The 62,544-nt window shown below is 53.6% G+C and overlaps 1 protein-coding gene across 1 annotated transcript; it reads left to right on the forward strand.

Annotated features, from left to right (window-relative positions):
• Nucleotides 1-2,454: 2,454 nt before the first annotated feature.
• DVL3 (dishevelled segment polarity protein 3) lies at nucleotides 2,455-57,675 on the forward strand. Its single transcript, XM_075938116.2, has 17 exons — nucleotides 2,455-2,798; nucleotides 39,541-39,610; nucleotides 45,802-45,923; nucleotides 46,672-46,778; nucleotides 47,606-47,741; nucleotides 48,027-48,120; nucleotides 48,553-48,622; nucleotides 49,566-49,705; nucleotides 49,882-49,958; nucleotides 51,108-51,175; nucleotides 51,592-51,642; nucleotides 51,758-51,907; nucleotides 53,324-53,455; nucleotides 54,569-54,736; nucleotides 55,727-55,939; nucleotides 56,799-57,191; nucleotides 57,621-57,675. Exons 1-17 carry the CDS (start codon nucleotides 2,632-2,634, stop codon nucleotides 57,650-57,652), a joined length of 2,190 nt encoding a protein of 729 aa, XP_075794231.1. The 5' UTR covers nucleotides 2,455-2,631; the 3' UTR covers nucleotides 57,653-57,675.
• The last annotated feature ends 4,869 nt before the right edge of the window (nucleotides 57,676-62,544 follow it).

The raw sequence follows: 62,544 nt of genomic DNA on the forward strand, positions 1-62,544 counted from the left end.
CAAGCATTTCTTAAACTAGCCTGAACATTAAATGCATTTTCATGTCTCATTTAACAATGGTAATGCACAGACAAGCCAGACTGGTTTCCAGTTAGGCATTTGTCAGTGTTCACTGGGGCTCAGGTAGGAACTGGGGAGCCTATGTATTGGGGGTTGGTAGGGAAGCAAGGGAATTGTGTCTGTAGGGGGCTCTGAATACTGGGGGAAGGCTGTAGGAAAGTGGGGCTGAGGTCTCTACACCTGGAAGGTGTAGGAAAGCTGGGACAGTGGAAGGCTCTGTGTTGGGGGTCTGTAAGGAAACTGGGGGCTCTGTGTGTTGAGGGGTGCTGCAAGGAGGCTGGGGGGTTCTGTGGGGGGCTGTAGGAAAGCTGAGGTGCTCTGTGTTGAGGCTGTAAGGAGGCTGGGGGGATTGCTGGGGGGCTGTAAAGAGGCAAAGGGGCTCTGCGTGGGGGTCTGTAAGGAGATGGGGGGCTCTGTGTGGGGAGCTGCAGGGAGGCTCTCTGTGTTGGGGGGTTGTAAAGAGGCTGGGGGCTTTGTGTAGGGGGCTGTAAGGAGGCTGGGCTCTGTGTGGGGGGAGGCTGTAGAGAGGTGGGGGAGTCTGTGGGGGGTTACAGGGAGGCTCTGTGTGGGGGAGGCTGGGGGGCTGTAGGGAGGTGGGGGGAGTCTGTGGCGGGTTACAGGGAGGCTCTGTGTGCGGGGAGGCTGGGGGGGCTGTAGGGAGGTGGGGGAGTCTGTGGGGGTTACAGGGAGGCTCTGTGTGGGGGAGGCTGTAGGGAGGTGGGGGGAGTCTGTGGGGGGTTACAGGGAGGCTCTGTGTGGGAAGAGGCTGGGGGGCTGTAGGGAGGTGGGGGAGGCTGGGGGTTACAGGGAGGCTCTGTGGGGGGCTGTAGGGAGGTGGGGGAGGCTGGGGGTTACAGGGAGGCTCTGTGTGGGGTGGCTGGGGGGGTTACAGGGAGGCTCTGTGTGGGGGGGGGCTGTAGGGAGGTGGGGGAGGCTGGGGGGGTTACAGGGAGGCTCTGTGTGGGGGGGCTGTAGGGGTTACAGGGAGGCTCTGTGTGGGGGGGCTGTAGGGAGGTGGAGGGGTTGGGGGGGTTACAGGGAGGCTCTGTGTGGGGGGGCTGTAGGGAGGTGGAGGGGTTGGGGGGTTACAGGGAGGCTCTGTGTGGGGGGGCTGTAGGGAGGTGTGGGAGTCTGTGGGGGTTACAGGGAGGCTCTGTGTGGGGGGAGGCTGTAGGGAGGTGGGGGGAGTCTATGGGGGGTTACAGGGAGGCTCTGTGTGGGGAGAGGCTGGGGGGCTGTAGGGAGGTGGGGGAGGCTGGGGGTTACAGGGAGGCTCTGTGTGGGGGGGCTGTAGGGAGGTGGGGGAGGCTGGGGGGTTACAGGGAGGCTCTGTGTGGGGGGGCTGTAGGGAGGTGGGGGAGGCTGGGGGGTTACAGGGAGGCTCTGTGTGGGGGGGCTGTAGGGAGGTGGGGGAGGCTGGGGGGTTACAGGGAGGCTCTGTGTGGGGGGCTGGGGAGGTGGGGGAGGCTGGGGGGTTACAGGGAGGCTCTGTGGGGGGGACTGGGGGGTTACAGGGAGGCTCTGTGGGGGGACTGGGGGTTACAGGGAGGCTCTGTGGGGGGGGGGCTGTAGGGAGGTGGGGGGGCTGGGGGTTACAGGGAGGCTCTGTGGGGGGGCTGGGGGAGGTGGGAGAGCTTGGGGGGGTTACAGGGAGGCTCTGTGGGGGGGGGCTGGGGGGTTACAGGGAGGCTCTGTGTGGGGGGGCTGGGGGGTTACAGGGAGGCTCTGTGGGGGGTGGGGGGTACAGGGAGGCTCTGGGTGGGGGGCTGGGGGGGTTACAGGGAGGCTCTGTGGGGGGGGCTGGGGGGTTACAGGGAGGCTCTGTGGGGGGCTGGGGGGAGGTGGGAGAGCTTGGGGGGGTTACAGGGAGGCTCTGTGTGGGGGGGGCTGGGGGGTTACAGGGAGGCTGTGTGGGGGGGCGGGGGGGTTACAGGGAGGCTGTGTGGGGGGGCTGGGGGGTTACAGGGAGGCTCTGTGGGGGCTGTAGGTGGGGGAGGTGGGGGGCTGTGGGGGGGTCTGTGGGGGGGGGGGCTGGGGGGTTACAGGGAGGCTGTGTGGGGGGGCTGGGGGGGTTAGGGAGGTGGGGGGGGCTGTAGGGAGGTGGGGGGGCTGGGGGGTTACAGGGAGGCTCTGTGGGGGGGCTGTAGGGAGGTGGGGGAGGCTGGGGGGTTGGGGGGCTGTGGGGGGGGTCTGTGGGGGGGGGGGCTGGAGGGTTACAGGGAGGCGCTGTGGGGGGGCTGTAGGGAGGTGGGGGGCGGGGGGGGGGGGCTCTGTGGGGGGGCGGGGGGTTACAGGCAGGCTCTGTGGGGGGGCTGTGGAGAGCCCGGGAAGGTCTGTGGAGGCGGGGGAGTTGGGGGGGCTCCGTGTCTACAGCCGCGCCGCCGTGAGGGGCTAGGCCGGGCCGCGCCGCGCTCGCTGCCCAGCGAAGCCCCCGGGGCCGCGGCCGGCGGGGCGGAGCCGGAGCTTGCGCCGTGAGCCGGGCGGCGCTGGGACCCGGAGAACAAGGGCCGGGGGGCGCCGCCAGAGGCCGGGCCGGGTCGGGTCGGGTCGGGTCGGGCCCGCGCGGGCGCCATGGCGGCGGCCGAGACGAAGATCATCTACCACCTGGACGAGCAGGAGACGCCCTACCTGGTGAAGCTGCCGATCCCGGCCGAGCGGGTCACCCTGGGCGACTTCAAGGGCCTCCTCAACCGGCCCAACTACAAGTTCTACTTCAAGTCTATGGACGATGACTTCGGGTGAGCGGGGCCCCTCCCGCCCCGGGGTGCCCGGCCCCCCCCCCGGCCCATCCCGGCGTGGGCTCGGCCCCTTTCCCCCCGCATCCTCAGGGTGTGCCTGCCCCCGCCCGCCCCGGAGTGTTCCCCCAATATCCCCCCTTGGGGTGTGCTTGGGCACCCCCCCAGCCGCCTAATCCCATCCCTGGCGTGTGCTGGGGGGGGCAAGCACCCCCTCAGTTCCCCCCCCAGGCCACCCCCCCAGGTTGTGCTTGGAGGTGGCAGTTTGGGGATGACACTCCCCAGCAGTGTTCCCTGTAATCTGGGTGCTTGGGCAGCTGCCCAGGGGAGACTCCGATGCCACTGCTGGCTAGCAGCACACCCACCGCTGGCAGCAGATAGCACCGCATGTGTCTACTGGTGGGGCACATCTGCACATGCCTCAGTGCCCGTAACAACATTTATTCTGCTCATAGATGGAAAAAAATTAGAGGGAACAGTGCTCCCTACCTCCATCCCCAGGTTGGTGGTTGGACAACACCCCTTCCCACCTTGCCTGTATCCCGTTTCTGGGGTGTATGTGGCTGGAACACCCGTCTCCAGTTTCTCCTCAGTCCTGTACTGGGGTGGGAATGCCTGTTCCATCTCCATTGTGTGCGCTTATTTAAGGGAGCATTTGAACTCTTTTAATGACGGAAGTCATCAGTGCTTCTTAAAAAGCCATTCAGATGGGACTCTCATCGTCCAAATCCATTCTCGAGAGATTCTAGGACCCTCAAACCTTATATCTGGGTTAGAAGGTTGGGGGATTTGTTCCTCCTTTCCTTCTCTCATTTTGGGGCTCCATAGACTACTTTTTCTGACACTTCCCCAACAAAATCTACATTTCTTTAAGGAACTACCAGCCATGTAGAAACTTTCTTAATTTTTCTATGGAGCCCCTGATCCTTTCTTCTCCAACTGAACAGTAACACCCCCTTCACGCCATTCTGTCATCTCCTTGCATCTCTTTTTTAGTCTCTGGTGGACATCCCAGTTCTGTCCAGGGAGCCCTGCTCTTCCTCTCTTGTAGAGCACCTACTTGGCACAGAGTTGCAGGGCCTGACTTGCTTCGTTTGTTTTCCTCACAGGATTCACCATTTGCACTAGAACTTGTGAGGGTGCAACTAGGGGTTACAAGTGGCCTGTAGTTTCATACTCCTCCTAGCCAAAGACAGCCTCAGGCCATGACCTTGTTAGAGCTCATAAATTAAACAGGGATGGGCCTGGTTACTGCTTGTATGAGAGACTTTCAGATAATTCTGAGTGCTGCATAAAGCAGTGTGTGGGAGTCATTAGGGCTGTGGTGTGTAACCAATTCTGAACTAGCCACATTCATCCAGCCAAATAGTCACATTCAACTGGCCAAATAGGCACATATGGCTAGTATGTTGGACATCACGGTGTTAAGGGGTATGTTCTTCACTGAGTCAGTTTTGACCTAGATGCCCCAAGCTGGTGTTAGGTCTGGAGATGATAGCATTTAGATTAGAGTTAGAACCAATGTAGAGGCTGTTCATGATCATGAAAGATTCCTGGCACTTCTCAAATGAGTTGGTATTACCTTTTATCCAAATTCCAGTTAAGTACCTTTTCCTGCCATCATTCCCTCTGGAATTGTAGTTGTTTGCACTACATATTCTGTGCCTAAACTACTGTATCCCATTGTTGGGTACTGTTCAATGGCTGTTGCATTTCCATGGTGAGTGAAATTAATTCTCTGTGCGTGTTGTTTGTAAAGAAATACTTTGGGGTCCTTTGAAACATTTCTCTCGAAATGAATTTAAATTTTTGACTGCAACACTTCCTTAGAGGTGGAAAAGTGTCTGCATTTGTCAATAAGGTATAGTACTGTAATATATAGTAATGTCTCAGGTTGTAGCCAGGGGTCTGGTGGAAGCTGCAGGGACCCGTGTTAGGTCTGGTCTTATTTCATAGCTTCACTAATGATCCAGAAGAAGAGGCATATGGCAGATTAGTGAAATTTGCAGATGAAGCAAAACAGGGAGGAGCTGCAGATACTAGAGAAATGATATGGAGAGACCCAGACCCATGACTACGCTACACAACTTTTAGCGACAAGATTGTTTCAACACACCCAACATAACAAAAGAACGGCTATACTGGGTCAGACCAAAGGTCTGTCTAGCAACACCCCTGTTGCTAACAGCCGCTATGTGTAAATGCTGTTTGTTGGCACTTTTGCTGACAAAATACTCTAGCTCCAAAGAACTAGCAAAACTTTTTTGATTGGGAGAGATGCTAAGCACCTATGAATGACAAAAGTTCTATTGATCAATTGCAAGTGTAGACAAAGCCTCAGAGAAACTAGGAATGGGCTGAAAATAATAAAACAAGGATCAGTTTGGACAAATGCAGCTTATTCAGTGGGAGAGGAGAATAACCCTAAACCTGGATTTTCTTTAGGTGGAAGAAATGTGGGGTGGAGGGGAGAGCCTGGGGGGATGGGCAGCAAATCATACAGGAATCTGGAGTGTGATACAGGGTAAAAAAACCTGGTCATTGTGGTTTTGTCTTAGTGCCATGTATTTCTGTGTTGCTGAATAAGTCATCTTACTCTGGGGCTGTAGATGAAGAGGCCTCCTGTTTTGGAGCAGAGAGGAGAGAGTCCTTCTCTTTCTCTGACTCTGGGGAGAACCCATCTGGAATGTTGCGTTTAGTTCTGGGTACCTGCTTATTCTGAGAAGGGCAAGGAGTATGATCTCCAGGCTGGAGGGAGACAGTAAGGCTTTTTGTCTGCATACTATGCAGCTTTTAGTGATAAAACTCAGGCAGTGTAGTGGCTCTTTGTCAGCTCTTTTGCCAAAAAAAATACTTCCACCCCCAATGAGTGCTGTTTGCATTGTTGACAGGAGAGTGCTTCTGCTGACAAAACGCCATTCACATGGGCATTTGCAGCTGCAAAACTTTTGTATTTTGGGGGAGAGGGTTTTAATACCCCTCAATGACAAAAGTTTGTGATTTTAATTGCTAGTATAGACAGAGCCTAAGACTGATCCGGCTATGAACTTGTCTCCAAGGTAGTGATATAAAATACCAGTTAAAATGTTAACCAGATAAACGTTATGTTTAACCGGTCAACCAGACCAGCAGGCTACTCCAGCTTATCTGGGCCTGTCGCGCCACAGGTTGCTCCAGCCAGGCCAAGCCTGCCACACTGCCAGCAGGGGATGCTGTGGCCGGGTGAGAGTCCCAGCCAGGTGCCACGTACTCAGTAAGACAGGTAAGACAATGCTTACCAGGTAACCCGTTAACTCTCTTCATCCCTACTCCAAGGAAGGGATGCGGGCCCTATCACTTCAGATGTTTTAGTAATGTCTCAGTGGTGTAGAAGAGAGAATATTTTCAGTTGACCCATGGGGAGGTAGGCTGGCAGGAACCTACTGGGGTATTGTGTCTCCTTGAATGGAGGGAGAGATCATAATGATTTGTAGAATAACAAGGGCACTTAATCTCTGTGTGGTTCAGAGAGAGAGGTGGTATTCATGTCCACTTATTAGCCTTTGCCAATCAATCTGCCGCTTTCCCCCAGATTGCCTCTTCCCTCAGCACCTTCATTGAGGAACGTGGCTGCTGTGGATTGAGTCTCCTGGGCAGGCCTTGTTCTGACTGTGGGAGAACTTCTAGAAACTTCTCTATGGTGACAAACCCTTTATGAGGTAGAGGGAATGTTGGAGCCTCGAGGTTCAGTGGCAGCCTTGAAACCAGAAAGGGGAAGCCTCCAGCTAGGGTGAGCCTTGTGCATTGGCCCCAGCTCTTGGGAGGCAAAACTCCTAGGGAATTGCACTTAGTTCGCTGCATGTTCTCTATCAGGGATGGATGGATTTCATCTATCTCCCCCCCCGCCCAAGTAGGATTTACCTGCTAATACAGGCCTGACAAGTTCCCCTTCCCAAGCCTGGTCACTTGTCCGTGTTTCTTCCCTTTGTCCGGGCAGGACAGCTCTGGCATGGTTTTCCCTTGGATTTTCCACGTTCCAAGGCAACAGTGTAGCCACTGCCTTAAGACATGGCTTCACCACAGGCACTACGACAGCGCAGACACAGCAGCATGGACACTTACTCCTGCGATGTATGAGGTTTTTCCATCACTGTAGGTAATCCACCTTTCTGAGCATCGGTAGGTAGGCATTGATCTGATTGGGTCTACACTGGGTCAGGGCAGCGCAGCTGTAGTGCTCAGGAGTGTGAACTTTTCACTCCCCTGAGCAAGTACAAACACCAGCCTAACATTTAACTGGAGACTAGTCCTTAGTGAGTGGATTTCCCTTTATTTTGTTAACATCTGTTTGCGCTGAGTATCAGGATTGCAATGAGGCTGTATCAGTGTTTACATCTCATTGAAAATCTGAACCAGGATTCTCCTTGTTGGGTTAGGATTGCAGGGTCGATCAGCAGCTAACGCAGGGTACCCAGCCTTGGAATATGAATACCAGAATGCTATTTTCTGTGGGGAGAAAAGAAACCCAGGAGTAATTAATCTCACAAATGTGGATGCAGGGAGGGTTAAATGGTGAGGTCGCAACTTTTCTTAAACTAGTCCTCATGGGGAAATGTATTCATTACTCACCCAGAGAGCAGGAGTTTTGCTACCTGACTGAGATGCAACTGCAACAAATAGCGGTCAAACCATGTCTGAGTCTGGTGGTTGATAGTATTGATCTAGTCTGATAACCATGCTCTGGAGTCCCCTTGGTCAGTCACTTAATTGCTCCATGCCTCAGTTTCTCATCTGTAAACCAGCAATTGTACTTTCCTCTAGGGATGTTAAATTTAGATTAACTGGCTAATCAAATAGTCGATGCAATTTGCATTGACTATTCGATTAGTCGATAAGGGTGCTTCCGCCTTTGAAGTGTAACAAAGCGCTGCAGGGAGCACGGGGCCAGCAGGGAATTCAAGCAGTCCCCTGCTGCCCGTGCTCCCTGCGGTGTTTCAAAGCGACTCAGAATCACCAACTGACCCGGGGCTCCATGTGGCGCTGCCGCTTTGAAATGCTCCGGGGATCCCGGCGTCAGGCTCCATGTGGCGTTTCAAAGTGGCAGCACCACATGGGAGCCCTAGGTAATCAGGGAAGTCCTCCGCTGACCCGGGCTCCACACGGTGCTGCCGCTTTGAAACGCCACATGCAGCCCAGGCCAGCTGTCCAGGCTGCATGCGGCGTTTCAAAGCAGCAGCACCAGTTGGAGCCTGGAGGCTGCCACTTTGAAGCACCCCCTTCCCTCCCCCGTACTTGCTGCCTCTTTCTGATAGAGGCAGCCAGTGGGAGGGGTGGAGAAGCAACTAGTCCCCTAGCATGTCAACTAGTCATTTACACCCCTACTTTCCTCTAACTCTTTGTCTTTCTCTTGCGATCCTTAGGCAGGTACTCTTACTTGTGTACGTGTGTTTGTGCAGTGCTTAACACAATGGGCTTTGAACTCTGTTGTTAGTTGTTAAAAACTTTAAAAAATAAGGGTACCCAGGCAAGGATGCTGCACACAGCACACGTCTTGAAGCCCCATTGTAGCTTGTGTGATTATTCAGAAAGATATGGATCTCAGCAATGTGTAAAAAGGCTCCCTCGAGTTTTCATAGTGATATGGTGTCTAGTTTTGTGCGTCATGAATACAGATCTCTGCAGACTGTGCTATGCGATGGTTAAACTAAAGATGCAGTTTAAAGCCATTTTAATTTAACTGGAGCAACTCTTTGTGGGTGCTCTCTCAAATCAATTTAAACCAGGTTTTTATTAATTTAGGTGGCACCTACCTACACTTCTCCTCCCTAAATCCATGACTGCCTGAATCCCCCTTACTCTGTTCCTTTTTTTTCTCATAACTCCTCTTATGCTTAAGGAAGTGGCTGGTCTGAACGACTGATTGTTTTGCTTGTCTCCATTGTATCCTGCCAGCTCTTCTATTCCATTCTGGTCTTTGAATTTCCGTGATCTCCTCTCTGTAAGACAACCCAACCTCTGTATCCCCTTTTGCTGCATCACTTAAGGGACACAAATGATTTGGGGTGGATGATGAGGTGCATCTGCTGCTTCTCCCACTGATTTTTGCTCCCCTCCCCTTTGCATTCAGGATTTGGTTCCAATTTTAACCTCCAAACAATGGTGAGTGATTTCCAGGTCTTAGCTGGCAAGTGAAAATTGGTATCCCACTATTCACCAGCCTGGTAACTAATCCAGGACTGTTTAATTATCACTCAGCTTTCCAAAGCTGGATTCAAGGCTGAGATTAGGAGAACTTTCTGGAGACAGAACAAAGCAGGCCCTGCTGGAATTCCCAGCTCGTGGGTCAGACGCTGTTGGTATTTGGCGACCTCATCTCGCACACATGTGCATGGGGAAATGTGTTGATGTCTGCTGAGAGGATGATTGATTTATTTTTATTGTGGGATCTTTCTGATATCAGTGCCAGGAGCCTCTGCCTTTCTGGCTGAGAGCATTTGGAGACAAGGACGGGATCCTAAACGTAATAAGCAGTGTCAATCCGTAAGAAGTGGTAAGCTGCCTCAGAGCGTGCCAGCCCTTTGGAGCCTGCGATGATATTTTCTTGTGTGCGTAACTTTCATGTTTGCACAAGGCTCTTGGCTGCCTCCCATAGGTGCTGCTGTCACTCAGACTGGATTGCATGGGGATGGCATAGGGAGAGAGCATCTCTTGACAATCTAAGTGAGCTCACAAGGCTTGGAAAGTCTTGTATGACTTTGTTTGTTTATTTCCCTTGTCTTAAGAAAAGTCATGGTAAGTGGCTGTCCATGAATAGCTTCTGAGCAAGCCTTCTCCTCTCCTTGCCCTCCAGTCAGTGACCTGGTTAAGAGGTAGGGCGTATACTGTTGCCTGCCATTCAGGAGCTGAGCATAATTCTGTTATTAAGTCTTTCCTAAGCAGTTAAATTCCTTAATTGAGGAGAAAAGTGGCTCATTCCCTGGGTGTCTCCCAAAATGCAGCTGCAAAGATAGGATGGGCTAGAGCTGTAGTTGAATTGTAGATGCCTCTCGTGTTGGGTACTCTGTGTAGTTCTGTAGGGCAATTAGATTGAAATCCTTGTGAGAAAGCACCTGCTCCTAGGACAGAACTGATGTGGTTGGCTAATGCCCAGCAGCTAGATGAGCCCTCCTCCAACCAGGTTACTCCTTTCTGGTCAACATGATAAGCATTAGAGACCAGTTCCCAGTACACTGTCTATTGCTGGCTCTCCGGCTTAGCAGAGAAAGCCCAAAGGTAATCAGGTGGGATGAAGTTGCCTGAGTTGGGGCTAATTGTTATCCGAAATGTTTCTTGGGTGGCTGAACGCTGGGCTCTGCACCCACTGACTGGCTGCCCTTCCTGCCTTGAATCTGCCGAACCGGTGGCTGGGGAATGCCAAACACTCCCTGCTCTTCTGGTAGCAAGTTATCACAACATTCTCCCTAGTGAGAGGTGGCACATAGCCATGACTAGGATCAACTCCAGTGTCTGTTGCAGGAGTCTTTTCCCAAGTTGCAGGGGGAGGCAGAGCAAGGGCACCAGGGCTGGGGTGTGACAGGTATGTGTGAAGAGAGCAAGCTGCTGATACTCTCACACTGTATGTGCCTCTCATGTAGTACCCTCCTATTCAAACCCAGCTATTAGACTTCATAGGTGTCCAGCCCTGTCTGCATTGTGGTTGGCACCATGTTTGATGGCATCCGTGCTCTGGCTTCTTTACCAGAAAGAGATGTTGTGGAAATCATGCTAGTCAAATTGTAGCACAGTTTGACTAACGTGACTTTCAGAACACCTCTCCCTGGCAAAGAAGCCAGAGCATGGATGCCATCAAACATGATAGTTGCTAATATGGTGCCAGTAGTAGGTCGAGGACTGTCAGACACTGGGTCACCTTGCTCTAGGGTGACCAGCAGGGTGCGAAGGAACAGGAAATAAATTTTGGGACCTCAAACGTTGCAAATCACAACTGCTATTTTCTAGCCATCATTAGGTGCAGCTGAGCTGAGTTCTAGCTGGTTTGGTCTGGCATTTGGTCTGTGATCATGGCCAAACATAGCCTGAGTCTCTGCCTGAGCTGCCTGCTCTTGGCTGTTAATGCCATGTTTTCAAGCATGTTCTGCTGGATTTAACCTTTTAACCCTTGTGTAAACATGGCCCTACATGCTTGTTTCCCTGACTTGCTGTATGCTGTCCATCACAAGGTTTTGTTTCGTTATGGTGTGGCAAAGTGGGCATTTTTGGTAAATTTTTGTAAACCCGAAGGCTACGGCTTGGGGAAAAGCCGGAAAAAAGCGTCTAGACTGGCGCGATCATCCGGAATAAAGCCCTTTTCCGGAGGATCTCTTATTCCTACTTTGAAGCCGGAAAAAAAGCGGCGGCCATGTTTATTTAAATCCCGCGGGGGATATTTAAATCCCCTGCGGATTTCCCTATTCTGAAGTTGGAAATTAACATGCCTCTTCCGGAGAAGGGGCCAATGTAGACGTAGCCGAAGTGTGTTTCAGCTTCTCCTGTATTTCGCATGGCTGCCCAGTGATGGAGGAAAAGGGGCTGTTTGCTCTCAGTGCACGCTGAGAGAGACGTGGTTGGGAATGTCTTGTCTGAGCTTGAACAGGTCCTTAAAAAGGACAGGCTGAGGTTGACCCATATCAGTGGGAGACCTAAGAAGAGCATGGCAAATCTGATCATCAGGACCTTGACACCACTGGCCACTGATGCCCAGAGAGGAAGGGGTTTCCCCACCTCTCAGCTGGGAGGCTGAGCAAACCCAGCAGCTCCAGAACAAAGAACTGGGAAGGTGTCAGGTGGGGGATCAGAGTTGGTTGTTGGAAGGAGTCAGGGCGGTTGACAGGGAGAGAGACAGAGCCTGAACATGGAGTTTGTTACAGCTCATCTGAGTTCTGGGCTAACTAGAATGGGCTTGGACAGTGTTTTAGCCATTAGTTCTTGGTGCTCCCCTAAGGACTTGCTGGGCTGCGTCTGGCTGACTCATAAATCCGATTGTTCTGACAGTGCTGTGAGAGTGTCACTGCAAATACTGGGTGAGGAAGGGCAGACAAGTCTGGCCTCCCCAGACCAGAGACAGAGCCCTTGAGAATTTGGCATGTCAAAGGGCTTCCTCCAAGAGACTGTTCCAAAGCTGAAGGCATAGCACAATCCTGTGGATCTGTGACATACAGCTGTGCCAGAAAGGGTGTTTTCTGTACTCCACAGTAAATTGGCTTCAGTCCCTGACTCCATTTTCTGAGCTCAGTGGTCTGCCAGTGGCTTTCAGTGACAGCAGGGTTGAGTGCTCAAAGTGAAGGAAAGAGGCCTCATGCACGTAGCAGCCTGGCAGCGAACATGCGAGGCTTGTGGGGGGCTATATCTCTGGCTTCTGTGGTCAGGACAGTGAGTGCCCTCCCCCTGTGCTCACTGGGAGAATATGAGACTGTTGGTTTTCTGGTTTACTTTTGCCTCTTGTCTAATTAGTGAGCTAATGATGACAGTATGGCAGCCATTGTTGGGTTTTCTGATTTCTATTTAAAATAAATGTTGGAGAGTTTCAATCTGAACTTGGCTAAGTGCCATTCCACACAGGGCCCGTCCTCCCTCTGTAGCCTGGCTGCATTTCAGTGGTGTCTGTGGGTGGTACCGCTTGGGGCATTGTCTGTTTTCCATTTGTCCGGCGTCATGAAGGGAATGGGATTGCCACTGGCAAGATAACCAATGCTGTTGAGAAGCTCTAGGAAAGGAGCAAGTTGGTTGGCTTTCCTTCGTGGCTAATCTTTTGTTGGTTGCTCTCCTCAAGCTTAGCTCCCAGACACATGGTTTGTTTGCCCCAGGATTCCTCACCCGCTCCTCTCACCAGGTAGCTCTGTGGTTTTTCTCTTTGCAGTGATTGTTGTCATAGATTGTTGTAGGGGCTGTATTGTCATGCTGGTGCAGAGAACTGGCTAATGTCCATCTCTGATGAGGGCTCATCCCACAGGCAGTAGCTACCTGATGTCTCTAGGGAGGGCGTTGTGCCAGAACTCTGCTGTGCAAACACAAGCGAGCTTCTGCTCAGGCCTGCAGGCCCCAGGAGACTGACAGGAACATACAGGGCTGAGCTGCCATTCTGACCCAGAGTTGGCTTGAAGTGTGGAAGCGCCTGTGCTTGGTATAGCTCAGCCAGGAGGGCAAGGGGGTGCCTCTGTGTGGGTACCCCTGCAGCTCCAGCTAGACACTCGTGCTTGGTTTGGTTTCCATCTTCCTCACAAAAACCAACCCCTTGCTAGGCAGTCAGGCCGTCGTAGGCCTTTCCCTTTAGCTCTGCAGAGCACATCCTTAATGCTCCTTGTATCCTTCTGAGGCTCCGATGAGGTAGATTGGAGGCAGCTTCTTGTGTAGCTATTGGGGGTTGGTGGGAGGGACTATGCAGTAGGGATATAAAGGACTAGTCGACTATCTGATAAGCAAATGCTTATTGGATAGTTGATAGGGTAGTCAACTAGTTGCCTCCTCCCCCGCTTGCTGCCTCTATTAAATAGAGGCAGCAAGAGGGGGAAGAAGGAGGTTCTTAAAAGCAGCAGCGCCGCATGGAGCCCGGGGTCAGCTGCTCCATGTGGCGCTGCCACTTCGAATGCCGTGGGGGAGCCCGGCATCAGGCTCCCTGCCGCATTTCAAAGCAGCAGCGCCGCGTGGAGCCCAGGATCAGCTGGGGACTCCTCATCTGACTCCAGGCTCCGTGTGGCGCTGACGCTTTGAAATGCCGGGCAGAGCCCAGGATCAGTTGGGGACTCCCTGCTGGGCCTGAGCTCCACGTGGCGTGCAAGCTTTGAAATGCCTTTCAAAGGCGGAATGTGGAAGTGCTTATCAACTAGTCGAGTAGTCGATGTCATTTTCATTGACTACTCTACTAGCAAATTAATTGCTACTTAATATCCCTACGATGCAGACTCCCTACTGCAGCTGATGGAATGTTTCAGTTCATGCAGGGGATGCTCCTGGAATGGGAGAATCAGTTCCATCCTGCTGATCCTTTACCACCCCTACCCCTCAGCTAGCCTTGGAGGTTTATGCAGGATGTGGCCAAGAGAACACAGTGGTGTCCTGGCTTCGGGTATTGCTTTTACTCGACTCTCTCTGAAAGCCCTGGCAGGACAGCTGGGCTTGGGTGAGTTTGGTTTGCAGAAGGCTGTGGAAGTTGCTGATGTGGACACTGCCTGTGTGTTGCCCGGTCATCTGTGCTCCCTAGATGCTGTCTGGGCTGTGTGCAGGCTTTATCTGATGGGATGCCAGCCACGTGGTTTTTCCTATTGATTCCCTCCTCTTTCCCCTCCAACCCTTTTGTTTGTTAGTTGGAGTTTGCTTCCCTGACCTTTGCTATCTGGCTGGTGGTTTTCTGGGGTATTTGTTGCGGGGTGGTTCTGGCTGTCACATCATGTGATCCCAGCCATCACGGCTTATAGTTCAGGTGAAAAACGTGAGTGCCATCATTTCCTCCAGAGGCATGGTGGGGGTCAGATAAGACATTGTTGGAAGCTATTAATGGTACAGTTTTCAAATCAATTCCCCCAATTGGGCAGTTGGAGGCAGATCTGGTTCTGTCACGTTGGGCCCATCTCTCAGCTATTTTGGCTCCATAGCAAACCCTTCCAGTCCCTCTGGCCATGCCTACAGGAGAGGTCCCATTTAGGGATGTGAAGTGTTAACCAGTAAGCCTCACCCTTAAGGGAGCTAGCAAGGGCTGCCAGCTCTGCTCCCTGGGGGAGGCTTTTCTGCATGCTCTGCAGCGGCCCCCCGGAAGTGGCGTTGGCAAGGGCTGCCTGCTCTGCTCCCATGGGGAAGTTTGCTCATGCAGTGAAGCCGCCCCTCCAGAAGTGGGGCCGACAAGGCTGCCAGCCCTGCTTTTGGGGAGACTTTGCTGTGGACTCTGCAGCCAGTTCCCTGGGAGCAGGCTGGCAGTGCCTGTTGGCCTCGCCCCCAGGGTGGGCTGGGCCAGCCTTATCATGGACAGAGACTGCTCTTGTTGGCTGGGGCAGCCCCTGCCTGCAGTGGACCCCACGGGGCTGGAGCAGACTCTGCCCAGGTTTGGTGAGGAGCTGCTCCGTCCCCTATTTGTTAATAGAACCAGCAGGCAAGACTCACCGGTTAACCTTTTACATCCCCATTCCAGTATGCTTTGTACTGTCAACAAACCCTGCCTGGTACAACTCTCAGGTTAAGCAGACAAGACCTTTCGTAACACGCAGGGGAGACAATGGCATTAAGGATATTAAGGACTAGTCGACAAGCAAATCCTTATCAGATAGTCGAATCGACTAGTTGATTCCCCCCACCCTTTGCTGCCTCTATCAGATACTTCAAAGTGGGGTACTTCAAAGGGTCAGTGCTGCATGGAGCCCTTACCCAGTATCCATGCAACGCTCCGCTTTGAAACACCAAGGGGGCGTTTCAAAGGGGCAGCGCCACACAGACGATCCCCAGCTCAGCTGTGCAGCGCTGCCTCATTCAAACACTACCACAGCGTTTCAAAGCAGTGGCACCGCTTGGAGACCAGGCTCAGCTGGGGACTCCCCAGCTGATCCCAGGCTCCACGTGGCATTTCAAAGTGGTAGTACAGCATGGAGCCTGGGGTCAGCGGGAGACTCTGAGTTCCCCGCTGACCCCAGGCTGCATGAGGGCACTTCTGCTTTGAAATGCGGACTCTTGTACATTTCAAAGCTGGCACACTGTGTGCAGCCTGAAGTCAGCAGACTTCCTGCTGGCCCTGGCTGCGCTGGAGTTCCGCAGTCGTCCTTTGAAATGTACAAGAACCCCAGCGGGGCTCTTGTACATTTCAAAGGAGGAATGCGGAAGTGTCTATCGAGTAGTCAATGGAAATTCCAATGGAAGATGCCAATTAGGGATGTTAACGAATGATTAATTCCATCGACTACTCGACTAAATTAATCGTTAGTTAACATCCCTAATTGGCATCTTTGAGAGCTTCCTTCCTGCTGCTTTGAGGCTCTTGGTCTGGCTTTTCTCTCTCTCCAGCCTTGTGCTGTTCTGACTGTGATAATTACAATGGGCCAGTACAGCTAGGAACTAAGGTTCTCTGGTAGCCTTAGCAGGCCCAGAGTTGGAGCTGGGCTCTTCTCCCCTGGGACCACTGGGCTCCCAGTTGTATGAGCAGTATTATTTGGCTGTGGAACAATTGTGATTTCGTATCAGTTATTTTTTAGATGGGTGGGGGAGACAATTCTCTAGGACTGACTGCCCCATCCCGGATCCAATCTCCAGGGCAGTGGAGCAGCATTCAGTCGGTGTATCATACCGGTTGGGCTGTGAAAAGATTGTCCCCTCTCTGCTCATCTTGCTGGCCAAGATACAAGTACAAATACAATGAATTCCTGTAATAATGACTGAACTGGCAGAAAAGAATCAGGGTTGTTGGTCCTGATGTTACAGAGTCCAAATAAGCTTTAGACCCCTTAGAGAGAATAGGCTTCCTCATGCCCCCAAGGTAGGGACATTGGCTCCTTCATAGAGAGCAGCTGCTAAAAGCAGCCCTGTCTGGGAAAGGCTTTCCTCTCAGCTGACTTCTGGATCTGCCCTTAGAGTGGTGAGAGGCACTTCTGCTGGATGACCTCCTTCTTTGCTGCCAGCTGTCTCAGTGGCTCCTGGTGAGTGCTGGGTGTGAATGAGGCAGGCAGTGTTTGGGTCTCTCACTTCTCTGATGCCCAGCATCTGCTGCCTTACATACTAGTCTACCTCAGAGTTGAATCTATAAGGGCGAGTCAAACAGGAGTGCATTCTGGAAGCTGTGGCACAGGCTTGGATTACAATGGAGAGGGCATTTATGCTAAAAGCATAGGTGCAAGAGTTGGGTGCCCTGGATTTTGTTCTTGGTGTTGCTACCAGCGCTGAGAATTTGGGCAAGACGCTTCCCTTTTGTGTGCTTTAGAGTCCCCCTCTGTAATATTGAGGTATTACTGACCTATTTTATTGAGCTAGAGATTAGCATTTGGAAAGTGCTTTAAGATCCTTGGCTAGGATGTGCTGAAAAAGCTCAAGTCTTATTCTAGCCTCCTGAGGGTGAATTCCAGAGGGATTTATTGTACAGACGGGCTCCTCCTCCATTATTACCAATGTGGTTGTCCTGAGGACTTCACTAGAATTTCTGGTGACCCCTTGTGATGTGTCAGCTGTAACTCCAGCCCCTTTGGGCTCTGTAGTGAGCCTCAGGCATTGAAGTGAGAGCTCAGAAGCTAGCAATGAAAAATGCCTGTGGGTGTGAGATCAGCCGGGCTTTGCCTTCTCTAGGGAAAAAAAAAAGTTTTATTTTTATCATTAGAGTTTACCTCTGCCTGTTAACACATGTTAAAACGACAGCTGCTCTGTCCATAACTTTACTCTGTTTGTTGCTGTCATGCTCTCTATGTAATGAAAGAGGTGCCAGGACTCAATTAATATTTTTACTTTCATAACTGATGTGGCAACCATCAGTGCTGGGGCTATGAACTGCCAGGCCTAGAAGTGTCGGGGCTAAGCCCTGCTGCAGATTAAACACTGGTTATTGTTAGCAAAACACTTTTTCTTTAGTGTGGAGGTCCTCCCAGTCTGGCTTGCAGACACTGGGGCAGTTTTATTCTCTAAAACATTTTTTCTAGGCTTTGTCCCAGTCTAATTTTAAGTGTCTGAAGCAGTTGGACTCCCACCTCCTTTCTAGGAAAATGATTTCCTCAGGCAGGTTTCTCTCATGACAAGAGATCTTGCTGATAGCCTATGTTATTCCTTTTCTTAGTAATATCCTTTCCCCCTAACTACGCTCCACTGCCTTCCCCTGGATAGCTTTTGGTTTCTAGGAGGATAATAGCAAGTCAATGTACCGTTAACTCAGGAAGCCTGTGGGTAATCCATACGTGGGCAAACCACACTGCTTGCTATTGGGGATTCTCACACTGTTAGGTGCATGAAAGTCTCCTCCCGAACATAGAGTGAACCCTGCAGGGCAGCTTGTGGTCTATCCTTTTGTTTTCTTTGCACAGTGTCTGAGTCATTAAATACAAAATATTGCAATAAGTATGACTTTAGTACTTATGGGGTCTCCAGTTTAGTACTTATGGGGTCTCCAGTTTGGTGGCAAAGCTTTGAGAGTGCAGAGGTCATTAGGCTGTAGGGATGTTAAAATGCGTTTAATCAAGTAAATGTGAAAATGTCAGCAGTTACATGTAGAGGGGAGGTCAAGCCGGTGCCACATGTATACCTGCTCCCCTTTCCCCCATGCTGCTGCCTCTGATACAGAGGCAGCAGTACAGGAGAGGAAAGGGGTAATGTGTGTGGCAGGCAGCTTCCCAGGAGCAGGTGTGGCCAGCAGTTGCGTGTAACGGTGAAGGTTAACTGTGTACACAGTTACACTTTCATATCACTATTAGGTTGTTAGTAATTTTGGTAGCTAACTCATCCTTGTGTACTTATATCTTTCTAAAGCAACCTCTCTACTCCCACAAATGAAATCAGACTAGACCAGTATATGTCTTCATTGTAGTGTGGTAGTGGGACTTACATTATATAGATCAGGAGGGGGAAATCATTTTTGAATGGGAGCTGCTTCAAAACATTTTTAATTGGTTGAAGGCTGCCCCTGAAGGGGCTTGGTCTCGGACGGAAGGGGCTGGCCTTTAAAAAGCAGGAATTGAAAGGGCTTGCGCCTCCCCTGTGTCTCCCAGGCATCACGTTAGTGAGGGATGGGAGCTGCAAGCCCTTTCAGTTCCTATTATTTAAAGGGCTCGGTGCTCCCGACCTCACTGCTAGTGCGTTGCCTGGGAGCCAGGGACACTAGAACCCTTTCAACTGCTTCTATTTAAAGGGCTTCTATTTAAAGCCCCCTTCTGTGGGGCTGTTGCCTGACAGCCACGGGGAAGGCGCAAGTCCTTTAAATAGAAGCAGTTAAAAGGGCTTGCGTGTCTCCAGCTCCCAGGCAACGCGCTAGGGGGCGGGGCCTGGAACTGCCGCGTGGGCCAAATCCGGCCCGCTGTGAGGCTTTTGCCCACCCCTGCTTTAGATATTTGTTCAGATACACATAGCTGTTTCCCCACAGGACCCCCTTAGATACGATTTTTCATGTTAGCTGGAGCCCATAGGTGGATTATTTTGGAATGCCAATAGGATTTTGTGCGGCTGGAGCTTCTCTCCCCCGACCAAGAATCAATGTGTGTATGTCTTTTTATGCACAGATATAGTTAATCTGGGCCCTTTTGAATATTCTAGACCACTAGTTCACACAGCCCTCCAGGTAGCCAATGCCTTGGGCTGAACTAGGTATGGAGAAGTTGCCTGCTGCTTGTGTGTTCTTCAATGAGTTCTGGAATTTGCATGCAACGGAGTTGAGATGTGCACAGTAGTCACGTGCCTGTGTTACGTGTTCCCATGTGGATCTCCCAGTGACTTAGGTGGGGGTCAAGGAGAGACATTCCATGCAAATGGTGTATTCATGCTTTGGTACGACTCAGAGTGAGGAAATTGGAAATCACCTAATATCTTTGCCCATGCTGCTGATAGCCTGGGGCAGAAAATAGATTTGTTGCCAAACATAATGATCATCTATGGACTACTCTGAAGTGGGGCTGGAAAAGGTTTAACTAGCTGCTAGTGCACTTTTCAACACAGCTACCAAAATCAGTGTTCTGTTGTTTATACGTGGAAGAGCTGCTCCTTGGGTAGCAGCAGGGCAGATCCTACCACCTTCCACTGTGTCTTCACCTTGCTCTGGAGCAATCTCCGCCAGATGGGCCCTGGCAACCACGATTTGCTGAGGCTGTCAAGAGGAGGTCCAATTGGTGCCATTTGTAACTGTGATTCAAGAGAAGCATAGAAGCCGAAGCAGAATGACTTGAATTTTGAGAACAGCCTGTTGAAAGGGGTAGGGCAGCTGGGACTTTTCCTCTCCTGCCCATTTGGCTAGGCGGCTGCTTGGAACAATATGACATTTCCTTGGTGGAGTGGTTGGTTGACTCTGGTCAGTGTTAGTTTTGTTCTGTGACTTGCTTGCTCTCTGGTTGAATGCCTGTGCATCCTCTTTGTTAATAGGTAGAATCAGAGCATCTTGCTTTCTCTCCTCATTCTTGCAGTTGCCAGAACCAGTGTCATCTTTTGTTGCACTTCCCTGAACCCTCAGGCCTGGTGTTTGCATGACACTGGGGGTCGTGCAGAGAGCAGTACCAAACCAAGACGTTTTGATTTGCCTGGAAAATAATCTTTGTTATGGTGGCCCCGCTAAACGGCCATGCCTGTCCGACAGTAGGAGCATTTCTGTAGTGCTGGGCTTTGCCTCTGAGAAGAGCCTAAGAAATGGTTAGATTTGTCTAGAGCAGGGGTGGGGAACTTTTTTGGGTCAGGGGCCACTGACCCACCGAAAAATCAGTCGGGGGCCACACATAGGTGAGAAACAAAACAAAACAAAAAAAACCCAACACGTCACTGATGTGGCCCCCGACTGAGAAGCAGAAAGACGCTCCCTGCATTCCCCTCACACACCAGTGCCTAGAGGGACCCAGGCTAGAAGATTTTTGTGGGCTTCCCTAGGCTCTGGGTGAGGCCTAAAACGAGGTGTTCAGTGTGTGGGAGGGAGCTGCCAGGAAGCAGGCTTCGGATGTGGGGTCTGGGCAGGAGGGAGGGTGCAGGAGTAGGTTGGGCGTTGGTGGGTCTGGGAAGTTGGTAGGGTGCAGGAGCAGAGTGGCAGTGCAGGGTCTAGGCAGGAAGATGGGTACAGGAGTGGGCTGGGGTAAGGGGTCTGCCCAGGAGATAGGGTACAGGAGCAAAGCAGGGGTGATGGGCCTGGGCTGGATGGGGGTGCAGGGTTGGAGTGCCAACACTGGCTCCCTAATCCTGGGGGCGAGCCTCAGGGGCCAGATCCAAGGAAGCCCAGGCCTTAGATTCCTCACTCTTGGTCTAGAGTATAAAATGCTGTTAAGATCTGTCCCATTCTGTATTCTTTCTGGGAATTGCTTGCAACTTCCTCTGAAACATCTCTACTGGCCGCTGGTAGAGACAGGAGACCAGGTTCGCTGGGCTGATCTGTCAGTTCCTATACTCCCTGCCACCTCCCATTGTAGACAGGTATATTTCTGTAACTGCCTCCTTGCTGGTTGATCCTTCCACCTGCTTTGCTTTGGTTGCTTTTCTCTAATGCTTTCCGGTTTGCTAACATTTGTGTGGTAGTGAGGTAGGCACGCTATACTAGATGTGTGATTTCCTGCTTCCCAGCTTTCCCTAGAGCAGAGAAGTTTCCCAGTGATTGCTCCAGCTATGTTTGGAAATAGATTTTTAAGCTGGGTCTTGCTGTCCTCCCCTGCATTTGAGGCCTATAGGGAACTGGTTTAACTTCTCAACCTCCCTTCCCACAAAAGGCATGCTGGGAGGTAAGAGTCCAGGATCCATGACTAGCCAGGTGTTCCTCAAGCCGTCATCTGCAGCTGTCCTGGCCCCAGTTTTGGAAACATTACCCATCCACTTTGCGTAGTTCCTTCTGTCATTGACAGGGGCTAATGCTTTGTCATTCTATAAAATGGGTGGGCAATAATTTTTGAATGGGGGGCCACTTTCACAAATTTTGGAAGTGGCCGTGGGCCGACCCGGAAGGGGCGGGGTTGAGAGCTACCCTGCTGGGAGCTTTGTTTGTCCTTGGGTCCCTGCTCCCAGACTTCTGGCCAATGGAAGGGACCTAGAGCAGAGGGGAGGATGCTGGGGGCTAGCCTCCTCCCAGAGTTGTCTGGGATGGAGGCTTAGATTTCATATAACAGGGCTCGCAGCTCCTGGCCCCCATTGCTAACCTGTTGCCTGGCAGCTGCCCGGCGGGCACAAGCCCTTTGAATAGAAGCAGTTGAAAAGGCTCGTGTCTCTGGCTCCCTAGCAACACACTAGAGGTGCTGGGAGCTGCGAGCCCTTTTAAGTGCTTCTATTTAAAGGACTTGTGGCTTAGCAGCCGTGGGGAAGGAAGGCACGGGGTGAGCCCTTTAAACAGACGCAGTTAGAAGGGCTCGCTCCCCTCTCCTGCTCCAAGGCAATGTGTTAAGGGGCGGGGCCTGGAACTGCCTCGCAGGCTGGAACAAAGCCCTAGGTGGGCCGGATCTGGCCCACCCCTGCTATAAAAGGAGGTGAATTGGGGCTTGCTTTTGATTGTCCTCTTGGCTTTGCAGAGGCTGGCTGCCTGGCACAGAGTGACATGGTCGGGAGAGAGGTTGCTGTTGATACTCCCACAGGTCATCTAGAGACTAGGGACACAAAATCCTGGTTAGTTAGCTAACTGCCAGACCCTTCCCCATTTGCACAGCAGCTGCCACTGCCTGTTCCCGACCCCCGCTCAGGGCTAGAGCAGCCTTCCCCCCACTTGGCAGGCCACAGGCAGGGGGCTGCTCCCAGATGCCGGTTAACTGGTTACCCCTTCACCTCTCTACTGGAGATTTTGAGAGCCTGGGGGGTAAGGATGTTAAGGGGTAAGGATGTTAATTGCATAGTCAATACAATTTGTATGAGCTACAAGATTAGTCAATAAGGGGAGGAGCTCTGCAGAGCCACAGTGGGGGTAGCTCCTGGAACTGATGCGAACTGAGACTGAGCAGTCCCAGATTGCGCTGGCTCTGGAACAGCTTCGGCTTTGCCTTTTAAATGTAGTAAGAGCTGCTTGGTCCCAGACTGGCACCAGCCAGGTTTGTTCGGTTCTGGCTTGCGCCGGGTCCAGCAGCCCCTTTTTGCAGTGGCCTGGGCTGGCTGCAGGGAGAGGATGCTGTAGCAGCAGACCCTGTCCATGGCCAGCCCAGGCCACCACGGACAGAGGATGCTTTGTGGCAGTAGACTCTGTCCATGGGGTGGGGGGGGGGCAGGCAGGGGAGCTTCCTGCTGGGACCCACTAACAGGGGCTTTTACTCTGGCTCCCCCCAGCACCGACAGCAAGAAGGGGGTAAGCAAGTTGTTGAGTACTCAACTTGACTACCCCATAAGCTTAGACGTAGGACTCTGCCTCTCCCCACAGCTGCTCCTCTCAGTCCTTCCTGGGCATTTCACTGGAAGTGGGGGGAGGATGGAGAAGGGCCATAGCCGCTGATCTGAAGGTGTTTGGGAAAGAGCCCGTGTGAAATTCTTGTGCTAGGCCAAGAAACATGACTTTGTCTGTTGGATGCTGCTCCAAAGGAAATAGTCATCCAGGCCCAAGAACGAAGCTTTGTGGTTGCTCCCATGTAAGGAAGCAGCACTGGCTTCTGCTCCCTGTAGGAAGCAGAGGTGCCTCATCAGCGCATGCATGGCTGGGCTGAGCTGGGCAATGGCAAGCACCCTACAGGGAGTCATCCTCACCCTGGCCTCAGAGGCATATGGGTAGAACTCCAGCCTCCCACTGCTCTCACTTTACAAGCCCCTCTGGCCAGCTGCACTGTGTGAGGCCATGGAGGCAGATGCTACTGGAATCTTCTGACCTAGCGTTGACTAGAAAGGTTGTGCCTTCCTCACCCTGACCTCTCCAGATTAGGTACTCTTGCACGTTGGTTGGGGCAGGGAGAGGGTACTTTGCGATGGTTGGTAACATGAGGCCAGGGCAATTTTGGGACCCTCCCACTCGCCCTCTGGGAAAGACCTGTTGTTAAACACAAACCCATTGTTCACATGGTGGGGGGAATAAATCCAGTGAAGTTTCACCCTTCTCCCAACAAATATCTGCCCGGGACTTGTACGTGATTGGCAGTGTCTGCCTTGTTTTGTGCCTTACCAGCTCTGCTTTGCGAGGAGGCAGCACCACGGACTGGGCCAGGAATATGGCCTGAGAGTGAAGGGGCTGTGCAGGGATGGGCCTGTTGTGCAGAGAGGCCAGAAGGGAGGGGGGGCCTGTTGAGCAAATTGTTTTGTGGTGACTTTTGTTCCCCAGGTGTGGAGGTTGAGCTGCTTAGATCCCCCTTCTCCCTCCTCGCCTCTCCCTGCTCTCCCGCTGTGTTGATGCTTTTCCAGGAATGAGCTGTTCTGCTAACCCAGCACATTCCACTGCATCAGCATTTTTTTGGCAGGAGATTTTCCTGCTGTTAAGAAAGAGCTGGGGCTGGCTGGGCTCCTCTCCTCCAAAGGCCAAGGAAGGAGAGTCTTGTCCTGCTGGCTGCACATGCAGGGGCGCGCTGGTGGTCTCATCCCTGCCTGCCCAGCTGCCATGCTGGCTGTGGAGGGGGTCTCCCATGCCTTTGTTGAAGTATCAATCCTTGCTTTGATGTTTTCCTTGTTTGTCACTAACTCCCGTGGGGTCCCAGGCCCTGCAGGTGAGAAGTTCCATTCGCAGGCAGCCTGGACAAGGGTGACTTATCAGTAGTGCTGCAGAGATTCCACAGAGAGCTCATTAACAAGCTACTAAATAAGAGGATGAAGTACCCGGGGATTTGTTGTAACCACTGGGTTAGCTCCTGCCATTGGCCTAGTAGACCTTTCCTTTCTGACTGCCTAGTCCCTGCTTTTTTCCCCCAGCATTCCAGTGCGAGCCAAGCTCTATTCTATTTGACATCACATCGAGCTGGTAATTCTTGTTTGATAGTTGGTACGTTGGGGAGTTTCTCTTCTCTTCTGTCAGCAAGTGTTACTTGCAAGGGGAGTTTGACACCCGGATGCTTCAGTGATGGGTGCTGCATTGTGGGCCAGGCCCTGTTATCTTTTCCTGCCATCCCTCACCATTAAGATGAACCCTAAAAGCTATCTTTGGATTGTGCTTAGCCCACCCTGCTATACATCCATCTCCTGTCAGCTGCAGCATCTGAGCCAGTTTTCCCTTAGCATGAGCCCAGCTTTCAGCCCTGAGCGTGTTGCTATGTCTGCTGGCCTGCCTGGGGTTTCCGGAATGTTTGTCTGTGGGGTATTTTGTCCCAATGCCCTTGATTCACTTCCCAAGGGTGGTCCCTTTTGGATTATCTGCTACCCTCATGGTTGACCCTGTGGACCAGCTCATTCTGCCCCAATGAGCTGAAGGTGCTTGGATACAGGAGTGGGGAAATGGGTTTATTTTTAGTTGGGGTGTTTCCTTTGACCTCAGCCAGAGGGAATGAAAGTGGCTTTGAACCTTCAGAGGCCTGGAGAACGGCTCCTTTGATGGCTTCTCTAAACATTGTTGTGGAGGTTGGAGGCCTGCGGTGTCTGCTGGGAGAGCAAATTAATTAATGTGGAAATGCATCTGTGTCTCCTGCGGTTCTCTCCTCAGCTTCCTGTGTCAGTTCAGACAGGCAGGTCTGTGGAGCTTCTTTGCACGACAGCTCCTACAGCCAGACTGGCAGCTCGCAAAGATCCAGGTGGCCACTGCAGGTCTTCGGCTTAATTTGATTTCTGGGTCTTGTGCTTGGTTTAGTTTAATCTTGGTGCCAGACAGGCCTCGGAGGTCAATTTGATTATTTCCAAATCCTGTTTCTTCCAGATCCCTGGGCTTGATCAATACTAATTCCTGGGTAGGGTGGGGTGGGGTGTCCTCTTCATTGAGCACAAATCCAACTGGAGTTGAATGGCTTTACCAGCTCTGGGACATAAGACCTGAGTCAGTTTCTTTTCCAATCCTTGAAACAGCTTCTTGAAAGCCTGAGTGTATGCGTATAAAGCAGCGAAATCCCAACAGGAACCATCTATCACTAACCAGGACCCTTTACACAACATGCAGTATATGAATAGGTGCCTTGACAAGCCCTCGTGACTGCAGTGATGTGGAGCACACCAAAGGAGATTGTTAGCAAGGAACTATAAAGAACCTGCCCATGGGTGGCAAAAGAACAGCGAATGACCAAAGCTTCGTTGAAGTGAGTGTGTTCAGCCTCTTGGGCTGGGTTGAATGTCATGTCCCCTTCACCTGTTCTCAGTTTGAAGGAGTCATGTCCCTGAGTGGCTTTGCTGGGGGGAAAAAATCCTGCATGACTGAGTCCTTTGATTCCAAAGTCAAAAGGAACCATTGTGATCACCTGTATAAAACAGGCCATAGAACTTCTCCACAGTTGTTCCTTATTAATACAACATTGTAGGCCAGCAGGCCTTCCGGAGGGGTTCCTCCGCCTCTGGGCCCGTGGGCGGCCAGTCCGCCCCACTGCACAGCCACTTAAAATAGTCCCCAAATCAACAGTCCCACTAGTCCAACTCCCAGCCTTAGGTCAGGTCGGGGCGAGAGGCAAATAGTTCAGGCACCCGGCCTTGCTTCAGGTCCAGGCCAATATAAAGAGTCTGATACCATTTGAGGCCTGGCCCAGGTTAGGGCGAGGCAACAAGCAAACAACCCAAGTATCAGTTCATCAGGCCCGAGGTCTCTCTCAGGAGGGGCAATAAACCCTTAGTTCAGAGGGCCTTGACCATGGTTCGGGGGGGCTGACAAGTAGCAGTTTCCAGGCCTGGCCTTGATTCAGGCAGGGTGGCAAACCCAGGTCAGTTCAGGCACCTGGCCTGGTTCAGGGCGGGGCCACAGGGAGTCCCTCAGTTTACCCAAGAGTTTAGAAGGCCCAGCCTTGGTTCAGGCAGGGCAATCAAGCAACCTTGACAGGCCGGCGGTTCAGAGAGCCCAGGCCCTAGGGCAGGGCGGGGCAGCACACAAACAGTTCACCAGTTCAGGAGGCCTGGCCTGTATCAGGCAGGGCAATGAAGTCCTTACTTAGGAAGGCCCTGGCCCAGGGATGGGCAGCAAACAGACAGTTCACAGTTTAGCAGTTCAAAGCGAGGAGGGGGCAGCCCCTGGTTCAGGGCGTGGCCACAAACACACTACAGGTTTGGGGGTCTCTTTGATCAGGAGGGGTGCAGGCAGTTCGCCTGCAGTGGTGGTGAGGGGGAGACTGCCACCCACTCCACTCCGCCCCAGCCCAGGATGCAGAAGAGCAGCTGCTGCTGGCTCAGCAGGGGCTCCAGCCCGCAACGCACTGGCCTAGGGCCTTTACCAGCCCATGCTCTCCCTTGGTCCACTTCCTTTCTCCCCCTCAGCAGGTACCTGAGTCTCGGGCAGGTCCCACGGGAAGTCAAGGAAAGTCTCCTCTGGCCGGAGTCCCGGCAGCCCAATCCAGGCTTCAGCTGCTTGCAGGTCTTGGGGCTTCAGCTGGTCCTCAGGGTCCCTGGGTTCTGGCAGGTTCTCCGGATCTGTCTCCCTTGGAGGCCCAGCCCATGCCCCAGTCTCCCCAGCAGGGAACACTGGGCAGGCCTTGGCTTCCTCTGGGTCAGAGGGTAGGCCTGTGGGAGGGCCCAACTAGGTCTCTGCCTCCCAGGCAGGGAGTTCGTCATGAGCCTCTGGCCAGCCACCACCCTGCCCAGCCACCACCCGTCTGCGGAGGCCGCAGCTGCTGGACCTGCTCCCCCTGGACACTGCTGTTGCTGCTGCTATTCACCACCACCAGCTGCTGCTGTTGCCTGAGGGTGGCGGCGTGAGGGTGGGGCTGCTGGCCTGCCCCCCCCCCCACTCCAGAGGGAGAGGAAGAAGACCCCACCACCACCAGCACCCATCACCTGGGATCCCCCGCCTCAGCTGGCCGCTGCTCGCCTGCTGCTGAAGCTGCACCACCTGCGCCCCGTCTGGGGAGCGAAGAGAAGAAGGCATCACCACCTGGACTTGTGGAGGGGGCTTTCAAAGACTGAGCTTTTTTTCCATCTGTGCTCCTGGGGTGGTGGTAAGTTGAACTGCTGAGAGGGGGCTGAGGGAGGGGCACAGAGCCCCCCCCCCCCAGTCCAGCTGTCCCCTCTTCCTCCTGCCACCACCCCCAACGCCCCTTCCACCACCCTTCAACACCTGGACTTTCTCTTCACTCCTCGATGGGGCTGCTGCTCCACTTGGGACTGTGCTGCTGCAGCAGTGGGCGAGGTTGAGCCCCCACAAGTGCTTCCCACCTCCTCGGACTTGGCCCCCCTCCCTCAGCTACATTTGGCTGGGGGGCCCCCTCTTACCTCTGCTCACCCTACCCTATCTCAGCAGCTTGCCTCCTTCTCCACCGCCTGCCCCGCCAGCCCAGTTTGTTTTCCCTCCCTCCCTAAAGTCGCTCACCCACCATACCCAGCCCCAGGCTGTGTCTAGACAACACCTATCTGTCAACAGAGAGATGTAGAGTAGGCATGTCACAATTGCTAATGAAGCAGGGATTTAAATATCCCGCGCTTCATTAGCATAAACATGGCCACCGCTTTTTTTCGAAACGGAGCTTTTTTTTTAAAAAAAAGGCAGTCTAGACGTGGATCTGTTGAAAATAAACCCTTTTTCGACAGATCCTGTAAACCCCCCACAACCACCCTTGCATCCCACTGTTCTTGCCACCCCCGCAAGGGCTGCCTCGTTCCCGCTATCTGCGGGTGGCCCTCTGGGGATGGTATTCGTATCCCCAGTCCCATAGGGGCTGCCTCGTTCCCTCCGCTGCCCCCTCCCTCGCTGGAGTTGGGGATGGATATTGCGATGCTGTCACTTTTGGCGCCGCGCTGGGGATCGGATCCCTGTCTGCTGTCTCCGTGGCCCGCGAGGTCCGTCCCGGGGCCCAGATGGAAGAAAAGCCTGGTACCCCCTCAGCACTGGGGGCCGAGCTCCGCCAATTCCTCACGGACACCCACGGGGCCAAGGGAAAGGTGGAGCTGGCCCTTCAGCATTGGGGGAATTTCAATTCCATCCTGGGGGCCACGACGGCCCTTTTGCAGGAGGGGAGAGAGACCAAGAGGCAGGACATTGTGGCCTACAGGCGGACCCACAAATTCCACGATGCTCTCCTCGCCTTCGGGTCGGGGTGCGGCCTGTTGTGGGGCCTGCGGGAGGCCAACGGTCACCCTGCCCGTGAGGATCCACCCCAGCCCTCCTCATGAAGTACACCATCATCACGACGTTAAATGCCCGGGGCTGTAGGGAGGGTCTCCGCAGGAGCCGGGTGCTCTCCTTCCTTCAGGAGGGGAGGTACTGGGTGGTTTTTCTGCAGGAGACCGACACAACTCCAGCCGTTGAGGCTGGCTGGTGGCTGGAGTGGGAGGATGGGGTGCATTTTAGCCACCTCAGCGCTCATGTTGCTGGGGTGGTCACCCTGTTCTCCCCTGCCCTACGGTCCGAGGTGCTGGGGGTTGCCGAAGTTGTCCTGGGCTGCCTGCTGCCTGTCCAGGCCCATGTGGAGGGGCTGACGTTGAACTTGATCAACGCCTATGCCCCGAACGCGGGCCCGGACCAGGTCACCTTTTATCAGCAGGTGGTCACCTTCCTCGGCACCTTGAATCCTCGCGAATGCTTGGTCCTGGGTGGGGATTCAATACCACTCTTGGGGACCAGGACCGTGTAGGAGTTGAGAACTGCCAGGCTGCAGCAGGCGTCCTTAGGGAGATCATGGACCATCACTCCCTGGTGGACGTCTGGCGAGACCACCACGCAGATGACACCACCACCTTCACCTGTGTCCGGGTGGGGGACGATCGGTAGAGCCACTCCCAGTTGGACTGTGTCTATTTATCTCGGTTCCATTTGGCATGAGCCCACTCCTCCAGCATCCGGCTGGCTCCATTCATGGACCACCATTTGGTGGCTGTGAAAGCCCCTCTCAGTTCAGAGAGGCTGGAGCTGGCCTATTGGCATTTTAATAATAGCTTGCTGAAGGACGTGGGCTTCGTGGCGTCCTTTTGGGAGTTCTGGCTGGTTTGGCGGGGGCAGTGGCTCGTCTTTCCCTCTGCGCAGTAATGGTGGAACGTGGGAAAGGTGTGCGCCCGCCTCTTCTGCCACAACTACTCCCAGGGTGCCAGCTGGCAGAGGGATGTGGCGATAGAGCAGTTAGAACGGGAGGTTTTGAAGCTTGAGGGGCGCGTGGCATCCGACCCCGAGGAACCACCCCTCCGCGAGGCGTACCGGGAGAAGTGGAAGGAACTCTGGGCCCTCGAGGACCACCGGGTCCAGGGTGCCTTTGTGTGATCCCGCATACGTCTCCTTCGAGATATGGATCGCAGCTTCCGCTTCTTCTACGCCCTGGAGAAAAAGAGGTGGGCAAAAAAGCATGTCACTGTCCTTTGGCAGAGGACAGCATCCACCTCACGGATCCAGAGGAGATGCGTGGAAGGGCCAGGACTTTCTACGCCAGTTTGTTCTCCCCGGATCCGACCGAATCCGACGCCAGCAAGGTGCTCTGGGCTGAGTTCCCAACGGTCAGCGCGAGCGACTGGGACTGGCTAGAGCTACCTCTTTGTCTGAGTTCTCGGAAGCCCTCCATCTCATGCCCACCAATAAAACTCCGGCATGGACAGGTTGACCGTGGAGTTCTACCACGTGTTCTGGGACGTCCTTGGCCCAGACCTCGTAACCGTTTGGGCTGAGTCCTTGGAGAGTGGGGTCCTCCCTCTGTCGCGCAGGCGAGCTGTGCTCACCTTATTGCCAAAGAAGGGGGTCCTCCGCGACCTTCAAAATTGGCATCCCATCTTGCTCCTCAGCACGGACTATAAAGTCGTAGAAAAGGCCATCTCTCTGCGACTGCGGTCTGTGCTGGTGGATGTGATCCACCCCAACCAGACCTACACCATCCGGGGCCATAGCATCTTTGATAATCTGTACCTGGTCCGGGATCTCTTAGAGCTTGGGTGTAGGGATGGTCTGTCGTTCGCCCTCCTGTTCCTGGACCAGGAGAAGGCATTCAACAGGGTGAACCATGGGTATCTCCTGGGAACTCTGCAGGCCTTCGGCTTCGGGCCACATTTTGTGGGTTTTGTCTGGGTGCTGTATACCCTTGCGGAGTGTTTGGTCAGGTTCAACTGGACCCTGACTGAGCCAGTCAGCTTTGGGTGGGGAGTACGTTGGGGTGTCTGCGGTTGGGCCAACTGTACGCTTTAGCGATCGACCCTTCCTCTGTCTCCTCCGTAGGAGGTTGCCTGGGTTGGTGCTCCAAGAGCCAGAGCTGCGGCTGGTTCTGTCGGCGTACACCAATGACGTGCTCCTCGCAGTCAAGGACCCAGGCGACCTAGCGTGTATGGAGGCCTGCCAAGTGATCTAATTGGTGGCCTCCTCCACCCGGGTCATCTGGGTCAAGAGCTCTGGCCTGGTGGTCAGGGACAGGTGGCAGGTAGGCTCCCTCCCACCCGCGCTTCAGGCCATCAGGTGGAGTGCAGGTCCGCTGCTCTATCTGGGCATTTATTTATCCACTATGCATCCTTCCCCGCTGGAGAACTGGCAAGGTTTGGAGGCTAGGGTGGGTGAGCGGCTGCGGAGATGGACAGGCCTGCTCCAGTGTCTCTCCCTCCGTGCTGGAGGGCGCTGGTGTTAAATCAGCTGGTCCTGTCCATGCTCTGGCACCAGCTCAACACCCTGAGCCCGGCCCCAGAGGTCTTGGCCAAGCTCCAGAGGACTGGGTCTCTGCAGGGGTTCTGTGCTCCACACATTACATTTCCTCAGCCTCGTGTCCTGCCCTGACAGCAAGTGGATGGACTATCATAGTCCTGTTTGTGGGCAGCGGTAATCAAAACGTCTCGTGGGCCACACAGAACCCCAATGGGCTGCATGTGGCCCAACCCTGTCCTAGAGCACTTCTCACCCCACTCTGCATTACAGTGCATGTGTGTCTCTTGGGCGTAACATGGAGTTCAGTTGGAGGGTGTCTCAGTTATGTAAGTTCCTTCAAGGAATACAGATGTTACCTAACAATTCAGTCAGTCAACAAAGTATCTTTTCTGCTATCCCAGCCCCTTCCACCCCATGCACCTGGCACACGTTTGCTGATACACATGAGGTGAAGAAATGTTGATGGAGTTTTTGAAGGCCCTGGTTTATGACTGCAGAGATCTCAAATCACCTAACCCCATCTGATATGCTTCCTTTGTCCCTGGAGCTGAGTCCTCTGTCTCTGACACATAAGTGTCATTGCTGGCATACAAGGACCCTGACTCGGGGTCCCGCCGTTCAGAAGGCTCATACCACAGCATTGTCTGGGTTTGATCTCTGAGGACATTTCATATTTGCAACTCCATCTCTTTTCAGCAGTTATCCTATGTCAGTGGTCCCCAACGCGGTGCCCATGGGCACCATGGTGCCCGCTGGGCCATTTCTGTGCGCCTGCCGAGTGATTGGGGCCAGCCCCGCCCCCGGGCACGTGGTGCATGGGCGGTGCTGGCCCCTGGGCATGCAGCGTATGGGTGGCCCCACCCCTGGGTGCATGGTGCAAGGGCTGTGCTGACCCCAGGTGCGTGACGTATGGGCGGTGCCGGCCCCTGGGCGCGCGACATATGGGCAGCCCCACCCCCAGGTGCATGGTACATGGGCTGTGCCGGCCCCGGGCACGCGACGTATGGGCAGCTCTGGCCCCTGGGCATGCAGCGCAGGAGCGGCGCCGGCCCCAGGCGCGCAGCGCGTGGGTGATGCCGGCTCCTGGCGTGCGGCACAGGAGTGGCGCCGGCCCCGGGAGTGCAGCACATGGGTGGCACCAGCACTGGGCACGCAGCATATGGGTGGTCCTGCCCCCGGGCACGTGCGCGGCCCTGCCCCCGCGTGCCAGACGCATGTGCGGCCCCACCCCCGAGCGCCTGGTAGCCCCAAAAGGTTGGGGACCACTGCCCTACGTGATTGTTTGGCAAAGAGATGTCACAGCCTGCTTTTTTTTGGCAGTAGCATCTGACCTCGTAGAAGCGTTTGAGGGGGATATAGCTGTAGTGATAAGGGCCATGATATTTTTATATAAATGCACAATTACTATAGTTAACCACCATGCAGGTTAATGGTGCTGAATGAGAGACAAGACCTGCTTCCTGCACTATAGAGCCGAGGCTATTGTTCTGGAGAGCTAAATAACATTTCAGGGTTGTTGTTTTTTTTAAGCCACTGAAGCATAGGGTAATGGTGTTGAAGAATAGCATTGTCTCCTGGTTCTCCATTGTTTTTTTGTTTTTATGCTGGGCAGAGTTAAGGTTATGTGGTGGGTCTAAGCTGTGCATCTTACTTTCTAATGTTTGCGGTTTTGTAATATAAGGTTACGCTTAACATTGAGTTCTGTGGCCTTTCTGATGTTTGAGAAGATGCCACTGTTCCGTGGAGGTTTTTCCCAAAAACTAAATTAAGGTTTTTGCCCGTTAATTTCCATACATTATTTTATAAAGCCTCTCTGATCTCACTGTTCTGAAGTTTTTGCTGATCGTCAGCATGAAATTGCCATCGCTCAATTATATCTCCTAGCTCCCTGCCTCTCCCTGAGGAATTCCTTTCTATCCTTGGTATTTACATGATTGGTGATTGAATTATTGCCCCCTTCTTCCTTTCTCAAAGCCTTCTCCCCTCACCTATGCAGATTTTGGTTCTTGAATCTCTTACCCATACGCGATTCCCCCTTTGCTTTTGATAATTTCTGTAGCTACTCTCTGAACTTTTTAGTTTATTGTTTTCATTCAGATAATGAGGCTTCACAGGTGAACACAAGATTCCAGATGGTGTGATCCAGAGCTAGCTACTCTCATCCCCAGGTCCCTGAATGTTTCTAGGTTCTGTTTCCCACTGAACCTGTCTCTTATTTCCCCAGATGCATTAGCTTTCCTGCACATCTCTGCTAGCCAGTGGGCCCTGCTGCAGTGACTCCCATAGCTCCCCACACTGCTATCCCAGCAGGAGGCTCTACAAGGACAGGAGAGGCTAGGACTCAAAACAGCTGCATTCTAGGCTAACTAGAAATGGCTCTGGAGCCCAGGGGAAGGGCTCCATTATGGACACAGGCCAGCAGCCCCCAAGTATATGCCGCCTCTTCCCCCAGCTCCACCTCTGCCACCTTCCCCCCACCCTTCTACCTATTGCTAGTCGTGGTCACAAGTGTCCAGTCCTGGCCTGAGGGGAGGCAGGGGCTGGGTGCCTCAGGCAGCTCACCATGGCTCGTGGTCCCCCCCTGGAGCTGTGGGGAGCTTAGCGCAGCGGATGCAGGAACACGTCCCCCGCGAGTGGCGAGGGTTTCCTGTATATGAAATCCCTGGGATTGGGTCTCTTCAGAGAACTCTTTACACTCCTCTTTCGTGGAGTAATGGGCCGAAGATAAATCCCAGTGTCCTTTCCCCACAACTACTAGCAAGCAGGAAATTCCTTGTTTGGTCACCTCTGCCGATGGAGGGGCAGGGAGGGCAGACTGGAGGGTGGCGCTGGGGAGGCACACTTGGCTCTGCTGCAGACAGAAGGCTGCAGGAGAGTAGGGGTCTGGCGAGGGCCTGAGCTGGCTTCCTCGCTTCCCTCTGGCCTCGCAGACTGCCTCTGCCCCTCCCCCACCCGCCATGGGAGCAGATGTGCTCCTCGTGTCAGCGCCTCCGCAGACAACTGTTTCACAAATATCCAACTCTGGCTTCTGCAGCCGCGGAAGTGTCCCCCCTCCCCCAGCCTGGCTCCATGTGCCGTTCGCCTCCATGTCACTAAGGGATGGCGCTTGAATCATCCGCCCACTCACCCTGCCGCCCCCGGGGCCCTCCTTCCTGCAGGTCCCTTTGCTGGCAGTGGCAGTACAGATGTGTGAGGAACACTGCCCAGGGCCAGGCACTGCTGCATGCAGGGTGCTCCTCTGCCTGTGGCTGCTGCTGCTTCCAAGTGCCCACAGGTTGGGCTGAGGCACAGTGTGTGCAGTTTGTGGCTGGCAAATTGCTACGGCAGGCAAAGCACTGCGGGTGTCGTAGCTCGGGGAAGGCCGCGTGCTCTCAGGAGTGCGGGTGGTGCCTTCATTGAAAGCAAGATTCCCTCATTCCTGTCACACCTGGGTTCGGTGCTGCCACATACTGACCTCACACCATGTCTGTGGCTCTAAGGGAGAGGTGGCCTGAGAAGGAGACAGATCCCAGCCCTGTGGACTGCTGGGCTTGGTAAGTTGTGTGGGTTGCAGAGCCATTGCAGTCTGCTCGGTGGCGTATGGCCTACGCCACCCTCACTTGGGCAAGGTTAGAGCTGCCCGCTAATAAGAGTTCTTGTTGGATGGGAGAGATCATTTCTCAGCATGCCCCAGAGCTACGCAAACCTAGTGTGCCTGTTAAACCCTTGTGGGTATGAAGTCAGCCTGCCTTGTGCACAGAAAACCACGGGGAGTTCTCTTGGGATCAGCCTTGTTCTGGCAGCCTGCTGGACTCCACAGGGCTGCCGTGGTTCCCACTAGGTAGATGGGTCCATAGAGAGTCAAAGGTGAAAAGCCCCTTTCAGTCTTATCCGGTACTTTGGGAACCCTGTAGTATGACCCCATCAGCTGAGGACTCTCCCACAGGAGACATGCGGCCGTGACCTTTGTGGCTTCCTCCAGGGTTGTCCTGTGCATCCTATCGAGAACAGATGTGGCATTGCACACAGCTATCGGGGGCTGCCCAGCTCAGGTCTGACTGATTCGGGACAGTGTGAGAGGTAGAGGGGAGGAAGCCCTTCACTCCATAGATCTGCTGATGCCTCTCAATTCTGAGCTAAGAGCCTAGGGCTAGAATAGCATGGAGAGCTGGGCAATCAGGATTAACAGGTGTCGGCCAAACCGTGTAGGTGGGGAAGGTTGTTTGGTTCAGCATGTATCTGACTAGCTCACTGCTATTAGCCTTTACTCTGGAGATTCTAAACATGTATTTTATTGCATGCTGGAATCCTAGTGGTAAATGTGATAAATAATGCAGCGTAGGTGCAGGTTATGCCAGGAAGTGAGGGGCAAATTGGGAGGAGCTTGTCCTTATACTAGGGGGAAGAAATCCACTGCCAGTCCCAATACGAATCCTGAAAGGTTTGTTCCCTTCCTGGAGCAACTGTGTTCCTTCTGTTTCTCTGTCGATCATGGGAAGCAGATCCCTGGTGGGACATGACATCTGAAATTGTGGAGTCTTCCCTCTCACCACTCCCTTCCCCACAAAGCCCGTACAGTGCCTGTTCGGTTTGTTAGTCCCTCCTGGCTGTGGGTCACTTTGTCCCTGCCCGTGTGTAGCACTGCGCCTTTGCTTGCATCTGGGGCTCTGTGCCCCTGAGGAAGCTACAGACAGGACTGGAAATTGGCTCTGCCTGGTGCTCTCTCTAGGAACTGGACGGAGTCCAGTCTGTGAGGATGTTAGTGCCACCAAAGGGGAGGGGGAGGAGGCATTGGAGGAACCTTCCAGCTAGTGAGACCAACTGGCCTGGGTGCTGAAAGAGACTGGAATGTGCCAGCATTTGACACTTGCTCTGGAGCAGAGCCATGCTGTTAGTGTCCGTGGTAGACAAGACAGACTAGAGGAAGGAGCTTTAGGTTGGCAGACTTCTAATCCCAGGTTGGCCGCTGGCTTGCTGTGTGACCTTGGGCTGGCTACACCTTAGAGGAGGAGGGTTTTGTCTGCTTCGGAGTGCTAAGTGTTCTCATCTCCTGGTCTGTAGATGCACCCTCCTTTGTAACTAAGGGATATTGGGCTGTTGTGGAGACCCTCTCTTCCTCCCCTCCTCCACCCCTCTAGTTCCTTAGGAACCACTGGTTCTCTCCCTTGGGAAGATCTTGACATTTGTGTGTTGACAGCCAGTGATGATCTTGAAATCCATTCGGTGACTTCCTTAATGGGAGTGTGTGGCACTGAATGGAGTAGCTCATATTGCTGGTAGGGTTGGGGAGAGCCTGTTCCCCAGACTTTGGCAGATAGCATTGTCCATTTGCCTTTGGCTGATGTTTTAAGAGTGCAAATGAAGTTTCTTCTAATTTCAGCTGCTGTCTGAGCACCCACCCTCCCATGTCCCAATGTGATCTAAGTGGCCAGGTTGCACTGCATGCTGGGATGATGGGTCATAGTCCAAGGAAGACAGCTGCTTTCAGTTTTTTATTTTCTGTAAGTTCATGGAAGCCCTCAGACACCTGAGATGCTGACGTGGCTTGTGTGCCTTCTTGCTTTGCTGTAATAGTTACTTCCAGAGTGGAGTAATTTAAATCATCAGTCTGAATCATGGTTTAACTAAACAAGCAAGAAACCCTGAACTCCATCATATTTAATCCTATTTTAAATTTGTACTTTGTTAGTTCTTTTACAAAACAAAAAAAGAAAAGGTTCGCTCTCATTGGTCGGGAGCTATTTAAGCATGTAGATTTGCAATGAAGTATGACCTTTTTACTAAATTATATACATGTATAGTATATATAAACACACACACACACACATGCATTTACTTAAGCCAGAAGTGGAAACCATTTTTTATCATGGGTCAGTGATCCATAGAAAAAATTAGTTGTGGGCCACATGCAGGGCCATGGGGAGGGCAGAAATAAGAGGTTCGGGGTACGGGACGGGGCTCCGAGCTGGAGACTGGGATGAGGAGGGGGGTGAGGGCTCTGAGTGGAGACTGAGAGCTGTGGATTGGGGCTAAGGATGAGGGGTTTGGGATCTAGGTTAGGACCATGGGGTTGACAGTGCAAGAGCAGGTTCAATGCTGAGGCAGGGGGATTAGGGTGTGGGAGGAGGTTTGGGGTGTGGGCTCTGGGAGGGAGTTTACAGTTTTGGGGCCTGGGCTGGGAGGAAGTTAGGGAGGGTTCCAAGCTGGGACAGGAGATAGTGGTGCAGAAGGAGATTCGGGGTGTGGGCTATAATTAGGCCACACTTGTCTTGGGTGGCTCCAGGCTGGTGGCACAGTGGGTTTAAGGCAGGCTTCCTGTCTGCTCTGGCTTCCCACTGCTCCTGCAAGTGGCCAACATGTTTAGCCCCTAGGTGGAGGGGCCAGCCAGTTCTGCATGGTGAATGCTGCTTATACATACAGGCGGAACCCCTACAGCTCCCATTGGCTGCAGTTCCCAGCCAATGGGAGCTGCGGAGCTGGCGCTGGGGGTGGGGCAGCATGTGGAGCTTCCCTGTTTGCCCCAGCACCTAGGGGTCAAAGAACAGACTCAGGGCTTCTGACCTGCCATGCAGCTTGTCACAGACCAGATGAAATGAAGCAGCAAGTTGGAACCTGTAGTTTCCCTACCCCAATTTAAGCAATTATGTAACCAGGCCTGCCAACATGGGTCCAAAGGGTGCAACTGCACTGGGCCCAGCGACTCAAGACGGCCTGGGGCTCCTGGCTACTGCTGCACTGCCTGGAGTCCCGGGCCCTTTAAATTGCCATCAGAGTGCCACGCACCGCAGTTTGGGCAGCACAAAGAACTCACTGCTCCCTTCCCTGCCCCTTCTGAGAGTGTGGAGCTGCTGCACCCTTTGTCTTCCCCAGGCCCAGGGCGGCTGTCAGCTCCCCTTCATGTAACTTAATATATATTCAGAATCTACATTTTTACATTTTGTGTTATGTTAGAAAATGGTAAATGATACATTTTTTTATTTACTAGATAATTAACTTTGTATGTGTCATTTGTGTCAAGCTACATTTGGATAGAGATTGGAACGCCATTAAAAATGTTTAAAACCAGCTTTTGAAAACTGTTTTTATTAGCTGAATAAAATCACCTGAAGTGTTCTGGATATAGAAAGAAAGAAAGATTATCAAACCATAATTTGCATTTAAAACTGATTTGTTAAATGAAGGCACTATTAACTGTAATAAAGTGAAGGATGGTTTCTGATCACTGTAAGCCAGACTTTCAAAGATATTTGCAGGTAGGTGCTAGGGCTATAAAATCCTGGTTGATCAGTTAACCTGTTAACCTATTATAGGGGGGTTGCTCCTGCAAGTCCAGGCCTGCCACAGGTAGGGGCTGCTCTAGTAACCATTAGAAGCACCTACTAGGGATGTGGTGTTAATTTAGGTAAAATAAATGAGTGTTGTCATGACTCGGTCACTGTCCAACATTAAACATTGTTACCCAAAGTCTGGGGTTTGCCTTAGTACTATGGCAAACACAATTACAATTTCTTTTATTAAAGAAACAAAAAAGAAGGGAAAGTGGTTCAAGTATTTGAAATGTAAAGCATTAAGTGAGGTTTTCATTGTAACAATTCCTGCTCCATGTCCCTTCAATGGGATTTTAGAACCTGGTGAGAGTTGTCTCAATGGGAATTTAGCACCTAACCTGCTTAGGTTCATTTGCTTAGGCACTTCTCGGCATCTAAGTTCCTAAGTACCTTTGTAACCAGTTTGTCAACTTGGAATCAAGCCAAATAAGACAAATATTCTCTGCTAGCTAACCTGAAATCAATAATAACGAAGGCAAGAGCTTTTCTGTACAACAGAAAGTACTGATGTTTAGAAAAGTAGAGTGCCACATTGGCTCCATTGCACAGACTGTAAAGAATACCAATAATTCATGCAATACATGGCATTGTGACGTCTTTAAAAAGCTTGAGTTGACCTCAGAAGATAGAGGTTATTCCCCAAGTCTGTTTAAAAAAAGCAGCACCTTTTAACACTTTAAAATTTGAGGAGGGCTCATTGTAGCATATGATTCATTTATTTTAAATGATTTTCACTGATGTTAGGCTGTAACACAGCTAGTCACAATTGCAAATGTAAATTACAGATTGAGTGCATTTAATTTTAAGTTTAAAAAAAATCCCATTTTCAAATGGTTTTACTTAGTGATTTTTATGCTCCCGGGTTGCTTGTCTCCATTGGTTTCTCTCCAGGCATCACCCCTCCCCTCCCCTCCCCACGTCACCCCGCCATTCTCTGGGTTTTGCTGAGTTCACTGAGCAGCTCAGGGTACAGAGCAGCTGGAATCCCTATAGCCTCCAGGATTTTCCCCATCCCATCAAACCTGCATTTGGCTCTGTTTCTGAACTTGCAGTGAGGGCTTCTGCTACCAACCCCATAGGGATCACAAATGACCCTGCAGCTCAGCATGGGTGCCTCTGTGACTAGCAGGAGTTCCTTGTCCCTGCTCATCTCCTGCCCCATGACCAGCCTGGTGTCTGATCTGAGGGTTCAAGACTGCCTTAAGCCACCCTTAGCCATGTTTCTAACCTGTCCCATCTCTTTTCACAGGGTGGTGAAGGAAGAAATCTCGGATGATAATGCCAAGCTTCCCTGCTTCAATGGCCGGGTGGTGTCCTGGGTAAGCAGGCATCTTGGCTGGAGGCCTGTCTGTCTGTCTACTTCAGACAACACAACTAGCTCTGAATAGTCCCATTGTACTGTCCCAGAGAGAGCACTAGGACAGCTGTGCTTTGTACTGAAGAAACACTAACTGTAGCTGAGCTCCTGGACTGGGGACACCACTTTCCATCCTAGTCCTGAACCCTAGAGCAAGATTCCCCCGAAAGCTCCACACTCGCTACGAAGCAGTCCTGGGGATACAATAATTAAAAACACGAGTCAGGCCTTTTTGAAACTACTTCCTAGGGACACTGCTCCTAGCCTGTCTAAGGTTACCAGTGTGCCCCAACAGCAGGGTCAGCTTTCCAAGGTCCACCACAGACAAATGTAGCAAAAGGCGCCGACGAAGAGGACTGGGTTTGACTGTCCTGAGGACTGAAGGTACTGCGTGGGTAGCCACAGGGCAAGCTTTTCTCTCTGTCCACACCAGGCACATGCCCTCGCCCTGGAGGGGACCCCCTTCTTGGGATGCGTCGGGAGTTTAGTCTACATAGGCCACTGAGCCTTTTTTGTCCCCCCTCACCACTGCTACAACTTATGCTAGTTGGGATGCGGGTATCTGCCTGCTAGAACCGAACCTGAAATCTAACAGCTCATTTCCTGGGGTTACCAAACAATCCCCAAATAGAAGCCACCATCAGGCACTTGCAAGCCACCTGGGCTAGATTAGACCTGATGGCTCCCAGCACAGGTCAATTACACAGAGTCCCTGCCTCAGGGAGCTTCTGCTATCAGACAAAGGGTAGGAGGAGGCTAAATTGGGAGGAAGGATGGGGAGCAGTAAGGCTGGGGAAATATGAGACCAACCAGTTGGGTGTCTGGAGCATGGGCTGCTGCATGCATTGTCCCTACTATGAGTGTGTCTGAAAGAGACAACCATGTCGCTGAAGTTAAATCCTTTGTGTGTGCAGGGAATGGGGCCCTCTCTCCAGGCTGTCACACAAACACTTGGCCTTTTTATAGTTGTTGCCGAACAGTTTGCAGTTCTCCCTCTAGTGGCTTGCTGGGCGCCTGCCCTGCACAGAGCTTGTCAAATTCTCCTGTCTCTGCAGTATTGATTACAGCAGCATCTGTCCACAGACAGCCCTCGTCTTCCCTTCCCCAGTTGCCTTTGTTCTTACTTGCTTGGTCAGGGGAGCCCACAGGCTGCCAGCCCTCTGTTCCCCACTCAGTTACTTTGCCATGCTTCTAAATGTGGCTCACATGCATGCACAGCAGCTGGCTCCTTTCCCCACCTCCCCCCACCCCCGGGTGGATTCAGGACCTGTGCTGAGCAGAGTCGTCTCATGGGTATAACACAGTTTGGTTTGATCTCCCTATAAAGACCTAGTCTGTATTCTCTGTGGTAGCACCTGACACGGCTATAGCTGGGGCCTGAGTTAGTTGGACTCCTTGCAGGGCAGAGACACCTGGAGTTAGCAGTGGCTTTCTGCCCTTGTGTGTTGTGGACAGTAGCACTCTCCACTCCCTTTGGGCATAGCTGACACCCCTCCCCCACCCGAGATTCCCCATCAGTTGGTGGCTTAGGGAGCTGTGTAGTCTGTTCTGCTGTTGCCAGACAGGCTGGAGTGAGGCTATTTCAGGAATCTAGTGCTAATTTTAGTAGGGGGGATTAAGTCTGAAGCCTTCCTGGGAGCTAAAGAGACAGGAAAACTGCAGGAGTGTTACTGAAACATTCCTTGGAGGACAGCAGTGACCGACACTCGACTGGTGCTGTTAGACTGCTGCCTGGATCTAGACTAGGGACGTGAATGTTTAACAGGTGAGGTTTACTGGTTAAGGTTAACCAGTCAGGGCTGGAGCAGCTCCCTGCCTGCTGCGGGAAGGGGGCTGCTCCAGCCCCACAGAGAGCCAGTTACAGTCAGGGGCTGATCCCACCCCACTGGTGCAGCCCCTGCCTGTGGGCGGGGGCCACTTCAGCCTTTGTGGAACAGTCCTCCCCGTCCACCACCTCTTTAATCAGTTAACACAGCAGCTCCCGACCTGTTTTATACCGCGGACCGACAAACCCATTCACAAACTTTTGGCAGACTGGTAACATTTTATTTGCATATTTGCGTATTCATATGCGAATAAAATGTTACCTGTCCACTAACTCACTCGCCTGTTGACCCCATCCAGCCAACCCTGGTGCTCTGTGTCTCTGTATTATGAAATGTGCCAAACCTATCATCTGATAGCCCCTCTATCCCACTAACCCCATTACCTCACAAGTCTGTCTTACCAAACCTGTCACCCCAGTGCCCACCGTCTCCCGCTTCCCAACACCACCTGCTGCCAGCTTCCTTTTGTCGACCACCTCTGTCTTGCCTGAATCCCATCCTGCATCTGCTGTCACTACCAGCCTTGGCATGCTGTGTCCCAGCGACCCCTCACTTACATTGACAACCTTCCATTTCCCTGGATCCTGCCCCACCGCTCTGTGCCCCCTGCCCCTGCCCACAAACTCCATGACTGCCTATTGTGCCAAACCCAGATCCTGCTACACTGACCCTGCAGCTGCCTGTTCCACAAGCTCTGAGGCCCCCCGACCCTGCTCAGACATCCTCAGGTCTGCTGCCCCCTGAGACAGAAGCATGAGCTGCGCCACACCTGGCTCCATAACCACTGACCCACTGCAACCCACCCCCTCTAATCCCTGCCCTCCCTCAGCCCCAGCCCTCCCCCCTTAACTCCAACCCAACCCCTTGCTCCCCAGAGCCTAACATCCTTTGACCCCCACTCCATGTCCTCTGATCCTTTAGCTTCTGATCCCCACAGCCCATGCCAACACCCTCTTGCCCTGTGACTCCACCATGTCCTCACCCAATGCCCCTTTGATCCCACCCCGCCCTCCCCAGAGCGAGGCTGCCCCCTCTAGTGAGTGTGACCATTACTGCCGCACAGGCAAGGAGTGTGGCTGCTGGCAGCGCACGCATGCCCTCCTCCTGCGCCCTTCCTCCCCAAGAGCGTCTCAAGCCCTCGTGGGTTGAGGCAGGGAGGGAGCACAGAGCCTGGGTCGGGTCACCATCTTACCTGGGTGGGAAGGGGAAGAGGGAGGGAGGCACCCCCTGCTCCGCTGCCTCCTGCTGCCGCCTCAGCCCCAGCACCACTGCCAGGCCAAAGCAGCGGTCACAGCTGCTGGAGCTGAAGCCGGCTGCTGTGTGGCAGCAAGCCTCTGCAAACAGCTGGCTTCACCTCCAGCAGCTGCCGCGGGTTGGCAGCCAGCGGTTTGCAGCCCAGTGCCGGTCCGCAGACCGGTGGTTAGGAACCGCTGGATTATCCAGTTAAACGACATGATTAACCCATTAACTCCGCGTTTCTCAAACGGTGGGTCCCGATCCCCCCACCCCCGGGGGGGTCATGAGCAACCTAGAGGGGGGTCGTGGTATCACAAAGTTCGAGAACTTCTGCATTAACCAGTTAAATGGGGTTTTACATCCCTAATCCAGACCTCTGTCTGTCTAGTTATTTCTCTGGCCCATTCCCACTGTGTTTAAATGCAGAGGGCCATGGGTGAGCTCTTATCCCACACAGTCCTGCTCTCCTGGGCCTCCCAGCCTCTCATCCCACCTGTGCTTACCTGGGCGCTCCTTTCCCTGCTCTGAATATCTGCAGTGCCCTCTGCTGACAGGAAGCAGGGCTGCATGTGGATTTTCCACAGCAGCATCAGGGAAGAGAGGCTATGATGGTATCAGATGCAGCAAAACCCAGTTAGTTGCCAGCCAAGTCCTTCCTTTGCCACCCCTGGTGATATTTCCAGCACTGTGTTCTCTAGAGTTTTATCCAGGCCTGCAGTGGAGCATTTTCTGCTTGTCCTGTGATCGGGCCCTGTCCCCTCCCATGGCTAGTGAAAAGTAGAGACCTGGAGCCCAGTTGATCGAAACAAGTAAGATCAGGGCCTAGTAGTTGCAGGCCTGGTCCCTCTCACCTCGAGCTTTCTTTTTCTTGCTCAGTCTGTCTCCAGACGTGCACCAGGTTCTGTTCTAGGGCTGGTGCCTCACTGAGCCAAGACCAGGGGACGGAGTCAGGACCCTCTTCTTGGGCCTGCAGGGCACATTGGGGCAGCCAAGCCCAGTGTTGCAAGGAGGAAAGAGTGGAAGCTGCAGGGTTTGCAGTTTTGGTGACTGACAGAGGCTTGATTTCTCAGGTGCTTCACCCTTTCCTTGGGGGGGTGCTCACTTGGCTGAGAGAGGAGCTCTGTTCCCACAGCCTGTTACTATTTGGTTGTATTATTGTAGTGCCTAGGGTCTCTGGTTGTGGACCAGGACCCCCTGGGGCTAGGCAATGTGCAAACAGACAATCCCTGCCCAGAAAATCTTGCAGTCTAAATAGAGCAGACGGCGGAAGAGGCAGAACACACAAGCAGAGCGAACGGTGTTGATGGCAGCAAACCGCATTGTCTGTCTTGGTTGGGCTCTCGTTTGAGGGGTGGATCAGCTAAAGCATAAGTAGAGGGGACATTGAAGGGCTGGGGAAGGAGAAAGACAGAAGGCAACAAAGAGGGTAGGAGGAGTGATGGTGAGGGGAACGCTGAGGCCGAGGGAGTGTTGGAGCAAACAGCCAGTCAGCACAGGGCAGAGAACGTCTAGGGAAAACTGTGGTCAGTTCCCCAGACGCCCAGTGGTCCCTGCTTTGCCTGGCTACTCTTTTTGTAGCTTTCTCCCTAGCCCATACGGCCTTGGTTTCCCCGTGAGGCCATTGATCAGTCCACATGGGAAAGTGGCTTTTGGCCACTCTTCTAGGCTACATTTAAGTGAGTGACCTAGGTTTCTATCACTCCTACAGACCACATTTGGGAATCACGCTTAAACGTGGTTCCAGCTAAACCGCTTTCAAACACAGCATGGCAGCAGTGTAGAGGGCTGTATCCAGGTAGCAACTGCCTCAGCTGGAGACATCTTCAAATAACTCCCAAAGTGGACCAGCCAGTTGTCCCTGCCTGGGGTTTGCGGCATTGGTGGCGACAGGCCCCGTATCCTATTCTCTGAGCCTGGGCCCAGGCGATGGTGGATGTTTACACTAATGCCCATAGGCCCCAATCTGGATTTCATAGAGCTGGAAGAGACCTCAGAAGGTCATCAAGTCCAGCCCCCTGCCCTAGGCAGGACCAATCCCAACTAAATCAACCCACCCAGGGCTTCGTCAAGCCGAGACTTAAACACCTCTAGGGACGGAGACTCCACTACTTCCCTAGGGAACCCATTCCAGTGCTTCACTGCTCTCCTAGGGAAATAGTTTTTCCTAATATCCAACCTGGACCTCTCCCACCACAACTTGAGACCATTGCTCCTTGTTCTGCCATCTGTCACTACTGAGCCTTTCTCCAGCCTCTTTGGAACCTCCCTTCAGGAAGTGGAAGGCTGCTATCAAATCCCCCCTCACTCTTCTTTTCTGCAGACTAAACAAACCCAAATCCCTCCGCCTCTCCTCGTAGGTCATGTGCTCCAGCCCCCGAATCATTTTTGTTGTCCTCAGCTAGACCTTCTTCAATGCGCCCACATCCTTTCTATAGTGGGGGGCCCAGAACTGGACACAATACTCCAGATGTGGCCTCACCAGAGCCGAATAAAGGGGAATAATGACATCTCTGGATCTGCTGGAAATGCTCCTGCTAATGCAACCTAATATGCCATTAGCCTTCTTGGCTACAAGGGCACACTGTTGACTTCTATCCAGCTTCTCATCCACTGTAATCCTCAGGTCCTTTTCTGCTGAACTGCTACTTAGCTGGTTGGTCCCCAGTCTGTAACAACGCTTGGGATTGGGCCTCCCTGTGCTTGGTGCTGTCCCAGAACACATCCCATCTAGGTTACTTCATGGCTAGTATAGCACAATATTGTGCAGGGCACAAAGCCCAGGTGCTTAGTTTCTGTTCTGGGCAAGGCACTGAGCCACTCTCAGGACAGGTTACAGGCTGTGCCCACGGGTCACTGGTCGGACTGAGGTTGTGGAATTGCAGAGCACTTGGAACAGTCAGGATGGAAAGCACCGTGGGGTCTGCTCCCTGGCGGGGATCGGGTCTGCCCTCCTCCTCCTCCACCACCACCAGGGGCTGGAGAAATGGTAGCCCTGATTGGTCCTGGAGCCAGTACAGTTGTAACCGTCCCCCAGGCTGAGGCTCTCACCCTGTTCCTGAGCCGCTTTGTTCCCTGTCTCTCCTCTCCCCAGCTGGTGTCTGCGGAGGGGTCGCACTCAGACAGCGGATCCGTCTGTGCCGATAATCAGCCGGAGCTGCCACCCTCCATAGAGCGCACCGGGGGCATCGGAGACTCCAGGCCCCCCTCCTTCCAGTAAGTCACTTGGGGAGCATTTCAGTGGGCTTCCCCTGCACAGGGAGTCACGTGAGCTCTGAGCAGGCAGTGGCCACAAACTGGGAAGGGGGAGCGTGATGAACGGGCAGGGGCTGGGTTCTTACCTAAGCAGTGTGCCTGGGAGGCCACCCGGCAGCAGTGGGGCTGGGAAGGGAGTGCTAGGACGGGGTCCCTTGGGTGGTGGGGCTGGGGATGGAGTAACAGGCACTAAGACTGGAGTTCTTTGGTCATTTGACAAGCTGCAAGCAACAGGAGGACTCACCGCACCTGCTGCTGCTTTGATCTCCCATTGCGAGAGCCCTGCAGGGATATAAAATTTTGGAATCCACATCTGTAGCTGCAAAAATGAGCTGCAGGTATCTGCATACACATGTGCGGCTGCCGATCAGATAGCCGTGGATTTGCAGGGCTCTGCGCATTGCCCAGCCCACATGACAGGCTTCCGTCTCCTTTTTCTTTTTACAATGGTACCCGCTGATTTTACTGAGGGCTTGGCAAGGAGTGCGGAAGCTGCTCTCCCCACCCCCGTGGCCTCCTAGCTCCATCTCATTGTGGGACTAAGATTACCCCCCCCCTCCCGTGTGTGCCTCAAAAGTCAGGGGATAACCGGAACTAGGGTGTGCGGAAGTGCAGTGTAGCTGGTGCAGGTCAGAGCAGGGATGAACGGGCCCTTCGGGTCCGATGGGGAGCCACTGAGTGTTCGGTTGGGTGTGTCATTCCTCTGCAGCCCCAACACCGGGGGGAGTCGGGAGAACCTGGATAATGAGACCGAGACAGATTCGGTGGTTTCATCGCAGAGGGAGAGACCTCGCCGGAAAGATGGACCTGAGCATGGTGAGCCTCGACCACCTGACTAGAGCCCCTGCAGGGCCTGGCTGGGGCTCAGGGAGGGAGCGGCTGCAGGCATACTGGCTGTGAGGGAAGAGCTGTCTCCATGGGGCTGCCTGCTGTACAATGAGGGTCAATCCCTCAGCATGAGCGGCAGGACCCCAGGGTGGCAGCCGTGTACCGCTGCTGTAGCTTGCCTCAGATCTCCCTCGAAGTTTGGACATGAGGGGCAGGAGGGGTGGACACCTGGATACCACAGGGGCAAAGACGGAGCCCCACTGGGCCAGGTACCTCTCTGTTGCCGTACTTGGGGAGAGGCTGCTTCCCAGCACCTACAGGCAGGACGTGTGTCTACAAGGGGCAGTGATGAAGAAGGTCCGGGGCCTACCCGCACCCTTTGGGGCTCTAGTTCCTCTCAGTGAAAGGCTGGGGAGTGGTTTCCAGCCTGGCTGGTGCTGCACTCTGCCCACAGCCTGGCACCTCTCGCCCCAAGGCACCATCTCTGAGCAGCCTTCCCAGCTCTGTAGGGATCGTTGCGGCTTCAATCCTTGCTCCCAGTGGCTCGGTGTCACCTTCCCCGTTATCTAGAGAGGCAGGGAAGTTGTAACCTGGAAGAGATGAGGAATGATCCAAGAACGGAGGGGACACCACAGCGTTCCCTGGTGCCAAGACAGGGTGTGTGATGCCCAATTCCTCCCCCACCCCGAAGGAATTCTTTGGTGCCCAAGTGAAGCGCTAAACCCATGTAGTGCTCCTACAAGAGGCAGGGCCGCATCTCTGCTGCAGGGTTGTCTCCCTGTGTCTCCTGTGAGTGTTGACCTCTCTCTCCCCAGCCCCCAGAGTGAACGGGACAGCGAAAGGGGAGCGGTGCCGAGACGTAGGTGGGTACGAGAGCTCCTCCACTCTCATGAGCAGCGAATTGGAGACCACCAGCTTCTTCGACTCGGATGAGGATGACTCCACGAGCAGGTAGGAGAGCGTGCAGCCTGGGGGAGCACGGACACCTCTCTCCCTCTCTGTGCTAAGGAGATGCCAAATCAGGTCACATCAGCCACGTGTCTCAGGGCTCCTCCCTCAGCTGAAGGCGCTCAATCCAAACCAGCAGCCCCCTCTGCTTTTCTAGTCCTCTGCTGCCCCCACTCCTAGCTCACAGCGTTCTCTCCTCCTGCTCCTCCTCTGTGGCCATCCCGCTGACCAGTCTGTCTTCTCTTGACCCCTGTGGGCAGTGGGGCTGACTGTCTCCTTTGCTGGCAGGTTGAGCAGCTCGACAGAGCAGAGCAGCGCCTCCCGCCTGATGAGGAGGCACAAACGACGCCGGCGGAAACAGAAGGCCCCACGCATCGAGCGGGTACATCTCTTGGGAGGGCTGTTGCAAACCTGGGGCTGGGGTTTCCCTCTGCACTCCTGTGGGGGGCTAAGCTTCGCCCTGGCACCCACGAACTCAGCCAGTAGAGTCTCCAGCCACTACAGATGGAGCCCAGGGGCTGAGAATCTGCTGGCAAAGGTACCACAAACTCTTCTGGGTCAGTGCTGCTGCTGGCACCGAAGGTCTCTCTTGTCCCAGTCACAGAGGGTACGTGTGGGATGCAGCCACCTATCGGTGTCTGAGCTTCCAGCATTGGGCAGGGTAGGGTCTGAGCATGGGGACAGCACTTCAGGGAATAGAAAGGGTGGGGGGGGGGGAGGGATGGGACAGCAGAGAGCCTGGGGTCAGTGGAGAACAGGCTGGGACTGGTGCGTGGGCCAGGGAGATGTTTCATTGTGCCTCATTGTGTTGCAGTCGTCGTCCTTCAGCAGCATCACAGACTCAACTATGTCTCTGAACATCATCACAGTCATGCTAAACATGGGTGAGTGAGAGACTCTTGTTCTGTGGGGGCCTCAGGCACTCCAGGAGTGAGACCGGGAGATGCAGTGGGTAGCAGGCAGTGGGGAGGTAATGAAGGGAGAGGGCCCCTGAGGAAACAGATTGGTCCTGAAGCATTGGTCCCCTGAAAGATGTGCCAGTTTGTAAGGATTTGGTTGGGATCAGGATTGTTTGAGGAGAGGAAGGGGGGAGGGTTAGGCCCTGGGATTTGGTGCAGGATAAGTTGCAGCCTCTTCTTCCCCCAGCCTTAGCTCTGCTACCTTGGGGTATGCCTAGACAGTGTTGCTCTTTTGGGATACCAGAAGTGTCCCGAAATAACAACGCCGTGTCTTTAAAAGTGCCTGCTATTTCCCAAAATTGCGGGTGCACTATTCCAGCGTCCCTGTAACCCTCCTTCCACGCTGTGCAGACAGCGGCAGATTTCAAGATAAGCTCTTTCGGTTTAGACTCAGAATAAGCTATGCAATTTGTGTTGTGTACATTGGGTAGCTTATTCCTACAGCAGGGTGCAGTCTAGACACACCCTGGATGTCCCAAGTGCCATGTTACTCCACTGTTGCTTCCCAGCTGCATTTTGTCTGGGAGCCTGAGGGGCCAACATGCACACGGGGAGGGCTCCAAATGTCTCTGTGTCGAGGTGAGCGGTGCCCTTCCAGTGCTTCAGGGCCAGAGGCAAGGGAGGAGCCCAGCATGGTAGGTTTCATCTCTATCTTCCCAGGGGAAGGAGGTGGGGAGCAGGCAGAGCATTAGGAGGCTGAGGAGATCGGGGCTGACCTGGGTGGAGTTGGGAAGGGAGAGCCAGAAAGCCCCTAGAGGGGTAGGGAGGGTGGTGATGTGGCAGTGGCAGAAAAGCCTCACGCGCATTGGCCCTCGACAATCCCCGTCCCTTCCTGCTCTCACTGCGCCCGTTCTCCCCTTACCTGCAGAGAAGTACAACTTCCTGGGCATCTCCATCGTGGGACAGAGCAATGAGCGTGGGGACGGTGGCATCTATATCGGCTCCATCATGAAGGGGGGCGCCGTAGCGGCTGACGGCCGGATCGAGCCCGGAGACATGCTCTTGCAGGTACAGTGCGCCTCGCCGCGGAGGCTGGGACAGGGACCGCGGGGCACTCGGGGCAGACGGGAGCCCCTGCTCGCAGACTGACAGCCAAGTTGCAGAAGGCCCTCCCCAAAGGAGGGAGCTGAGTCCAGCCTCCAGCCATGTCGCAGGGATTCAGCTGCTCGCTGCCTTGTTTGCAGGTGAATGATATCAACTTTGAGAACATGAGCAATGATGACGCTGTGCGTGTGCTGAGGGAGATCGTGCACAAGCCGGGGTAAGTGTTTTCCTCCACCTCACCCACTAGCTCTCTTGTCTGGGGCAGGTGGCCTCCAAACCAGTGTCTCCTACTACAGGCCCCTTTGCTCTGCCTCATAGATATTGGTGGTGCAGCTAGCCCTTGGGGTCTTCGAACAGCAGCCCCTTGCAGTGCTCGGCAGATCCCCCATCCCACCCCTTATGCTGGGTCAGGGGAGGTGGCCCAGGGCTCACAAACGCCCTGTCCTTATTGGTATCACTGACTCCTGGGTTTGAGATGAATAACCTTGAAAGAGTCCCAGGCAAGAGCTGGAGCTGGGAGAGTCTCTGTGGTCAGGTCATGAGCCAAGTGTCCCAGCACTGGTCCCTTGTCTCTAGTGAGGCTGGGTTTGCCAAATGCCCCTGTGGTTCCCATTGCCCACCTTGTCCCCACCTGTGCCACCTGCGTGCAGGTGATCCCCATCTGAGAGATCGGTGCTTCTATTTGAAATCCTGGCCCCGCCCACTTCTAGAGGCCACGCCCACAGCCTTGCGGGCGGGACCTCTGGACCCGGGACTCAGCTGGTTTTGTGGGACAACTGATGAAAAATAGGGTCAGGAGTGTGCAGGTCATGGGCTCGAAATGAAGGAACTGGATGGGGACACCGAGCAGAGAACCCGAGGCAGCGCTCACTGCTCCTCGAAGCTCTCTAGAGAGCCAGTGGATGCCGCCCCGAGGAACTCTGCCTGGATACGTGAAATAAGGGGGGAGCGGGAAGAGGCCCCACAGTCGCAGAGCACCCCCTCGTCCTGCATCCTCCTCCTGGTGTTGTAGATAACGAGGAGGTCTTGTGACTTCGTGGGGCCACCGATGGGGTGGACAAAAATGAATCCGTGCGGGGAGAAGTGCAGCTGGAACCTCGATGAGAGGTTCTGGAGGAGCCGGAACAGGCTGCAAGGAGGTGCACTCGAAGCAGGCACACGCCAGGTTCTCCCTCACGCTGCAGAAGGGGCAGGTGCCAGAGATCGGGGTGAACACACCCGTGCTCCTGGCCCCAGACAAGCCTGTACTTACCCTACCTCCAATGGAGCAGGCTGTGCGACCTGTAGGCCAGCGCCTGTGAGAGCAGCCTGGCTCTGCTGCTTGCTGGCTTGAGTGCAGGTTGCAAAACGGTTGTTTCTGCTGCAGGCCCATCACCCTGACGGTGGCCAAGTGCTGGGACCCCAGCCCCAGGGGCTGCTTCTCGTTACCGCGTAGTAAGTGGATTGCTGACGCGCCCTTCACACTGGTGCCCAGCCCATGGGGGCCTCTCCGCGAGCACCTGCTTGTTTGCTTCTTCTCCTGCTTGCTGAATGGGGAGACTGAATGTGGGGTAGCTGGGGGTTGTGTCTCTCTCCTCCTGTGGTGGCCACAAGACCCCCAATGCAGGCCTTTGAGCCCTGCAGTCTCCTCCTTGTGTCCTACAGTCCAGAGAGCTGAAGTCCCCCACTGCCCGCCCTCCTCCCCCACATCATGCCTAGGACGTGCTCACTGAACCAGGGCGGGAGGGTCACCTGCTCGGAGCTCCAGAGGAAGGAGAAACACCCCCAAGATCGCTGCCACTGAGCCGTAGGGGGGACACTCTCCCTCGGCGCCCCTCTTGCTGACCCTCCCTCTCTTCTTTCTCTCCCAGTTGCTCCCCAACGGATCTGGGCTGGGCCAGACTCTCCGTGCTCCGATCCGGGTGAGTCCTGGCTGATGCTGGGGAAGGAAGGGGCTGCCCAGGACGCCCCTGAGAGGCAGGTATCACGAGGGAACGATTCTCAGACTGCACCTGATTGTCTCTGCCTTCGCTCTAGGTGAGCCCATCCGACCCATCGACCCGGCAGCCTGGGTTTCCCACACAGCAGCGATGACCGGCACCTACCCGGCGTACGGTATGAGCCCATCCATGAGCACAATCACTTCCACCAGCTCCTCCATCACCAGCTCCATCCCAGAGACCGAACGTAAGTCCCTGTGTGCTCCCCCCACTGCATGGCTTCCAGTCACCTGCGCTGTGCCTGCCGGCACCCCAGCCTGACAGGAGCAATACATCTGCCTGGGCAGAAACCAGAGGTCAGGGAGGGCTAGGAAAGGGGGAGCCAGGGACCAGCAGGAGTGGGGACTGGAGGAACAGCAGCTCCCTCCGGGCAAGGACCAGGCGTGGCTGGAGGGGAAAATCTCTGCAGGCAGGCGCCTGGGGCTGGCTAGGAAAAGACCCTTTGCCCAAAAGCGCTGGACAAGTACAAGCTTTGGGTGAGCACATTCAGGTCAGTTTTCCTGCTCTTCAGACAAGGGCAACAGGAGAGGCAGGGTGCAGGCTCAGTGCCATGGAAACATTGGGCTGGAAGGAGGCTTGAGGGGTCATTCCCCCCACGCTGAGGCAGGGCGAGTAACCCTAGACCGTCCCTGAGGAGGAGTTATCCAGCCTGGACTTAAAAATCTTTCCAATGACGGGGATTCCAAATCCTGCTATGGCCGCCTTTCCCAGAGCGTCGTGAAGGTACGGCAGGACTGAGCTGCCAGTCAGAGGCAGGAGGCGGGAGGAGACGAAGCTAGTGGGAGGGGAAGTGATGTCAGCCAGGCAGGGAATGCCTTGGGAAAAGTAAGTGGGGCCAGGGAGAAAGGCCCTACTGGGCCTGCATGAGGTTGTGCCTCTTTAACCAGAGGCTTGTGGGAGGGAGAGAGGATGGAGCTGGGACTTTCAGCTACAAGCAGGTAATTCAAAGGTAGCTGTAAGAAGTTGGGGGGCCTGGTAACTCACAGGGCTGGGGGCCTGGAGCCAGGCAGCCCTGTGCTGAAGTGTAGAGCCCCCTTCGGCTCCATCCTGGTCGGGGTAGTTGGCAAAGAGTGAGGTGATTACCCGATGGGCACCTGATTCCTCTAAAGACTGAACAAGCTCAGGGGAGCAGGCTGGCTTCTGTGGGAGGTTCTGCAGCAGATGCTCAGGCAGGCAGCCTCCACAAGGGCTACAGGAGAGCTGCCAGGAGCTTGCTTAGTCAGGGGGATTGTTGAGTTGTGTTGTGGGGGTTTGCTGATGGTTGTTGGTGCCACCAGTACCGGGTACTGAGAAGAAAGTGACACTGGTTCTCTCCTGAGCTAGGGAGACAGGCCTTTCTGGCAAAGCTGGAAGGTGCCAGTTCGATTTCCCAGCTAAACCAGGATCTGGTACAGAGCAGCTTTTAGTTTTTGGTTTGGTTTTGCATGGGAAGAAAGCTGACGAGATCTAGACCAGCGTGTTGGCCAGTTCCTCAGTGTTATGAGGTGTGCCTGCGATGTATTGCTCCCTGGCCCATCTTCTTGTGTGTGACACCTCCATGTGGCTTCCTGGTCTCTTCCATCTCCTCTCATCTCTGCCTCCCTTCCCTTCGTCCGCCTCGCAGGCCTCGATGACTTTCACCTGTCCATCCACAGCGACATGGCCACCATCGTCAAAGCCATGGCCTCCCCCGAGTCAGGCCTGGAGGTGCGCGACCGCATGTGGCTGAAGATCACCATTCCCAATGCCTTCATTGGTAAGAGGCAGTCACTTCCTTCTCTGGAGCTGGGGAGTGGATGGGTGGGCAGGCATCTTCCCTGTGTGAGTGGTTCCTGTTGGGGACTTTGCCAAGAGAAAACCACAAAGAGTCCTGAAGCACTTCAAAGGCTAACACGTATTAGGCTATAAGCTTTCATGGGCTGCAGCTCACTTGGTCAGAGGCATGAAGTGGAAGCTTCGGTCTAGCAGGGATTTAACATACATGCAGAGATGGTGGTGTCACATCAGTGCTAACGAGGCTAATTCAGTCAGGGTGGATGTGGCCCACATCCGAGAGTGGATAAGAAGATGTGAATAGCTAATGGGGAAATTTACTTTCTGTAATGAGCTAGCCGTTCCCAGACCCTGTTAGGAACCATTCTGATAGTTCCATATCAATTCCAGCTCTGCAGTCTCATGCTGCAGTCTGTTGTTGAAGTGTTTTTCATAGAACACAAGCACAGGAAGGGACCTCAAGAGATCATCACATCCAGTCCCCTGCCCTCCCGGGCAGACTTTTGCTCAAGTCCGGCAGCTTTCCAGTCTGTTACTGTGTGTGGAGGGAGGTTACGGTGCTCTCCTCCTGATTTGTGGATGGTACTGTTCCTGGCGTCTGATTTGTGTGCATTTATTCCGTGGCGTAGAGACAATCCGATTTGTCCAGCGCACATGGCAAAGGGGCAACAAGCCATTTGCCAAGAGAACATCCTTCTCTGTTGTGTACTCTTGGCTCATTGTGTTGGTCGTGCTAGGGGGAAAAAATACAATCCGTGGCCCTGTGCTGTCCCAAGGAGGGTCTCTGCATCCTTCTCATGCATGGAATCTCCATCTCTGGAGATATTCAAGAGCAGATTGGGCAGACATCTGTCAGGGATGGTCTACTCTGGATGGTGCCTTTGATCCTGTTGTGAGGGCAGGGGACTAGACTTGGTGACCTCTCGAGGTCGCTTCCAGTTCTAGTGTTCTATGAGTCTGTGATTTTTATGGCCTACTCTCATCCCTCACCCCTGAGACTAATTCAGGCCACCTTTGTCTTGCGCCTCTCCCCCCTGAGCCAGCCCTTCCTATCCTCACTGTGTTTCACCGTGCTTTGTGGTTGATCTCATGGCAGGTTCAGATGTGGTGGATTGGCTCTATCACCACGTGGAAGGCTTTACAGACCGGCGGGAATCCCGCAAGTACGCCAGCAACCTGCTGAAGGCCGGCTACATCCGACACACCGTGAACAAGATCACCTTCTCTGAGCAGTGCTACTACATCTTTGGAGACCTCTGCGGCAGTATGGCCCCATTCTCTAGTGCTGGGGTGGGGTGGGGGTATGAGGCTTCAGAGCAGAGCATCTCTTTTCAACCCTGACAACTCTCTGCTGAGAGTCTTGCAGTGGTTTGCCACCTCTAGACTGCCAGCCCAAATCCCTTCCACCTCCGGCTGCACAATCCTTTCTCCTGGGAAGATCAGGGAGGAGTGAAACGTCCCCTTTCTTTGATCGCATCCTAGCCCTAAACCTCTGAATGGTGGAGAAATGGGCAGGGAGCTGAGACGCAAGGACACCTGGCTGGCTCTGCTCTAGGGATGTGAAAATTAGATTAATCAACTAATCGAATAGCCGATAGAAATTCCATCGATTAGTCGATTGGTCAATAAGGGTGTTTCCGCTTTGCGATGTAGCAAGAGCCCGCCTGGCTGTTGCTACATTTCAAAGGCGGAAGCGCCATGCGGCATTCTGCCTTAGAAATGTACAAGAGCCCCAGCAGGGGCTCTTGCACATTTCGAAGATTGAAACGCCGCATGGAGCCTGGCACCACCGGGGGACTTAGAGTTTTCCTCTTTGAAATGCCGCGTGGAGCCTGGGCAACAAGGGGGGAAGCAACTAGTCAACTAGTGTGTCGACTAGCTGATAAGCTTTTGCTTATCGGCTAGTCAATTAGTCACTTACATCCCTACTCTGCTCAGCTGGGAGGGACGGGAAGGAAGAGAGACAAACCGACAGACCTAAGGGGGTCTGGCCAGCTTGAACGTCGCCCTTTCTCTTCTGAGCAGGTTTCTGAGTATCTAGCTGAACACTGATCCTTTCTCTGAGCAAGTAGGGCGCAGTAACCTGGGCTGGTGTCTAGCAAGGAGGTGTCCATAGCTGTCCTCCAAAATCTTCTGCCCCTGTGGCAGGTATCCCATGATTACCTGTCCGCAGGGATGGGGGTGAAGTTGCCCCACTGTATATGACTGCTTTAATTCCAGGACCAATCCAGGCTCTCTGTTTGCTTCTCTCCAGACATGGCTAACCTGTCCCTGCATGATCATGATGGATCCAGCGGAGCCTCAGATCAGGACACGTTGGCTCCACTCCCCCACCCAGGAGCTGCACCGTGGCCCATGGCTTTCCCATACCAGTACCCACCACCTCATCCATACAACCCCCATCCAGGATTCCCTGAGCCAGGCTACAGCTATGGCGGGGGCAGTGCAGGCAGCCAGCACAGTGAAGGTAAGTGTGTGAAAGGAGCTGAAATGAGTTAAGGAAAATATCCAATGGCACCTTTGGTGAGCAAGCCAAGATCTGGGTCATCTCCTGGAACGAGGAATACATCTTCCCTCTCTTGCGTGCTCACCGCCCAGCGGGACCGGTGCATTGCAGCATAGTTTTTGAAGCCTCAAGTATGGCTCATTGCCACAGGCTAGATCCTGGGCGTGATGGAACCAGTGTATGATCTCTCCTTTCACAGAGCCTCAGAGAGCTAGAGGGCAAGTTTGAAAGGAGATGACCAGCTTTGCTGCAAAGGTACCCTGTAGAGCTATCATAGCTCAGGTTGTTATGGTAGTTCCTGACGACCACTCTAGATCGGGGCTCGGCCAGGACAGACACACAGTCGCGAAGTGTGCCAGCTGTGAAGACGTAAGGGTGGACCTCATAAGCATCATGAACAATGTGATGACAGCACATGACATGTTACTTCTGTGATTTTTTTAAACATGATTAGTGTTTCCTTTTGGGGGGAGGAGGGGCCAGAGGAGTTAGTTCAAAGTATATTACCTATGGGGAAATAAAAGGGAAGGGAGAGAGGAAGAGTGAAGCTGAGGTGAAGAGCCTGGGAGGAAGTTGGAGTCAATCATTGGACCAGGAGAGAATTCTGAATGAGGCCCAACTTTCGCTGCTTCTGCCCTTCCTGGCTGGGGTCCGACTGGTTCCTGTCTGTGTTTTTTCCCAAGGCCACACATTGTGGCCTTGTCTTCGGGGAAGCTCCTTTTATTCCAGTCTCTCCCTCCCCCTGCTGTGCCGGCTAGGGATGTATGTTGGGGGTTTGCTGTTGGGGCCATTCCCTAACCTTGCCTTGGGCTTCTGGCAGGGAGTCGGAGCAGCGGTTCAAACCGCAGCGGCAGTGAAAGAAGAAAGGAGAGAGACCCAAAGGCTGGCGAGTCCAAGTCAGGCGGCAGTGGCAGTGAGTCGGACCACACCACCCGGAGCAGTATGCGGCGGGAGCGGGCGGCCAGTGAACGCTCGGTGCCAGCCAGCCAGCGCAGCCAACACTCTCTGGCTCACAGCATCCGCAGTCACCACAGCCAGCAGTCATATGGGCCGCCTGGCTTGCCACCCCTCTACAGCCCACCCATGCTGCTGATGCCTCCGCCGCCTTCTGCCATGGGGCCCCCAGGGGCCCCGCCGGGCCGTGACCTGGCCTCTGTGCCCCCTGAACTGACGGCCAGTAGACAGTCGTTCCGAATGGCCATGGGCAATCCCAGTGAGTTCTTTGTGGATGTAATGTGAAGCACCCGTCCCCCTGTCTGTCTGCTGCCCTCGTCGGTTTGTCTCCTAGGAACAGCCCTGGCTTCACTTTGGTTTTTGTTTTGTTTTTCGTTTGTCTTGATAACTAAAAAAGGGAAAAATAAACCGAACTAAACCTTGATTTTAATCCCTACTGCCGTGGCGTGGAGGCCTTGCTGAGTCCTGCCAGCCCCACCCGGCCCAGCCCTCCTCCGGACTCGCGTGTGCAGAGGCAAGTTGCTGCTGCTTGTGCAAGCCCCTAATCCCCATCTCTAACTCCATTAACCCGCATCCATCCTGGTGCCTGTGCTGCTCGCCTGTGTGTAGCTGCCGCTGCCACCTCACTCCTTCCACCCTAAATGTCTCCTCTTTCTTTTCACCCTTTTGTGTTTCTTCTGTCAAGCAGCAAAGAATTACGGGGTGTTTGACTTCCTCTGAGCTTGCCGCCCCCAGGGGTGAGAGCTGGAGCATGGCATGGCGGCTTGGCCCAACAGAGGAGGACATGAAGCCCCAAGGGTGCTGGGCACGTACGGTGCTGAAGATGGCTTCTTTCCCACTAGCTGAAGACGCTCCCCTGTCCCCTCCAGAGCCCTGAGAGGGGAGCAGAGCCCAGCTCCAGCCGTGTGTGTGTTCAGCTTAATAAATGTAGCCACCTCCCAGCCAATGGCAGTGCCTCTGGGCAGTGGAGAAGGTGAGGCCCCAACTGGGAGGGTGCCACGCCCTGTTCCTCCATCCCACCACTACCTGCTCAGATGTAGGCCAGGGACTGTTACCCTACAGCGGGGTGGGGAATCTTTTTGGGGTCGGGGGCCACTGACCCATAGAAAAATCAGTCGGGAGCCACATCCAAATGAGAAGCCCCTGACTGAGAAGCAGAAAGACACTCCCCACATTCCCCTTGCACGCCATAGCCTGGGGTGGAGGGCAGCCTAATAGATTGTGTGTGCTCCAGCCCTGCGGATAGATGGCAGTGGGGTTGGAGCGCCAGCCCCAATGCTGAGCCTTGAGGCCCGCTCCCAAGCAAGCCGAGGGCCGCATCCGGCCCCCGGGTCTAAGGTTCCCCACCTCTGCCCTACAGCATTAAGCCTAGTCTATTCCTATGGCAAGGCCCCACGTAGGTTTGGAGGCCATACGCTAATGAGGCTCTCTGTTCCTGACTGAGTGCTGTTGGGTCAGTAACGCCCGAGGCAGGTAGCGACCAGTGGCAGGAGCCTGACATTGCTGAAGTACCTGCCATCCGTTCCTCAGGGCTCTACACATACCCGCGAGCTCTGTGGTGTGGATTTGGCTGAGCATGAGGGTCCCATTTACACCCGCTGTTCCACGTGGGGGTCTCGCTCTGAAAATGTGCCTGTAGTCTAGGCTGCCCCCCTCGGTGCCACTCTCACTCCCCACGTGACCATGACTACCCATTCCGTAGCCACAGAACATGCTCCATCCAGGCCTGCTGTGCGTAGCTGGGGGCTGCAGCTGCTGGCTGTACTCTCCTATGCTGGTGCTAAGCAGCAGGCTGAATGTGCAGAAGCTATTAGGCCTAATCGGAGCCAGAGGAGGGGGCAAGAAGCTGAGAAAGAGGCAGTTGGGGGAGTGGGAGAGCACGGTAGTGTGTTCCCCTGCAGCTGCTGCCTTCTGAGCCGCTGTCTGTCTCCCTCTGTTCTAGAAGAGTAAGTTGTGCTGGCTTCTTGTTCTCTTCTTCCCCATGGACAATGGAGGGGTCAGAGCCGGCCCAAGCTACGGGCTGACTGGGCTACTGCCCAGTGCGCCCCATTCTAGGGGGCGCCGTGTGGGGTTGCCGCGCATGCACCGGGCGCCAGGGGCACTGTGCGCCCGGGGGCGGGGCCGCGCATGTGCTGCCCTCCCAGTGACAGCGCTGTGCTCCTGGGCCCGGGGCGCACGAATGGCTCGGGCCGGCCCTGGGAGGGGTGAGTAAGGATCAGGTTCTAAGGAGACTGGAGAGTGATCCCTTGCCCTGCTGTGACAGTCCCTATTTGAGACACTGACCTGTTCTGGGTAGTGGTACTGCAGCCCTGGCCTGTGGCATGTATATGGGGCCTGGACCATGTCCCTCCTGAGGACTGTGCTCAGTTTAGCTATTAGAGAAAAGTTATTTTTCTTCCTCGGCCTCCTGAGGCTCACTGAGCCCTGTTCCTCCCAGCCCATGCTGGAATGACAGAGGGGCCATCTTGGGTAACGAGCTAGTGCACAAGAGTACATGGTACGTTAAGCTCCATCTGAGCCTCCCTGAGTCCTCTTGCTGTCAGGCAACAGCTTCCTCTGCAATCGTATAAACGGTATAAACGCCTTGGAGTTGTGGTTTTTAGTTTTCTTAGCAGGTGAAATATATTTTACACCTGGAACCAATTCATCCACTGCCCCCGTTCTGCCCCATCTGCCATCCCAGCACCAGCCACCCTGCTCTCTGTGCCATCCTCCTGCCCCTCTATCACAGCACCAGCTCTTCTACAGTTCATCATTCTTCTAGCTCCCCTCCATGCTGCCACTGCATCTCCTGTGCATAATCCTTCGTATCTACCCTGGTGCCAGCCTGTCTAATATCCACCATCCTGCCCAGTGTACCATCCTCCCACCTCATGCTACCACCTACCATCCTACCCTGCCTTCCAGCCTGACTCTGGCTCCTTCCCCTGCCTGCTGGGTTTTATAAAAACAAAACCAATTTCCTTGTTTTTATTTATAAACATAGTTTTATTGGAATCTGGCTCCTGTGGTCTTTACTCCTCTTCTGTCCTGTGTCTTGGGCTGATGTAGCTGGCCTGCAGTGTGCTTCCCTCGCTGTGGAGGCCTAGAACGCTCAATCCTATTCATTTCCTGATGAGCTCTTCTCAGATGTTTCCGGCTCTGGCAAGTGAACAGTCAGTGTCTGTCCTATGCTGCTGTTTCTCCAACAGAATGAGATTCTCATGCTCGCTGGGGCCCAACCCAGAGGGGCGTGGTATATTTTTGACTGTGTGCCCTGATGGAGGTCATCTTGGAAAAAGGAGCCACGACCTCTCTCTTAACTGAGACCTAAACTACAGTGCTTGATCTTTCTTATGCCTGCCTTAAATAGAAGGAAGCTAATGCAACTGTGGTAGAATTGAATGGGATGGTTGAGTAATCCTTCCCCACGTGTCTGCTGTGTGCACTTGGGAATAAATGGATTTCAGTAGCCACTCAGAATGGCTGGCTTGGCTCAGAAAGGAACGGGGGGAATAGAATAATCTATGCTGCTAAAAGTGCTGTTTTTGCCAATATAAGCTGTTCCTATGCTAGGAGCACCTTGATGATTATAGTATACTAGCACATTTACCCAGTGTTGCTCAGGTCCTTAAAGAGGGGCTCAGGGCAGGGGACTGAGGCTTTGGGGGGTGCAGGAGTCAGGATTGGGGTATAAGAAGAGGCTTTAAGCAGGGGAGTGTGTATGAGAGAAAGACAGGCAGGGGAAGGTTGAAGCCCCTTCCTCCCCCCTCAGATTCATACCAGAGCTATCACCTAATAAACCATCTTGTTAGTCTTTAAAGTGCTGCATAGTCCTGTCTTTTGTTTCATACCAGAACTACTTGCTGTTTCCCTTCCTGTCCCTGTCAGGGAGTGAGAGTGAGGTGCACAGCATGTCTGCATCCTATGCTTCCTACGCAGCAACGCTATTTCGAAATAACTTAGTTCGCATCTACACAGCCGGCAGTTATTTCAACATCATGTTGAAATACTGTCAAGCTGGAGGACGTCTTAGTCTGACTCATAACCCTCGTTTTATGAAGAGTAAGGGAAGTCAGAGGAAGAGTGCTCTATTTTGAAATAAGTGCTGTGTAGGTAGCACCAAAACTTGAAATAAGCTACGCTGTGTAGCTTATTTTGAGTAAAGCCCTGCTGTGTAAACGCACCGAGAGTGAGGAAGGCAGCAAACTGTGCGCTTTCCCCTCTCTTCCTACCAAAGGGGGACAGCAATGTACCTGTACAAATTGAGGGGAGAGCTTCAGCCCTGTTTGGTGGGCCTAGCTCTTACCATTTAGGAGTTTTTAAACCAACAGGCAAATTCTTTCAAATATATAGTAGATGGGTGTATAGCTGTGCACAGTGAAGCTTTCCAGGTGTAGACTGGGGCCTTTGAATACCTGTCTCCTCCATGTGACTTTCCTTCTGTTACCTCCAGTCCAACCAGGAGCCTTTGATACCTTTATCTTTAACAGAATCCTAGAAGAGAATCAAAATGCAGGACAATGTAGCACTTTAAAGACTAACAAGATGGTTTATTAGATGATGAGCTTTCGTGGGCCAGACCCACTTCCTCAGATCAAATAGTGGAAGAAAATAGTCACAACCATATATACCAAAGGATACAATTAAAAAAAAGTGAACACATATGAAAAGGACAAATCACATTTCAGAACAGGAGGGGGATGCGGGGGGGGGGGGGGAAGGAAGGAAGGTAAGTAAGTGTCTGTGAATTGATGATATTAGAGGTGGGGAGAGTGGGATGTTTGTGAGTTAATGGTACTTACCTTCCTCCCCCTCCTGTTCTGAAATGTGATTTGTCCTTTTCATATGTGTTCACTTTTTTTAATTGTATCCTTTGGTACATATGGTTGTGACTATTTTCTTCCACTATTTGATCTGAGGAAGTGGGTCTGGCCCACGAAAGCTCATCATCTAATAAACCATCTTGTTAGTCTTTAAAGTGCTATATTGATCTGCATTTTGCTTCAGCTACCCCAGCCTAACACGGCTACATTTCTATCACTATTCTAGAAGAGAATGTGTTCTATTGAAAATACAGGGGCCTGGGACTAAACTGTCCCCTTTTGACATTGTGAGGCCTTTTCCAAATTCTAGATTGGACAAATGAGGCAGAAGGGTGAAGAAGGAATTAGGAGAGTGGCCAACTCTTGCAATATCTTGAAGTCTCAGTGGCCAGAGTATCTCAGCTTTATGTTTTAAAGTTCTGGGGGGGGGGGGGGGCAAACCAAAGCCTAAAAGTGCCCCCATGATATATTCAAGTCCCCAAACCATTAAAAAGAATCATTTTCAACTCACAATTTTAAGCTAATCACATCAGTGTGAGTTCTGACTGGATTATGGAATGTGTGAGGTTGGCAATGGGGGGGTGGGAGGGAAGGAAAGATCCGAGGGAGGGATTGCGATGGTGGGAGAGGCGAATTGCTGGGTGTGTCATTTGGACAACCCGTGCCTCAGTTTCCCAGTGTGAAGGAGAAATGCTGGTGTCGTTCCTAGCCGATTGTTAAGTACCTGCCAGGAACCCTGGCACCTTGGGAGCGGCGTTAATGTGCCTGCAGCGATGGGGCTCCCCGCCCCGTCCCTTAAGAGATGCC

This window comes from Pelodiscus sinensis, chromosome 10 (genome assembly GCF_052426305.1).
Source record: "Pelodiscus sinensis isolate ZL-2025 chromosome 10, ASM5242630v1, whole genome shotgun sequence".
NCBI classification, from domain to species: domain Eukaryota; kingdom Metazoa; phylum Chordata; order Testudines; family Trionychidae; genus Pelodiscus; species Pelodiscus sinensis.

Excerpts from the sequence above, each read along its gene's own strand:
- DVL3 (XM_075938116.2), top strand. The coding sequence starts at position 2,632 with ATGGCGGCGGCCGAGACGAAGATCATCTACCACCTGGACGAGCAGGAG. Across the intron at positions 48,121-48,552 it reads AGGCCCCACGCATCGAGCGG|TCGTCGTCCTTCAGCAGCAT; the intron begins GTACATCTCTTG and ends ATTGTGTTGCAG. Across the intron at positions 49,959-51,107 it reads GAGATCGTGCACAAGCCGGG|GCCCATCACCCTGACGGTGG; the intron begins GTAAGTGTTTTC and ends TTTCTGCTGCAG.